General features: G+C 41.3%; 1 protein-coding gene across 4 annotated transcripts; it reads left to right on the top strand.

Moving 5' to 3' along the window:
* The first annotated feature begins 13,647 nt into the window (after positions 1-13,647).
* On the top strand, positions 13,648-60,335 carry ndrg2 (NDRG family member 2). Of its 4 annotated transcripts, none has more exons than XM_030076021.1 (16): positions 13,648-14,239; positions 46,910-47,002; positions 50,592-50,633; positions 50,939-51,044; positions 51,194-51,314; positions 51,992-52,054; positions 53,021-53,081; positions 53,258-53,344; positions 53,646-53,702; positions 53,910-54,013; positions 54,124-54,162; positions 54,257-54,308; positions 55,074-55,121; positions 55,241-55,276; positions 55,515-55,566; positions 56,349-60,335. In XM_030076021.1, the coding sequence occupies exons 2-16, from the start codon at positions 46,928-46,930 to the stop codon at positions 56,510-56,512; spliced, it is 1,107 nt and encodes a 368-aa protein (XP_029931881.1). In that variant the 5' UTR covers positions 13,648-14,239; positions 46,910-46,927; the 3' UTR covers positions 56,513-60,335. The 4 variants fall into 4 exon arrangements, with proteins under 4 accessions (XP_029931881.1, XP_029931882.1, XP_029931879.1 ...); XM_030076022.1 differs by lacking the exon at positions 13,648-14,239 and adding an exon at positions 26,500-26,519; XM_030076019.1 differs by lacking the exon at positions 13,648-14,239 and adding an exon at positions 34,295-34,380.
* The last annotated feature ends 557 nt before the right edge of the window (positions 60,336-60,892 follow it).

The following is a 60,892-nucleotide window of genomic DNA, read 5'->3' as shown; positions in this document are numbered from 1 at the left end:
GAATGAGAGAGAGGGAAAGAGTGAGAGGAAGAGAAATAGCAGCTCTGACGTCACAGCTGCTTTAAGTAGGTCAGGCACGACGAAATTGTGATGTCACTTACACTGGAATCAGCCCACCGGGCCAATCGTGTGAAGGCCCCCACCCCACCTCCCTTGTCCAGTGCTACAGGGAAATAAGATGAGTCCCCCCACCCCACCCCCACCCACCCAGCTGCAGCTGACTCCTCACACACATAAATGCACACACCCAGTCACGAATACAGCACTAGCTACTACAAACACGGACATGCACAGCAACAGTCGGCGAAGCTGCAGCAGTCTGAGGGATATTCATTCACTAACTTTCTCTTGTAGGTTATTTTATCTTCCTGTTCCTCGCCTCCCCGTTTTTCCTTTGCTCGCCTCTTTCGTCAACTTTTTCCGAAGCCTGAAGCTCCACTGTCTCACTTACTCAGACGCCGTGCAGCGTGCAGTACAGTGGAGCTATTTCTGATCCCTCTTTTGATTCCCAGCATCAAACGACTCCGCTGTATGTGTGTGAGAGTCTGGGTGAGGCTTAGCAGTGGCCGTCCATACAGATTCCCATACAGAACATGAAATGGAGAAAAAAAAACATAGAAAGCAGGGAGAAAGGGGCACATTTCGGTTTGAGAGATGGAGTATCATAACATCACTTCATGTAAAAAGGGACTGACATGACTCATGAATGCACTCAGCAGTCAAGTGACCATTAAATGCTCCATCAGCAGGGGACAAAGAGGCAGGACAGTTGTCTCTAGTGATCTCAGACAAAAGTGGAAATGATGAGAGAGTGATATTTTAGGGGAATTTAATTTTACCCTCTCTAAATGCACAGCTGAGCCGGCAAGCTCTGTATTCTACAAAAAGATAGGGATGTTTACGTGACCGCTCATACTGTTAAATTCACCACAAATTAAAGGAGCAGTTCACCCAAAAAGGACAATTCTGTCACTCAACTCCCCTCGACATGCCAGTCACATCCACATTCTGCTCGATGAGAATTCATAAAGATTATTTCATAATTTCTCGTTTGTACACTGAAATCCTCTGACTTTTTGGTCTTTGTTTGCATGCCTTACAGATAATCCATTAGCATTCAGTTTGTGAGTCCTTGTTTGTTTGTCGTGAGGATGTGGGCGCTCAAGGCTTGACTTCGTGTTACACAGAGGATTTGCACTCAGTAATGATGTAAAAAAAAAAAAAATCATGCCCAGCTGTGCCACAGGTAGCATTTTAAAACATATCATTGTTAGGTTCCTGATTAATTTAATATAATGCTGAAGTTATTGTTAGTGATTGTTAGTGTGTTTGTCAAAATTAAAACCACATTTCCCATAAACCCTGTGGCTTGCTTTCACAGAGGGGATGTTGCTGTTTGTTCCCTCTCCTATTCCCCAGCATCGCTTTGTGTGTTTTCTTTCTCTGCCACTTCACCGAAGGGAATATACATGTTGGAGGTAAATTTTCTTTTCATCTGCCGTTTTGCTATTTACCTTGCCAGCTGAAAGCTTTAGTTCTCTCTGTGGTTCCCATTTTGTGCAGTTAAAGCACCATGCACCTTGAAAGTGCCAATCCCGATTTCTCGCATTATTATTATTATTATTATTATTATTTATTTATTTATTTATTTATTTATTTTATTTTTTTTGCAAAAAACTAGGCTCAAGGACCAGTATCACCACTCCCATCAGTGAAACTGGGATCACACTATATAATAAAGTCTCCTCAGGTTCATTAAGATTGTCAGTGATGCACAGACCAGTGACCGTAACCAATTCCCAAAGTTAAAAATTGTGACTATCATTAAAGCAAGACTGCAGAATTTAGATGAAATGAAATACAACTAGAGCAATTAGCTGAGCAAGAAAGGGATCATCTACAGGGACCAGATGAATGCAAGGACACAAATTGAAAAAACAAAACAAAACAAAACAAAAAAACTAGAAGAGCACGGCTCGCTGTATTAAGGTCATACGAGTGATTCACTGCAAACAAATATCCTTTTCCTGGTTCACCCTGTTACACAAGGAGGCAATTACAGAATTTGTGGCCCTGACATTCCCCACGACTCACAGCCATTTCCATTAGTACCTGCTGTCCATCTCTGCTTTTATCGTCACTGCTTTTCTCTGTTTTCTCGTTCTAATATAGTGCAATTGTCGTTTTCACATAGAGTTTTGTTCTTTTGTATCAGCTAAAGATGAGGTAGAAGATTTCGAGGTGAGAACAGATGGTGTTTTTAATGATTAAACATGGTAATTAATGAATACTGTGGATGGAAAGGACGTGTTCTGACTCTAACAGTGAGTAAGTTTTACGTGCACATTCGTTGTCTAGTTATGGACAGTGAAAATAGAAATAGCTTTTCACATACCATTGTTATAGTGATGATGTTTTTCTCAAGTAGAATTAAAAGTACTTCTGTAAAAATCTACCAAAGTAAAGGTAAAAAGTAACTCACTTGAAATGTACTCTGAGTAACGGTTACTGAGTTATTTTTTTTTTAAACAATAACTTTGATCTTCACCAGAGAAATTCTTAAAGACGAGAGCACAAATTCTTTAAATTCTTTTTCATTCTTTTAACTGGAAATCTGGAAGTTTAAAAAAAAAAAAAAGTAGTGAATTGTGAATAGTGTAGTACTAAACTTAAGCAAAAATGAAAAGGAAAGTACAGGTAAAGGTCATAAGTAGCCTATAGGTAAAATTATCACAAAGTGGCTACCTTTGGGTTCTTTTTGGTAAATTTGGGGCGACTGTTTGGACACTTTTGGGTGTAAGCTGACTCTAAATGAATGTGGATTGCAAATAAAATTAGAAAAGTGCGTGGGGAAGCATAGTCTGCTGTTACTATGGAAACCACACTTGACACTTCACTAAGCCAAAGTAGACAGAATAAGGCGTTTACGTGCCTCACTAACCCTAATATCTGAGATTATCCTGGTTACTTTAAGCGGAATATTGCATTTACATGTGCCAGGGAATAGTTGGTAAAATACAGTATTTTAATCATAATTAGAGCATTGATTTGCATGAAATGCTGCACTGACTCGCTGGTGTTATTGTCCTAAACATGTCCTTTTGCAGTAGACTGTGTTAGAGCATCCTGCAGCGTCTCAGTGATGTCCAACTGTGACCGAGACAAAAGAAACCCAACCCATTTCATAAACAGAGCCCAGTCACTGCAAACATGAAAGACGGCAAATCAACGAGGCACGTCTTGTGAAACAGGTGATGCAGCATTAATTAACATGCCCTTTTTGATAACCGTGGGTTTTGTGCAACTCAGTGCCAGGGTATGAAGGTGCTGGAAAACTATTTAAGGGAGATGGACAAAATAATAATCAATAATCTATGTTTGGTTCCTTGTCTTAATTTCAACATGTCAAGGTCCAGGCAATTGCTATAATGACTCACAGAAGTTGTTATGCAGTCAAGCCTTAATATACATGCAAAGGCAATACATGCATGAGTGTATTTACAGAACATAAAAATAGATGTTTCTATTAAATTTGCAATAACTGAACTGAGAGAAAGAAAATCATGTATTATCATATCATATTTAACTTCTTACTCTACACTTTACTGACCTGCATTCTCAGGGTCAAGATGCTTTATGGGTCAAAGGTTGTTTTAAGGACTGACTGTCAAAAAATGTCCTGATATCGTTTGTGTCTTTATATCTCACCTGAACTATCACAGTCCTCTTTGTGGAGCACGCTGCACGACGTTGTCATGTGTGAGCTGTTACACGCATTTAAGTCCAGTCGTGATTTGGAAAGCAGAGGGAAGGTCAGGTTGGGTTTGGGTCATTAGTGCTGAGATATTTTTCCACTCACTTCTCTTTCCATCAGCGTTAAGCCTGGTGGACTCATGCCACCAGGAGGCCTGGTGTGGAGAGTAAAGGGGAGGATGATTCTCTGTGTGTGTTTAATTGCATATGTGCGTGTGTGTGAGTGTGTGTATGCAGGGTGGGGGTGCCAGAGGCTAGAAGGGGTTACAGGGTCAACTGCTGTGATTAAAAAGGACCCTGCTTCAGCTGATCAGGGCCACTGGTGACCGACTGCAGCACATTATCCAGTTAGGAGAAGAAGAACAGGAAGAAGACGAGTAAAAGCTTTTTCACAAAGACGAGACGAGAGCAAGCGGAGGACCAAGCAACAGTTTGAGGATGAAACTGCTGAGGAGCAGCTGGAACGGAGATCAGCAGGAGGAAATGAATGAAGCGTGAAACTCCCGGCCCCCGTTGTTCTGGATCAACATCTTCAATAGCAATCGATGGCATAAATGGCCGAGGCATGCCACCCTGCTGAACTTGGGATGCAACCGGGGAATGCTGCTAATTGCTCTCCTGGCTCTGCTTTTGCTCTAAAGAAATATTTAAAAAAATGATGTTAATGGATCTGGTCAGCATTTTAGTGTGCTGTGAATTCCTTTCCTCTTTGTCATCGGTAATTACTCCTGCTGTATGCGGCGCCTGAGAAGAACACAGCTGTGCACCGGGTTTCTCCAAACCAGGACCAAACGTGGAGGAGAAACTGATGATGATGATGATGATGATGATGATGATGATGATGAAAGTGATTGTGACCCTCAGGCCCCGGTTTCTGCTGATCGTGGTGTGGAGGACAGACACAAAATTCACCGACTTTGAATTTGCAATGATCATGTGAGGAGCAGGCGTGGAGAGAATATAATGTGCCACAATTTCAAAAAAGGCGTCATCTCCGTCTTAACAAGTCATGAAATCTCATATTCAGTGTTAAAATCTTGTCTTTTTCTGCAAACAAGTGGAAAAATCTGCCGGTGGGATGAGACTACCCTCTTTGTTTTCGATGCAGTTTCACTTGTTTCAGGATTTTCCTCTGAGAACAAGTATAAATATAGCCGCAAGCAACAATTCACGGGGTCCAAGCACAACAGGAAGTCTTCAAATTACAATGACCTCCAGATGAATTTGAAAACATGCCACACACATAAATTGCCACAGTTTTGGCAAGCAGGACTTGGCCACCTGGGGATTCAACCCTGGACCTTTGTATCCCCCGAGAAGGTGACTTACTGACTGCCCCACAGGGGAGACATGGGTTTCCACACACTTTCTTGCAACTTGAGGCAAAGCCAATTTTTTTTTTATTTTTTTTTTTTTTTATTTAAAACATTTACAACTGTAAACATGTTGGTGATAACATCATTCTGCTGGTTTCTGGCGTCCTGTCGAATACTTTGGCATGCTTTGATCCAACACTGAGTGAAAAAGAAAATAATGTGCATAAATTACAGCAAGGTTTTAAACAATCTGAACTCTACTAGAATCACTTAATATCTACTATCAAAGGAATGTCTGTGTCAGTTTTGATATCATTTGAAAGAAGACTGTTGGAGATATAGATAGTAATTGATTTTGCATATTTTGAAAAATATATTGATGGACTTCCGAATTGAACAGAGATTTCAGTGAGACAAACTTTACTTAGACTTCAGTGGATGTGATTTTAATATTTTTTTTAAACATGTGGAGTATGAAACCTTTGAAAAACAAGAATTTTTGCAATAAGCAATGCCCACTTTAATCAATCATTATCAAATGTTGTGCACTGACTATGACTTGAATCTAGATTGTGTATATGGAATTTTGTACAAATCCGTTAAGTCATTTAGGTGATATTACTTTTTCACTTTTGTAGCGCCCCCTAGTGATGAAACACAATACACTTGGATACATGAGCTTAGGGAAACACTCCTAAACAGACGCCTTTCATCAAATTAATTGAACCATAATTTGTTTTGAAGCAAATTTTGGTATCATATATCAAAAATCTGTATACGGACTTTGGTTTGCTAGGTCCAGATAGGGTCTGTGCAAAATTCGGAATAGTGAAAAATACAGATTTGAATTTTGATTTTTTTTTTACAGCAATGGATGCATTTTGGTGTAAGGAATCCAAGAAAACATGAATTTTGTTGCTACCACTTATGGTTCATGAGTTATGGGGAAAACCTTAAATATGTCATTATCCATCTGGCCCAAGCGGTATCATTTTGTTGCTTGAGCAGAAGTTGAGATTTCCAACCCAGCTGCCAAGTCTGGTGACTTTTGCTCTCAAGGTTTGGGTTAGTGGAGACGAATGGAAAGAAAGAGCCTATCGTCAAAGCAAAAACAGAGGGGTTTCAAGCGCTAAATAAGTTGAAACAAGGCAGAATAAGACAGATCAGCCCACTAAATATCTGGTAAACGACACTGGATTCAAAAAAATCTGGAAGCAAATTGAATAGCATCGGAAACAAGTGGAAAAAAGTGGCAACGTTTTATCAGCGGATCCTCTGGCAACTGGAACCTCATGCAGCATATATTTCAAATGGATGTGCAGCACTTTGGAGGCGACTTTTTTCCATGTTATTTTTGGATAAATCATGTTAGATCAAGGGCAGCCACTGCAAAGGGAAGCCCATGCACAAGGCAGAGCGGAGAGACAACCATCTTTACGACAGCTGCATCCTGAACCAGGAAGACGGAGAGAGAAAGAGAGAGAGAGAGAGAGAGGGAGCAAAGAGGATCTTAAGAGATTGACTGACCAGTGAAATAGGTCATGGATGCGTGACAGGGCAACAGCAAAGCTTTGAATTCACCCTGCGCGGCCACTGTTGGATTTGTGACGATGCTGAATCAATGGCAGATAGTTTTCCTGGCCCTGAGGCTGATAACACGGCTGAACTGTCTGCATCTCTGCCCCCTGAGGCTGAATCGTGGTAACAAACGACAAACTCAAATCTCATCACTTTAATAGCACTGTAATGGATTACACCACATGGACTAACACATGACTGATGTGGTGTGTGAACTTGATTATAATGAAAGGGTGTGTGGGCAGAGACGGATTAAATGGATAGATTACAGGAGGCAGACTGTGTTTTTCAGGCCCCCCACACGCACATTTTAATTTTTCGAAAACAAACAAAATGACTTTTAAGTTAGCAATTTGTTGGACATTTTTTTGTCGTGGAAAATACAGCCCTATATTCAGAGGTCGTTTACTCATGTGAAACTGAGTATTTTTTGGTGCACTTGTACTTTTTTGATTATTTTTTAAAGTCAGTATTTAGGACTTCACTGCATTGTGAATCAGATCCATTACAGAGAACAAAAGATCAATGACAGATAGTGGAACCTTTCACAATAAAAGGCTCAGTCAGCAAAGATGAGGAGAGTAATCTGCTTCTGCTTTGGTGACTCTAGGACCGTTTAGACTCAACTGGCAAAAATACAGAATAAGTGTTGAGAAAAAGGGAAACAATATCAGTGAGTTGACATCATATTATGTGCTTATTGCACATTTGTTGATCTCTAATGTGAAGCAACCCACAGCAGTTTTGTGTAATGCACCTTTAGAAGGCTCACGTTCTCTCCTCCTTTCATAACTTCTTGGAAAAGATCACAGCTAACACAGTTACTGCTCTGAAAAAGGTACTCAGTCACTTTTACTCCCAGTTCATTTTAAATGAGCTACATTTTACTTTTACTTCAGTAGATTTTTACAGCAGCACTTCTACTGTGGTTAAATGTCAACAAAGTAACAGTACTACTGAGTAGCAATTTTTGCACTCTTTCCACCACTGCCTATATTATACATTTCATTCATATGCATTTTACATTTCATTTTGTCTTTACTTTTCCATATTTAAGTATTTAAATGGAAAACTTACCATTGCAGATGCTCTGTCCTGACTGTCGATAAGGTGAAGTCCTCGATGACGTCGCCAAAATCCAGTTGTTTCCGATCCAGTTTTACTTGATCCAGGAATTTTTCTGGAAGCAACTATAAATATATTGAAACAAGGCAGAATAAGGCAAATCAGCCACACCGGGATCAAGAAAATGACATTTGACTCAATAAAAGTCTGGAGACAAGTTGATTAGTACTGGAAACAAGTGCAAAACAAGTTATCTCATCCCACTGGCAGATTTTATTTCCCACTTATTTACAGAAAAACAAGATTTTAACACTTAACGTGAGACTAAAGGACTTGTCAAGATGGACTTTTTTCTACTATTCCTTAGATATTAATTGTTGAATCTCAGGTTTGATATTTAAACGGCAGCCAGGCAGCTTTTGTTTTCATGTAATAACCCATTGTGTGCACCGCCGGTTTAAAAGTGCTCTGTAATGTTTCACCCTGCCTGACGTGTAGCTGTTGGCTCGCCTTTGTGGCTCAGCTGCCATTATCCTTATCAGAAAATAAACAGAACATTTTCATGCTGGGAGAAGGTGATTGTTCTCCGCCTGTCAATACGCTGTGCTCCTGTGCGTGTCAGGACTTTGCTTCGCTTTCGTATGGTATTGTATTATCTTATATTTTACGTGGGCATAATTTATTCCATTTGTTAAACTTTTTATTGGCAGTGGCACAGAACAAAGTGCTCTCCCCTGCTGAATTCACATGTTTACACTTGCACGTACCATTATGGTGTATTTGTTCCATTGCTGACGTGGGGTGTGCCAAAAGTCCCCATGGAGTCACTCACACACACACACACACACACACACACACACACACACGTACACACACATACACACAATGGACCGTATGACATGCACAAAAACACACATCCAGGCCTCCCTTATTATTCACAGGGCTGGGCAGTGATTAAAAACAAACGCACGGAGAAAATATGTGGAATACTCATCGTCAGCCGTTCCACCTGCCAACTCAGACACACACACACACACATATTTACTGCCGTATTTACTGGTTGTGGTTGTGTGAGTGATCGCTATGCAGTAGCCTTGGCCCAGATTAAAAGCGGTTGAGGCGGGTTGAGGTTACGCACAGGTCAGGGCGAGCTGAGATGCATTCTTAAATATCTTCTAAAGCCTATCTCAGCTGCTAGGAGATGATAAGATGGCCCTTTGTGGCTTTGTGAAATGTGGGCGTAAATAACTGTTGATGGAGATGCAGACACAAACGAGGAGGCAGGGCTGAGCTGGGATACACACTCGGGAATACATTCGGCTCCCACTCATCTTCATTCAGTCATGGATTGTTAGACTGTTAGTGAACCCCACTGTAATATTTATATTTTGTTAGCTTGTTACCCACTTTTGACATGATTCATCTGATTTCACTGTCAGCTGTGCTGTAAGATTCCAGTTATTTTACAGTAACATGATTAGATGCCGGTGGCAGGTCAGCTGTACCCGCGGATGATGTAAACTATTTGAGTTTTGCAGTTATGTCACAAATTTCCTCGCTGCCACAGCTGGCGTTATGACTAAGATGTCTTGGAGACTTAGAGTCGCTGCGGTGTGGATGTTGATCAGCTCATTAAGTAAAACATTAAGGAAAAGTGATTCATCTGGAAAGGTTAGATTTGTTTACAAGTTCAAGTTTTACTGTGACAGGAATCCTTGCTTTAGTGCCACTGTTAGTGCCTACTACAAGAAGTTGGAGCTTGAAATGAGTCAGTAATTTATTTATTTTTGTCTGGCATTTTAGTGTCAATAGGAAAAAGTAAGCTTTTTGGAAATGCTGATGTAGGATAGTCATGTGATTTAGGCCATAGTCTGTAGTCCTGAGCATGTGCAGGCTGTTTGCATAGGCCTGTATATGCTTGATAGGGGGCTTTAAGTGATTTGTTGTACCTTGGTGTGGATGCCAGGCCATCTAGTAGCTTTCACTAAGGACCTCATTAAGTAACTTGTACTGAAGAAGTTAACCACTGTACAATTAAGATGTGTTCCCAACAAGATTATCATTACCTGACCTGATGCTTTGGTTAGTTAGCTCTGGGGTTTTCAAACATTTCTATTTAGGTTGACTTTCTTTAATGTGTTGCCCCCCATTTCAACTGATTTCTGTGACCCTAATATGGAAAGATATTTTGGTTTGTGTGAACTGTTAAATTGTGTCATACTTTAACACTGGCAAATAGATTCAAAGCAGCAAGATGAAAACATAATGTTAGACTACTTCCACTCAAAAATGTGTTTTTCTTATGTTTATGTCCCCCAAAACGTCTGACCATGACTGTACTATATGGTATCTGTGCAAAGTTTGTCACTAGAGAGGTGTTTTCACAATCCTCTACTAAAGGCGGGTGTGTGTGTGTGCACGCCCCTGAAGTCTGAGATTCAGACGTACCTGGGACATCGATTTGGTGCATCACAAATCTGACAGCCAGTCCCGTCATCTGACAGGGCACTGCTTTGCATATCATTAGCTCCAGCTCAACCAGTCCTGGTGTTGGTGCTGGCCATGTTGTCTTTTCAAAAAAACAACAAGACCAACTCAAAATGACTGCTCTACATGAGTGAATGATGAATATTATTTTAACTTTTATTTTAAGAGATTTGCTGATTTTTATTCTCTTTTTTTGTCATGGTTAGATTAGGAAATATGCCACAGTTTTCCTGATTGTTGCAGGGCGGGACTTCCTCGCTCTGTGAACAGAGCTCTGGTTACGAGACGGTGTGCCAGCAGGCAGAGTGGTGGGCAGAGACAATTTGTATATTCATAGATCTGCACATTTTTCATGAGGGCAAGACTTATGGTTACATTAACGTTTTAAGGCACTAAGTGATGATTTTTCATTGAAATAACCTTCTAATTATGTAATATTGATGAACAGAGATGATTTTAGGGGCTTAATAAGTGACTGGAGGGGGCCTTTACAATAATCACTCATAGTTTTTTGTATCATAACAATATCTTCTGAATTAAATGAGGGTGAAATTAAACCACTGCTCATTTTGGAAGCCCCTCAAGGACCACTGGAGGTCCCTGGACCCCACTTTGAAAGCCATCTAGCATGCTAACAAGGTGACATTATGTAAAAACCGTGGTGAAATGAATTGTTTGTAGTCAACAGTAACACAGAAATTAACCATGTTGATTCCACACTGTTGAAATGGCCAAGTCACAGGTTCAGAAAAACAGCCAGTCAGTCACAGTTTAGGTTGTCCAAGACTGAAGAGCTCCAGTTCGTAGGGCCTTGGAGGCTCCGGCAAAACAAAGTTCCTGTTATTGCAGCTGATGTTGCAATGTGTGCCACTCACCCTGCACGTTCTATTTTTTGCCTTGGTGGAGCCTGAACGATGTACAAACTCATATCACTTCAATTGGACTCTTGAGACCGCCGAGTGAAGTGAGCTGCTTTTCTAGCCACTGATCTCTCATGTCTCCTGAAATGCAGAGCAACAGAATGAGCATATTCTACAGTGTGGTAGCGTGAGCCAATTTTTTCATCCAGTCAAGCGCATTGGCACACCCGATGGTAGCGATTTGGAATGAATGCTACAATTCACGGTGCCACAATAACTGGTTGAAATGCGCTTGAGTGTGTTCGGCTGGAACAAATATCTGGTTCAACACAGCACGGGCTGGAGGATCATTATGTAAGTTGGTTGATTAAGGGCCTCTCAGAGATTTTCAGCCTCCTGCTATGATGCAGTTGACGCAACATGACAGAAGTTTCATTACAAAAACATTCACCACATGAAAAATTGGACGCTTCCTCGGAAAATTAATTTGAAACACTGGACACCTTCTTTCAGAGAATAAATTCTGGCGTGCACATGAAACTCACTATGAAACATCAGTATTTATATTGCTGCCCTTTGCCTACAAAGTACTATATTTCAAAGGATATGTAAGCATTTTTTTCAAAGTACCAAGCAGTGAAAGCTAGTTCATTCTGTTCCCCTTCCAATAAAGATAGCACTCTTACCATAGAATTTATAGGGATACTTTAGAAATGTCGGGGTAAAGGGAGATAAAAATACCATAAAGCAGGGCTTAAAACTCCTTGGACTCAGTAAAAATCCCAGTAAGAATATGTTAGAGAAGTCACTCATTTTTTTTCCATTTTAAAAGCAGCTGGGAGCCGAGCAGTACAGGAAACACTGGGAAATGTGGCATCTGATGGCAAGAGAAGTGAGAGTCTACAGTGTGTGTATGTGTGTGTGTGTGTCACTTGGAGAAAACAGTGACCTGAATTGCATAACTGCAAAGCTGATGAGTGATGTTCTGGCTCTCAGCAGCTCGAGGTTTTGAGTACAGTGGAGTTTTCAGTGGGGATTATGTGAGTGTGCGTCTATTTTCCCCTCCGCTTCTGCTGGAAAGAGCTCATTCTGTATTCCAGCCATGGAAAACAAATAGTCCAAGTACGCCGGTTTATGACTGACTTGCAGGAAAAAGTATCAACAGGTATAAAAAAAAAAAAAAAAAAAAAAAAAAGAGCTCTGAAAAGCACTGTCACTTCTTCTCAACCTTCAGTTCCCTGCTTTTCCTATTTGCGTAGATTAGGACATTGCACTTATTTCCAGAAAACATAAGATACATTTTACATTTTTTGATGTAGTCATGGTCTGGTCATATTTAAATGTTTGCATATACAAAACATAAGATTCATTTTACATTTTTTGATGTAGTCATGGTCTGGTCATATTTAAATGTTTGCATATACAATACACTTTTCCTGTTTAATATGTTTATACCAGTGATCTATAATATACTTTTTAATACTATAATACTCTATCATGCTAAATTTATTATAGATTAGTGGTTTATCAAAACCTATTTCATCTTATAGCAACCATGTTTATACCTGTTATCTGTTAGCATTTTATACATATTCTAATCTGTAATCTCTAATTATAGTACCTTAAATGTATGTATACTGCACATATTTCATCTAATCCATATTTAAGTAGAAAATAAGGCTGTAACAACAATAAATAACAGTGACAATGTAATTAAATCCATGCATATAAGTAGTGCTTCCACTGCTTTACCACTACTTTATGTTCTGTTTGTATATGCTGTAATTAACTAATTTACCCACATGGATCCATAAAATCTCCCAAAAATTAATTTATGAGCTACAGTTTGTGAATTTTGTGAGTGTACAAATAATTATGTTGGTGTAAATGATAAAGTGTATATAGAAAAATAGACCCTGAAAAAAAAACCCAAAGGAGTTCTGTGAATAGGAATGGCCATTTTGTGGTGCTGAACAGTATTTTCTACATATTTACTACAGTCAATGCCTGAGTGAGTTTATTCTTGGGAAAATACATCTTCATTTGAGTTTTGAAATCCAGGTGCTTTTCAAGAGGCGTGTCATCTCTATTTTCTTCTTAAAATGAGGAAGAATTAAGCATTAGCCTTGACGTGATGAACTCATTAAGGGAGTGTGGTTTGTTTTTGTTTTTGTTTTTTTTTCTAGGGAAATAGGCTGAGGTTAAACTAAGGACATGTGAAGGGGTTTGCACTGGGCCACTAAAAAAAAAAGGTGCATTACACTGATATCAAATCAAAACTATGAGTCAAATCTATGATCTGTTATTGGGATAAGGTTTGGATCAGTGAAGGGAGCTGGAGTGGAACTGAACTTCAGCCGGGACCCCCAGCCCCCATCCCACACCCCCGCCCCGGGAAGCCCCTCAGTTGCCCCTACAGTCCTTGGATCCCACTTTTCCCACTCCAAACTGTTCCAGGAAAGCCCACCCGGCTCCTTCCCAAAATGTGCACCCCTCCTCCTCCTCCTCCTCCTCCTCCCTTCCTCCGTGCGTCCTGCTCTTCCTGCCCGTGATGCAGGTCGGTGTGTTTATTTGTCTGCTGGCACGCTCCCACACGGCGACGCGTCCACCTCTCCGCTGTAACCAGAACCTCGGAATGCTCGCGCGCTCGGTTCCACGGGCGCAACAACGCGGGTCGTACCAACAAGAAAAAGGAGGGGTGGCTAAAACGAGAGCAGCGTGCTTTTCTCTCCTGTCTCGTCACCATTTAGTCTGATCCTAACCGGGGTTGCTGCTTTTGTGCGTAAAATAAACAGGCGTTCATTCATCCTGACAAAAATAACCCATTTTCGCTTTTACGCCGCGATCATTTCACAATAGAGAACTTTTACCACCCCTAAAAACTCATTTGGTCCATCTTCGCCGTTTGATTGACCGCTCCATATTTTTTTATTGTGCAGAATTTTTTCCTCCTGCTGGAGAAAGCAGAGAAAACATTGGAAACTGAGGGGAAGGACGCACAGCGGATAATAAAGAAGGTGGAAGAAGAGTGAAAACGCCAGGAGATTAGCGGGAAGAAACAGGAAAGGACAGGTTGGAGAGAGAACCTCAAACTGCGCAAGTGGAGCCAAGACTTGACATTTTTTTTTTAAGAAGTCCCTGTTTTGTCTGAAGATTTTCTTTCTTTTGTTGACTTAACGGGTGAGTAGACACTATCGCTGCTAGTCATTCATCACCGGGCTATGATGAATAGGAGAAAAGTATTTTAGGTGTCAGTGTGGGCTGGAGAAAGTCAGGGAGTAGCCTACAGATTTTTCATTGTTCAGTCAGCAGTCCAGCAACAAGGCAATAAAACGAGAAAAATGTTTTTATTCAGAGCGGACAGCTTGGAGACAAATGCAAGGTGAGCCCTCTGTTAGAATATTGCACTGTGCAAACAAACGATGCCAGCAATCAAGCGCTCACCATCCCCGTGTTTACCTCAGTGATGGAATCCAGAAACTGCTGTTGTGGTCCGCATCGGCTCCAGCAGCCCAAAACCCTCCAACTCTGCAAGACATTAATATTGCAAAAGCTTGTTTTTTGCGAGCGCCAATCGCAGACTTTTCACAGGGAGGCTTTCTTTTTTTTGTCTTTTACTGCGCGCGCGAACGAGTGCGTGCTCGTGGAGGCTGTGTGCGTATGTTGTGGTGCGCGAGGGCGCGTGTTTTTATTGACGCGCACGTGTGTGGCATCGCCAACGGTCTTTGTTCCTGGTGTTTTTTTTTTTTTTTTTTAAAGTCTTCCCTATAATAACCAACCCAGGCATTACAGCTCATAGGCACAGATCAAATCGCCTACATCTTCCTACGGACAGAATATAGGCCAATATTGGACCCCCACCCCCCCCGCATGAACTTGAATCATATATGACCGTGCCCCCCACCCCCACCCTACCCCCCACGTTACTGAGCCAGAGGTGCAGTATGTCTGTGGTGTTCAAAAACAATAATCCCATCAGGACAATTTTGGTTAAAAAAAAAAAAAAAAAAAAAAAAGGCCTACTACCATATCAAAAAGGTTGCTTTTGTTTGTGATCTGGTGTGTGTGTGTGTGTGTGTGTGTGTGTGTGTGTGTGTGTGTGTGTGTGTGTTGCAGGAGGGAGGGGGTTGTAGGATGTGTGTGGGGTCTTCTGGAGGGGGGTTGAGGCTGTTGGCGCGCCATGCGCCCTGTAATGTATGTCAATGTCAAACGGAGGTGTGTCCCCAGTGTGGATTATTCACCGGCCCTGCGACCAAAGCCCTGAGAAAGAAAACAATACAGCTCTGCCTCGCGGAGACACGCTGTGTTTCATAAGCGTCTCTCCTATGGAATATCCTACAGCGCTCGCGCGCGCGCGCGCGAGAGAGAGGATATGCTTTGCTTCGGTGTCGTGCCAAAGCAAGTACACACACACACAGACACACGCACGCACATTCACGCACGCGCACAGACATCCTCACGCACGCACGCCAGCCTCCCCCTCCTCTGTCTGCACAGCTCCACAGACAGGTTTTCATTATGCTGCAAGCTGCACGCACACGCGCGCGCGCAAGTGTGGCACGCAGATTCCGTGAGTCATACCGCATTTGGAGACTCATGGCTTCGCTGTCCTTTGAGTGAAGTGGAGCCCCTGCTGATAACACTCACTCACTCACTCACACACACACACACACACACACACACAGACTCACACTCACCCTTTCTCTCTCTGTCACACACATACACATGCACACACACACACAAACAGGCATACAGTGCACACAGCTCTTATGGCCATTGTCACAAAGATATTCTCCATCCCTTCATATATAGGCCATTTCCCCCTACGCACACACACACACACACACACACACACGCACACACACGCACACACACACATACGGATACAACCAGGCACACACAGTTTCTTGCTACTTAGATGGTGAGTGTGATTACCTGTATCCCTTATATGTCCATGTACAGCAGTTTGTTTTCTTGTGAAATGTCATGATGACGACTGGCTGAAGATATTTCCTCCAAAATGACATAATCTGCACCCTTTAAAAAATAAAGATAAAGATACATATATAAACAGCAAAATAAACAGCCTATATAAAACTCAATAGGTGTTTTCTTGGGTGCTGAATCAATCACACTTTATCCAGTCTGAGTCATCTTCAGGCATTAGTGTACTCTCTATTTACTTGCTATTTACCAAAGAGTCATGTTTCTTTGTGCAGTTATCTATTTTGAGATTACTGATGCATTTATAATAGGCACATTATCCCCCCCTGAAATAACAGTATTTTATATTAGAATCAAACCTTACAATTGAGCTGGATGTACATATAAATGTGAGTGAACTGAATTCTATCAGTAATTATGAATAAGGGAGAAAGATACATATAATCCAAAACAATTGAAAATGATGCAGAAGATAAACACTGTCCTTATGAGTGAGTGAACTCTGCTTTACACCCGCTGCATCCCTTCCATGACCCACATATGTAAATCTTCACACTGTCTGCTTCCATCTTGTCTTCATGTGAGTATGCATGTATATGTTCATCAGCTGATGATGGTGGCCACAAAACACAGACTGTTTGTGGACTTCAAAGTTGTTGTTTTTTTGTCCCTGTAATTTATAGAGGACACCAGAACAAATTACTGTGCCATGCATTTTTATGTTCACTTAACTGGGTTTCACAGATGTTGCAGGGCTGATCTCAAGTAAACCCATGGTCCCCAGTAAAGCTGTCCATATGGCCTTGGTAATGTTCAGCACATAAATAATAGAATCAATGAATAAATAGATAAATAAATACCACCCTAACATGCAATAGTGAAGTCGTGAGTGGAATCCTTTGTACTCAAAATATGGCAAACAGACAATAGTATCTTATGTTGCCACGTTATTGTTTCATAAAAATTAAAGCATATAATTGCATAAGAAACAAGTGAAATTATCTCACCTCGCTGGCAGATTTTTCCACTTGCATGGTAAAATTTATAAGCCTCAACACATCTTTTTTTTTGGCGCTGTCGGGTGAGAATGCGTTGAGGGCTGCTAATTATTTTTTTATGCACCAGCTGAAAGATGTCGTCGTGCAGACGGGGTTATTTTGACTGGAGTGTTGATGTGTGAAGGCGGTGGTTTGCAGAGTTTCTGGAGTCACTCATATGCATCTGTCAAGTCCGAAAATAAACCCCTCAGCCAGAACAGTTGCCCTTTGCGCCGACGGTCCAGCTCTCTGAGTGTTTGTGTACTTGGCCCGACTAATATCCTCAAGATCAGAGTGTTGACATCATTAAACTGTGGTAGTTGGGGACATTTTGGTGCACTCCGCCTCTCTGTTTGAGCCTCCACAGATTTCTGAATCCAGTGACAAAAGCTCAATGAACCCTGTGATGAGAAAGCTGTCTATATGATGTTACAAATAAACCCACTGAACTCTGATTTTCCATTAAATCTCCCCTTAAGTAGCTTCAACTTTAGAAAAATATATATTTTTTCCCATATTGTACGACAATGTCACGTACATATTCTGTATCTGCCAGTTGCAACGCTTCATTCAAGCTACATCACACTTGCATTGAGTGAAATATTCAAACCCAACATGTTTTATGGCTACAGAATTACATCAAATAGAAAATATCCAGATGTCTTGTGCATCATTCTAGACAAATTTCCCGGTAATTCAGCAGGACATATTGAGGACATCTGTGCAAACCTTGGAATCTCCATTAGAATTTAAAATGAAGTTCTGTGGGTTTGAACAAAGCTCAGCAACACAATGCACAATATGGCTTTGTAATGAGAAACTCATCAATGGGACGGGCGGGGTTGAAGAGGTTAAGCCTTAAAAGTCAAACAGTAGATGTGGCGAGTGTCGCTGTCTCTGCTGCGCCACTGACCTTGTTGCTCTGCTGGCTATTGACGAGTGTGACCTCATTACGGATTTGTTGTACATCACTGATGTTCATTTGCTGCGTCGCCTGATTGTCAGAGCGCGTGCGAGCACTGCTATCACAAATGTGTAACGTTGTGCTCGGACTGAACCTGGAGTCCAGGCAGAGCCAACCCAAACATCCTACACATTAGTTTAGTTTTTCCCCAGGACTATTCCATTACAGAGCACACATTCTGGTGCCAGTGCTTTGTGTCAACGTGCTGACCTCTTTCTCTGTGAATACGTGAATTGTATTTGCATTGTCCCTTCAAAGGAAACTAGATCTCCCGCTTGACCAGTCTACACTTCCCAGATATTTCCAGAACTTTTGGAATATGCATCATTTTCCCTTGCCTTCTCAGGCGTGGAAAATGTCTTTCCAAACTTTTCCAGCACTTATGAGGCGCACAGTTTAGGCTCTGAACCAAGGTAAAGAGTGGAAAAAATGGCTACAGCACTGCTTCCCTTTCAGGCTGTTACGTAAGAGGACGTCTTCCACAACCCACATATATAAACCTTTGCACTCTCTGTTTCCATCTCGTCTTCATGTATGGATGAGCATTTGTTCATGAACTGATGGCAGTGGTGATAAAACACAGACTGTTGGCAGACTTTAAAGACTAGAAAAACATATAGAACTGCTTTGATGCTGTAATATATTTTTCATTTGTTAATTTTGGCTTCAAGGCTTCAAACATCGCCACTTACTAGGAGAGGGACATTGCACACCGCGTCCACACCTCCTGCATGTCACACATAAATGTATTTGCACAGCTCCTTGGTGTCAGGTAAAGCTACTCGAGTGTGGCACACTGTCACCTTGCCTGTTGACTCTCACTGTACCAATATTAACATTTACTCCCCCAGTGTTTGCTAATCCATCAGTGTCGGCCACAGACTGAGATGATCTGCTTCACCTGCTACACTGGTGTGTGTGTGTGTGTGTGTGTGTGTGTGTGTGTGTGTGTGTGTGTGTGTGCAACAGTTGAACTTCAAATCACAGGTTATCTCTGACGTCAGATACAGGGGAGTGAATGAACGATGCTTTATTTTGAGCATGTAGACAAATAAAAAAATATATAGAAATTGATATGGCGACAGTGGGTTTGCATATGCTGAATTCATTCCATTTGACACATTTGACACCTTTTAGATAATGACTGCTATAACAGTATAAACACTTTGTGGGTTACTGTAAAGTTTGGAGTTTTCTTAAGACCCTTGATCCCACAATAGCTCTTTTTTTAAGGATAAAGGTGATTTTGAAATGTTGCATACTGCATTTCTTATAGTCACATTGTTGTAAAATAGTAGAATATTTTAAAATGAAACCCTTTCATATGTTTGTGATAGTGTGTTCCCTCAATAATGTCTTTGTAGCAGTGGTAGACTACTTTTAAATGGAGGCTGGTCAGCAGTTGCAAGTTCATTTTCTAATGGAGAATCAAAAGTATTTTCTCAAAGGTTTTGACGTGACGGCGGCTGAATTGGCTGTGTATCAGCTCCTGCAGCTCAATCAGCCAACTGATGTATTAGCTTGATTACTTAAAGGACCAAGGCTGAATGGTACGTATACAGAAATGCAATGGGAGTGTCTTTTCTTCCACAGTAGACTGTAATTTTCTTCCACAGTAGACTGTACAGCTAAAAAATATTATTTAGACATTTTGGAAAAAAAAAAAAAAAAATTTGGCAATATTATCCTGGAATTTTTGCTCATTTTTATATTTTCGTCAGCAGTACTTGCTGTGATGGAGGCTAAATAAGAACAGCATGGACTTGGCTGAGATGGCTGCAAGAGCTGATAGTAATGAAGCAGCAAAGGCTGGTAATAGTGTGGACCGGTTGATGGATGTGTGGATAGTCTGCAAACTAGGCCACTAGCCTACAGAGCTAAATTTGGTGTACTAGTATGATTTTGGAGGTGGATTCAGGCCCCACTGCGCCAGGCCAACAAACAACAAGCGTTGTCATTGTCTCAATGATTCGTCCTTCTGTTTAGGTGCAAACGGTCCTGTCTCTGCAGTAAGAGCGCGCCAGCTGTTGTGTATTTATGATACCGTCAGTGTTTTGACACGACTGCATCTTATTGTGGCTACCGCATCATGCCACTGATTAAACATGAAGCATTACATTGCAGTCAGCGGGCTGCAATATGCCGCTGGATTGCGTTAGTGCTGATAATGTTTTGTTGATGATGTTTTGGTCTTGTGTTTGTTTACTACTCAGTTTGAAGATCAGTTCAGGGCAGCTGTCTCTCTAAATGATTGATGTTCAGGGCCAACTAAACAATATATGGTGGCTGTACAAAAAACCCAGACATAGATCATTTTATAAGAAGTCAGGAAAACTATAGCTTAGGTCTTCAAGTATGATTTAGGCCAGTGGGTAAGACCTTTATAATTCCACTAATTAGGTTTGATTTCCATCCTGCATCTCACCTCATCTCATGGTACGACAAGGACCTTTACATGTCAACCGAGGTGGATTATGCAAAGTTAATTTTATGCCATTTGCTTGGTTGGTTCTGATTTGTCAGGTCACACCTGAAGTGACTAAGTTGCATCAGGGAATCCGGATGTACATTTTCACCTGGTTGGCTTATCTAATGTTGTGTGCAGTAGGAATGCTATGATTTTATTGTCAGTAATTAATGGGATTATTGGAGAATAGCCTATCTGATACATTGTCTGACTACATGCACACTTTGTTGGCATGGAGATAGAGCTAGGCAATAAATCAGGTAATTAGATCAAAATAGATTCATGTTTTAAATTGAGGCAAAAAATCCTGAAATCAAGATTATGTTTTAATGCTATAAAAGTGGCTGAGGATTCAAACAAGCCTACCAATTCACTCATCTACACTTACTCACCCAGAAATATGTGCATGAATCACTGGTCACATGATCATGCTGGCTAAGATTCCCATCAGTTTAGTACTAGTTAGTGAAAAACAAGAGAAAAGAAATCTAGATTTTCAAGATTTTATTTTTTGGCCTTATCATCCCTAGCTCTACATGGACACCTTATAAAAATGAAGAAAACAAGGCATTCAATGGTAGCTTTCTGGCTTTTTTTTTTTTTTTTTTTTTTTTTTAAATAAATGTAAACTGAACGGCCTGTAGATATATACCAGTGGGTTATATGTGAACAAGAAACAATAAAAAAAAACATGTATTCCTGTCTTGATCCGGTGTACGGCCTATCTCAGTGCAGCTACCGTACTGCAGGCTTTCTGCTTGTTGGCATCAGCAAATGTATTGATTGTTGCCATTTCCTTGCCCGTTGACAGTGAAGGCAGCTCAGCCTGGCCAACATGACACGACGCACCCACAAAAGTACAAAATAAACATTTATATTTGGGCTCGCTGACAATCTACAAATGCCTTGTCTTGGATGGGAATTTACAAGCAGGGAGCCAGCGATCTGCTCACTGCACTCACTGGCATGTTTTCACCACTTGGCGCCCTGCTTCCCCCCCGTCTGTATCTGTCATCTTGTTGCTGTCTTACGGTCGAACATGAAGAACATCGCACTTAGTTTTATAAACAGCCTGTAAAGACGTGGCATTGGAAGCCAAAGCAAGAGCGCAGTCACTAAAACGCGGGACCACCTGCTGCTGCATGATATAGCACCATGGACAGCGGCCTGCAGCCACAGAAAGGAACAGATTTGCTTTGTTGATAGTTTCCACTCCGCCAAGCAGTTGTTTGTTACACGTCTGCTCCACCACTAGGAAAAAAAAAACATTTCATTCCTTTCTCTTCACTGCATCAAACATCCAGATATCACATTTACCGAGAGCTTTGCAGAAAATATGGACGACAAATGTAAAAATCACCGCTGTAGACATTACTGATTGCCTGGCATTAGCTAAATCACGGCCAAACAAGGATTTAAAAGTACTTGAAGTTTAAATATTACTCAAGATTAATTTGATCTGTGCATGGCTGCGGTGTAGAATAACGACTCTGTATTGTAAACTAGATGTATTTCCACTCTCTGTATTTGACAATGAAAAGCATATTACCCGGTGTCTGCGACAGTGTGGAATATTTTATGCCGTGTGCGTGTATGAGATCAGTCTAGTGTCAGTAAATTAGTATTATGACCACGAGTGTGTTTTTATCTGAGTTGTTAATGCTTCTCGGTCAGAGGTAGTGTTTAGTTTATATTAATCCGGGCTCGTATATGTGGATTTGACGCTGTGTGGGTGTAGGCTATGTGCAGCACAACAGCTGAATGCCTCAGCATCTGGGCCAGTGTGTATGGATTTTATACTGTGTAGGTGTATGAGAGCACAACAGATGAGTCGACATAGGTTAGCGTCTGGGCCAGTGTTTGTGTGTATGTGTGTGTGTGTGTGTGTGTGTGTGTGTGTGCATGTGGGGGCTGCTCACTCCTCTGCCTGATGGCTAGAGGCCAGATACAGATAGGCCAGGCAGCACAATGCCCTGTCTGTTCCCACGCGTCCACACAGCCCTTCACAACACCCTATTTATAGACGATGCTCGGCCTAAACTCCATTCATATTTCTAAGAGTGTGTGCGCGGAGCAGAGTGCACCGATAAAAAAATAATCCTGTGATTTTTTTTTTCCTTTTTTTTTTTTTTTTAACATTCCCAATACTGTGACTTCTAAGGCGGTGGTGCAGTGGAGGTTAGTGTGACCAGGTGCGCATCCACTTGGGTGCTTTCAAACCTTTTCCACCCGTTTGTGATTACAAATGCACACTGCGTAACCGAGCTTTGTTCAAACCCACAGATCTTTATTTCAAATTCTGGCGGAGATCCTGAGATTTCCAAAAATACCAAACACATCCTGCTGGCTTACAGGGAAAATGTGTATAAAATGATGCAGAAGACATCTAGATATTTTCTGTTTGATGTAATGCTGCAGCCACAAAGCAAAAGGCATCTTGGGTTTTAATATTTCACTCAATGTAAGTGTGATGTAGGGAAATATAAAGGGAAATCAGCGTTTAAGGGGTGTAAAAATGAGAATGCATGCAACTAATGGACGTGTTGACAGCTTGTGTATTAAATGTCAAAGGGTTTGCCTGAATTTATGTGCAAGTGTGTGTGTGTGTGTGTGTTTATTTGGGGATGGGACAGGTTCAAGGATATGTAGTTGATTCCAAGCATGCATTTCGGGGTGTAGTGTTATATAATCTGGGATGTGTGTCAATAGATACACAAGCAGAGGGAGGAGCTGAGTGTGGGGGGTGAAAAATAGACAAAAAAAGGAGGAAAAAAGAACATGTTGGCAGTGAATACTCTTGTCCCCTGCTGGCAGATAGCCATGCACAGTGTATATTTACATGGAGGCTTTGCAGTTGTGTCACAAGTCTCCTAGCAACACTGGCTAGTGCCATCACATCGCAGAGGCCCAGTTGGCTGTACACAAAACGATGGTCAAATACATAAAGATGGGACAATAGGCAGAGCCAGACGCTATGATTTGCTAGATAATGTGACCTTATCTAAACTCAGAATTGATCAGAAATAAAACCGTGCAGAGTCCATTTCTACTGGGTTTTCTATTGAGATGGTTCAAATGTTTAAAAGCTGTTTTTAGCCGAGTTTAAGACCTCCAACATGGCCACCAGAGACCGCGTTACATCACCTGAAAGCCTCTACCTCTGGTGAGTCAAACGTAGCCTAAACATGATGTATTTTTGGTAGCGTGTCATGACCTTTGCATATTTGAACTACTCTGCAGTTGTAAGAAGAAAAAAAAAAGTGGCAAGCTGAAGTATTTTTGTAACGTGAACAGATGCAAAGATAGACCGGCGGCTTCAGATGGCTGGTGTATATCCTACATGGAAGGAGAAGTATGACTGGCGTGTGTTGTGATGTGTCCAGCATTTCTGAAGTGTGCAACTGTTGGCACCGGTTTTGCGGATGAGTTAAAAGCCAAAGCAAAGGGTGATCCCAAAACAGAACAGCTGGGTCCAAGCCAGAGCAAATGGAGCCCAATAGCTTCACTAGGGCTGGGTGAAAATCAAAACTCCCAATATCCTCGACCAAATACCGTCATATGGATGTTGTAGGAACGACTGTTGGTGCTTTCATAAGATATTTGCACACATGGTTACAATTTGTGTGTGTGTGTGTGTGTGTGTGTGTGTGTGTATAATTACCACAGTCTAATAAGTTTCGAAAGCCACATCCCTTTACTGTAATGCAGCCTTTAAAACCAGGAAAAGATCACAATTTTATAAAATCTGGAATAAGATTGAATAATATTGACATGATTAATGTAGCTGATTAAAGTTTTCCTCTGTACTTCATGTTGCAAACTAATATGAAGCCATTGTTCATCGAGATTTTACTGAGTGTGTATCTCCCTTTTCAGCACGTCCCTGCCTCACACTGACAGTCAGACACCCAGAGGAGCAGCAGTGAAGCACCTTCAGGATGCACTTTTAGGAAAAAGAGAGATATTATGACTCACCATCCGCCTCGATTTTCTCACCCAGCCCTGGGATTCGGATAGGCAACAATAATCATTTAGAGTAGACAGTAATCTGATGGTGTAATTTGGTGCCCACAGTAATGGCTCCTATAATCATTCCTTCATTTTTATCTGCCCAAAGCTCCGTGTCAATAACGTGACACAGCAATTGCTTTCTCTGAGTCTGTTCTGCCTTTCGGTTTGACCATTCAATCCATTTTGCATTTATGCATATTTAATTTTCCATGTATCTGCATAATCAACTGCCAACATCTAAATCCCCTTATTAACTGTTCATTATGGGGATTCACTGATAATTGAGTTTGTGACAGCAAAACTGTTTCAACAAAACAGTGTTTGTACTAACGCCAAGAACATTTTTATAAAGTGTTTTACAGTTGCCGTGGACCAAGTGCTTTTTGCATTTGTACTGCAGATAACAGATCATCCAATCATTACAACTGGCTATTGCCAATTTGGATGGAGAGGAAGAGAAGGAGTAAACACAGAGAATGCATCACATTGCAAGACAGCCATTGTAGCAGGCATTCATCTTTATGTGATTAATTGGTAGATATTAATGCACAAATCATAGAATTAGTGCCTCATAGATAATGCACAGATGCTTATACTAGTTTGGTGCAACAATAGTCCCTGAATTCACCAGTTAAAGGTGCAGTATGTAGTTTTCTCTGACCACTAGATGATATGAAGAGCAGCAACACATTTGTAGGTAAACTCTTCAAACTGCTACTCCGTCCCACCCTCCCCATCTCTCCCTTTTCCAAAAAGTATACATTACAGCGGTTTTGATTTATAAAGTGGTCATTTTGGATCCGTTCCACCACTTGCCTTGTTTCGCATTCACTTATGGATTATGAAGATTAGGAGAGCATTCATGGGTAGGAGCTGGAGAAGCAACAAACCTTGGAGAGGAGAGGAAAAGGGTCAAAAACTGCAACATAGCTGATCCACATGAGCTTGTATTGGTTTATATAATTACATACACAAAGCACTTGTTAGTATTGGTATGGACCACGACCAGCAGACCTGCTCAGTGGCCATAAGTAGGGGAGTGTGTTTGCTCTCGAGCATGAATGCACGTGTAGCTATATAAACCTGCGACAGGACGCTGCTGATAAAGAGTGTATGTGCTCAGCAAACAACACCTGCCCTGTATAAATGAAGTGGAAAAGTACAACCATGGCATTTCTCAATATCCTCAGTAGCTTTATCATCTGAACATTTGAAAATAATGTAAAGATGACCAAATGCATGGAAGGAGGCCGTGCAAATATTATACAGGTAATGATTTATTATTAAAATGTGTGTTGTGGGAGTCGCAGCAGGAGGAAAAGCTAATGTTCTAGGTTTGGCTGCAGCGCTACCAGCACGCCATCAGTCAGCCATTTATCTCTGTCAACCCTAACACATCAATTTACCCTAGCTTGAAGGTCAGTTAGCATGCGCGTGTGTGTGTGCGTGCGAGAACGTGTGATTATGTGCTTGTCTCTCCACCCATGACCTGAATCGAAACAATCGACTGATCCACTCCAGCCGTCTGAGTCACTTTCAGGGTTTTTGGTGCGGCCAAACAGAGGCTCCCGCGATCGACCTAAACAAGCTAGACCACCGTCCTTTGTGCAGCCGAATAATGAGTCGAGGAAATTATTGACTCGCATTATGCTGAGATGCATTCCTACATTTATTGAGTGAGTGAACTGAAAGCCTATCTGTCGGCAGCATGTGATGTTGAGGGGTAAAAACCACTGAAGGGGAGAGAATTTGAATTTCGTGTAAACAAAGACTAGGAACCGGGCGGGGAGAGTAAATGTGAGGCACACACTTTTACGTTATCAACCGAGCCATGTGTTTTCGTTATTATCAGTGACTATTATGACATTGTTGCGTCGACCTGAGAAGCCATACTTTGGAGGATGCAATCATCTGTTCTTTTGAGACAGAGAACAACGAGCCTCAGTTGAAGCAACAGTTTTCTTTCAAAATGGCCAGCGACGCCTTTCAATGAGGCGCAGACCGACAGACAGATAGAGCCCGGGCGTCTGAGTGGAGGTGAGGTCATGATGGAGGGAAATAATAGGCAGGCTGAAAATGAAAAGAAAACAGGGCGAGGGGGTGAGTGATGGACAACAGAGGAATGGACGAGACAAGGGAGAGAAAAACAGGCTTTTCTGAGCAGTTCTTTTTTCGGAGAGCCAAGGTGATCTATGCCGGCCCGGCGCCGTGGGAAGCACAGGAGCCTCGGGGTGGGGGCCGGAGAGGGGGGGCGAAGGGTTGGCGCAGAGGGGAAACAAGGGGCGCTTTGGCACCTCTCTAGATCTCCATGGCGGCTGGTGTTGTGCTTGCTCTCTGTCCAGGCATTTGTCTCTCATTTTTCTCTCTCATTTTCTGTTCTCTCTCTGTGTGTTTGTCCAGGAGGCCTAGGCAACAGACCTCCAAAAAGATAAAGAGATGGAACATAGAAAGAGCAAGCCTTTTGTCTCGGTGAAATAGCAAATTGCAAAATGTAATACCACCATACGGCTGAATGAAAACCCCTACCTAAAATGCTGGTGAAACAGCTTTCAGGGATATGCCTTTTGTTTCTTGGTCCATTTTGTTGTTTGTAGGTGCATTTTTGTTTTTCCAGTAAAGTTCATTAGGGCATCTCTTTGCACACTGGCTCCAAAACAGTGTTTTTTTTTTTTGTTTTTTTGTTTTTTTTTAATTCCCATTGACTAGCCAGTTGTAGATATTTACAGAAATGCTGCACGGGGGTTTACTAGGATGAAGATTTCCCACAGTCTATAAATATCATTTTTCCATATCTGTCCCACAGAATCAAAGAGCAAGGGACTTTTTCAAGATTCACCATTTTACACCATGTCTATTGGGCCACCTACACATTACACCTGCAGGAGCTTTTCCCATCCCTAACCTATCCCATTCTAAATCCATAGGCATTAATAAGGAGATGGTCCTGCCCTTTGTAGCTAGAACAGCTTCCACTCTTCTGGGAAGGCTTTCTACCAGATGTTGGAGTGTGTCTGTGTGGATTTTTGCCTGTTCATCCAGAGGAGCATTTGTGAGCTCAGACACTGATGTTAGACAAGAGAACCTGGCTCGCAATTTCCGTTTTAGTTGACCCCAAAGGTGTTGGATGGGGTTGAGGTCAGATCTCTGTGTGGACCAGTCAGGTTCTTCCACACCAAACTCAGCCAGCCATGCCTTTATGGAGCTGCTTTGTGCACTGGGGCTCAGTCATGCTGGAACAGAAAAGGGCCTTCCTCAAACTGTTCCCACAAAGCTCCGCTCCGTCCAACACTAACCCTAACTCATACCCATACATAGCTCCCGGCACATGGTTTCTGTGCTGATGTTGATGCCAGAGGAGGTTTGGAGCTCAGCAGTTACTGAGTCAGCAGAGCATCGGCCACTTTTACGCACTATGTGCCTCAGTGCTCAGCAACCCCACTCTGTAACTTTACATGGTGCCACTTGGTGGCTGAGCTTCTGTGGTTCCTAAATGTTACCAGTTTACAATAATACCACTTACAGCTGATTCATCCTATTACATTATTATTACAGCACCATGATGGAATGTTTGTAAAGGCACACTGCATGGCTAAGTGCTGGATATTATACACCTGTGGCAATGGGACTGAATGAAACCAACCTGATCTCACAGAAATCCGTGAAATGAGCACGACCTCTTAACAACGCATTGCGTGCTCCTGGCACATAACCTGTTATAATTATGTGTGGCCACCACAGAAACAGCGTCCACTGAAAGTCAATTAGGATCCGTGTCGTATGGCCACCACGCAAACGCTGTCCACTGAAAGTCAATTTCACGTGGGTGGTAGTTCATAGATCCCGGAAGTGCAAATTTAATCAAAATAAAATAATAAAATAAAAAATAAAAAATCACCAGTTTTCTAGACTAGGCCTACCATATTGACCCGCATAAAAGACGACCCTGATTTTAGGATGACCCCTCTTTTTCAAGACCATTTTTTGGAAAATAGGCTACTTTTTATATGGACAAAATCTTGTTTGAATAAAAAAGCCACCGGCCTGCATCAGGCGGGTCGGCCGCGGCACCGGCTGGTACCGTGCCCACCCGGTCAGGTCTGCGGGATCTGACAGGTGAGCGCGTCAGTGCCGTGGTCGGCCCGCCTGGTGCCATGGCCGGTAGGAGTAGTATCTAACATGGAAGGGCGCAAGCCAGTAATTTCGCCTAGGGCGGCACATAGGCAGAACCGCCACTGTATAGTTTATACTGTCATCATTTTCATATTTTTCTAGTCCACAAAAATCACATTTTAAGCCATTTTGAAATCAATGAACGAAATTTTATTTTAATCTGAAAAACACCGGCATTACCAAGGCAACGCGCTTCATGCTACCTGGTGACTCCCGGCTTCTCGGCTTCAAAGACGTCACGCCGTGGGTGGTGGTTCATAGATCCCGGAAGTGCAAATTTAATCGGTATTCTGAAAAAAGGTCTGATTATTAGCCATAACGTTGTAACCACCCAAGGCAGACTTACCACGAGCTATGAGGATGTGTAACGATGGCATGTGTCCACAAGTCCCGTATAATATCAACTTTATTTTAAGAAAACGCGTTTTATTTGCGATATCATATCACGGAGAAGCACTACATTACCCATAATCCTAGTGTTTATCAGCGACGTGTCTGAATTGACAGCTTTCATCAATAAAGTCAATAAAATCTAATAAAGTGCATGAAAGTTGATAATGTGCTGATATGTTACGCCATTGAACACAACCCTTTCAGTCAGCGAAACAGAGCGGGTGGAAAAAACGTCGAAACACGTCAAAAATAGCACTAAAGATTTATATAGTCTATATATATATATTTTTTTCATAACACATCTTTACTCGTGGTATAAACATAGGCTACATGTTAAGGTTATGCTTTTGCTGTTGAAAAACTACCGTATGTATGGTTTTTAAACCTAAATTCACAATGTTTATCCTAACCCGGAAGAGGGGTACCAGAACTACAATTCGTGCAGAGTTGCAACACACAGAGCTGTCCTGCGCCATAGCTTTTGTAGTTCTAACATGTTATGTCTATTATATGAAGTGGTGATCACTAATTTTGCAATCTTAATCAAAGTTTTTGGGTGTGGAAGAACGCCTGAATGGTCAGATTTTATTTTTTTTTTCTTAAGATAGTGAAATCATGTTTTTTCCATGTTTTGACACTAGTCGGTGGCGCCCCCTATTGGTTTGCCATCGGACATGATAGTAGAGGTCAAGAGCTTTCCAAAAATGTTGACCCCATGTCTCTACCATATTTTGTTGCTGCACTGTAAGCCTTTAAAAGTGTCTCAGGTGCAAGGTTCTAAGGGCACTTGTGGGGAGCAGGAACTGCGCACTGGTCTCACACTGAGATATGTTACTCCATAGGTCAAGACCTTTCAAACGATGTCTTCATTGTTGTTCTGTGACAAAGTTTGATTTTCATCGTGCTCCAAGCCAAGGCTGTCTCAGGTGTACATCTGCAGACCTCTTTTAGGGCCAAGCTTGATAAAATCAGTCAAACTTCTTTAAGGGGGTATGTAATGGCCAAATTTATTTAGAATATTGATGTTAGTCATATACACAGTCATACTTTTCAATTTGGACCATTTCAAAACTTTTTTTCCCCATAAAATACTCAATGTTTCATATTTCAGATTTTCCCATTAACTTAATATGGCCACCTGAGACACTTTTAAAGGCTTACAGTGCAGCAACAAAAAATTTCACAGACATGCGGTCAACATTTTTGGAAAGCTCTTGACCTCTACTATCATGTCCGATGGCAAACCAATAGGGGGCGCCACCGACTAGTGTCAAAACATGGAAAAAACATGATTTCACTATCTTAAGAAAAAAAATAATAAAATCTGACCATTCAGGCGTTCTTCCACACCCAAAAACTTTGATTAAGATTGCAAAATTAGTGATCACCACTTCATATAATAGACATAACATGTTAGAACTACAAAAGCTATGGCGCAGGACAGCTCTGTGTGTTGCAACTCTGCACGAATTGTAGTTCTGGTACCCCTCTTCCGGGTTAGGATAAACATTGTGAATTTAGGTTTAAAAACCATACATACGGTAGTTTTTCAACAGCAAAAGCATAACCTTAACATGTAGCCTATGTTTATACCACGAGTAAAGATGTGTTACGAAAAAAAAAAAAAAATATATAGACTATATAAATCTTTAGTGCTATTTTTGACGTGTTTCGACGTTTTTTCCACCCGCTCTGTTTCGCTGACTGAAAGGGTTGTGTTCAATGGCGTAACATATCAGCACATTATCAACTTTCATGCACTTTATTAGATTTTATTGACTTTATTGATGAAAGCTGTCAATTCAGACACGTCGCTGATAAACACTAGGATTATGGGTAATGTAGTGCTTCTCCGTGATATGATATCGCAAATAAAACGTGTTTTCTTAAAATAAAGTTGATATTATACGGGACTTGTGGACACATGCCATCGTTACACATCCTCATAGCTCGTGGTAAGTCTGCCTTGGGTGGTTACAACGTTATGGCTAATAATCAGACCTTTTTTTCAGAATACCGATTAAATTTGCACTTCCGGGATCTATGAACCACCACCCACGGCGTGACGTCTTTGAAGCCGAGAAGCCGGGAGTCACCAGGTAGCATGAAGCGCGTTGCCTTGGTAACGCCGGTGTTTTTCAGATTAAAATAAAATTTCGTTCATTGATTTCAAAATGGCTTAAAATGTGATTTTTGTGGACTAGAAAAATATGAAAATGATGACATTATAAACTATACAGTGGCGGTTCTGCCTATGAGCCGCCCTAGGCGAAATTACTGGCTTGCGCCCTTCCATGTTAGATACTACTCCTACCGGCCATGGCACCAGGCGGGCCGACCGCGGCACTGACCGCTCACCTGTCAGATCCCGCAGACCTGACCGGGTGGGCACGGTACCAGCCGGTGCCGCGGCCGACCCGCCTGATGCAGGCCGGTGGCTTTTTTATTCAAACAAGATTTTGTCCATATAAAAAGTAGCCTATTTTCCAAAAAATGGTCTTGAAAAAGAGGGGTCATCTTAAAATCAGGGTCGTCTTTTATGCGGGTCAATATGGTAGGCCTAGTCTAGAAAACTGGCGATTTTTTATTTTTTATTTTATTATTTTATTTTGATTAAATTTGCACTTCCGGGATCTATGAACTACCACCCACGTGAAATTGACTTTCAGTGGACAGCGTTTGCGTGGTGGCCATACGACACGGATCCTAATTGACTTTCAGTGGACGCTGTTTCTGTGGTGGCCACACATAATTATAACAGGTTATGTGCCAGGAGCACGCAATGCGTTGTTAAGAGGTCGTGCTCATTTCACGGATTTCTGTGAGATCAGGTTGATGAAACACCTGAATTCAATGATTAAGAGGTGTGGCCCAATACTTCTGTCCTTATAGTGGACCAGTTTCTCCACCACAGTAAACTCACTAGACCAGAACGCAATGCATCGATAAGACATGTTTTTTGTGTAAGTGGCACAACCCTCAGTTTTTTTAAAAACCCATTTATCTTGCTGTAAATCAAATATCTTGGTATCTTTGACCAATGATGTTAATATTATGATGATCATGGACTGATTATTGGTGCTTTAAATGAGATATTTACACACGATAGTTTTCACAAACAATCATTAGTAATGTGGAAATGATGACTATGCAGCCTGTATTCAGTTTTGAAAGCAGGAAAATAAACACTTACAATATTGTGATAAAGTGTATTAACGAGTTCCATTCCACAATATTGCTAAAAAAAAAAAAAAAAATCAATATCACCTGAGGTATTTTAGGGACATTTAGGGAAAGTGGATATAATAATAATAAAATAATAATAATTACAGTTCCTTTTATATAATTCCTGGAATACACTGAGTATCACAGATTGGTGACTGTGTCCAAGGAGGATTTATCCTTCAACAAGCGAATGATTACTCATAGAAACAATAACATCTTTTATCACCTTTATTCAGGGCTCAGGTGGTCACATCTTCCTGTGCTCAGTTACTGCTGAAAGGTTTATTGATTAATACTTCCTCATTATATAAGGTGATCAGATGAAACCTTATTGATCCCCTCGTGGAAATTGGGTTATTGCAGCCATATCCTGTTCTGGAACAGGAACGTAATAGGAAGAGAAGTATGAGAAAGAATATGAATTACTTAAATGTATGGATTTATATTTATATTGTACTTACAGTTGTTTGATTGCTTACTTCAGTATGACTGGCCAAATATGAAATTCACTACAGTGAGAGGCTATACTAATATCAAATCACTGCCAATTGTGATGAGTGTGAATCTTATTTTAAAAATAACCAGCTTTTGTGAGGCTTCAGTGTTTTTGCACACAGTGGCAGCCATTGTGGAAGTCCAGCTTCATGCTTCTCCATCCTGCATTAATGTAACACTGTCACAGTGACTGAAGTTTAAATACTACTTTGACGGCTGAGAAGGACTGAAAACTATATTAAATTTCAAAAACATTCATTACTTTAACCAAATCACTTCTGGAGGATGTAAATTTACAGATTGGAGCAGAGGACAGAGCTGCAGTCTGGCTCTTGACAGTCAACTGAAACAAATTTTAGGCTTGTCAAATGGATTTTTATTTGACGCTGCGCCTATCATATGACTTTTCTGGAAGGGGGATCCTGGTCTGCGAGGTCTTTTCCTTTCTTTTTTTTCCCAATGAGGTTCTGTGGCATCGAGTTTTACCTTTTTCTTGTTGAGTATCCAACGTAGGGCGGTGTCGTTTTGAAAAAATGTTTTGAATGTGGGCGTGGTGAAGCCCCGTGAGACCGCAACTGTTATCGAGGGGTATATAAACTTGAGATGACTGGAACAGCTGAACATTTGGCAACAGCATCAAACCGTCCGTCATGTCTTAATCTGAACTGCAGTACTCCTGAACTGGCTGACAAACTGGTGCGAGGAGCAGAAAGGAGAATGGTTTTGGTTTTAGAGACGACAAAGACAGTCAGAAAGTGCAAAAGATGATTAAAAAACAAACAAACAAACAACAACAACTAGGAATGAGCCAGAGTAGTCAACAAGTCAGCCAGCAGCTTCTCACTATTTTTATTGATTTATTTGTCTATTTTTCCTAATGACAAGTTAAAGGTTCATCATTTCTATGTAAACTAGACTTAAGCTGGGACATTAGCACAATGGATTTTTTTTGTCCTTGCCCTTTTCTTAATTTATGAAGAAATGAAAAGGCTCTCTACCCCAGACAGCCAAGAAACTCATTCTTAAACCTCTCCACACTACAGCCTAATTTAAAATCAGGCCTTTGTTGAGGCTAATCTTTTGGAAAAACCCACTGAATCATCGACTGTAGAAAAATTGACTTTTTAGCACATCCCCACTCCCAAAGTCAAGTGTGGTGACACATTGCTTTGTGGCTTTTTTCATTGACCGTGACATTTTAGATCAAATACTCTTTGGTACACAAATTAGTACGCTTCATTGAAAGCTTTACAGTGGAAATAGTTTTATTTTGGCACCGTTTGTTCCAGGCCATTCCTTGTGATTAAAACAAGAGCAAAACTTGATTTGTCCGATATTTTCCCCTTGGGGATTGAGCAAAAGTACAGCAAAACTTCAGCAAATATGCAGCGTAAAGCACAGACTTGCACAGCCTCTTGCCACATCCCTCCATTTCTGTGTGTATTTACACATTTCAGCTGCAGTAGACAGTTTCTTTTTTTCTCTGCAGACCTCAGTCAGAGCCGTCTATCACTGTGTTAAACACGTCAATGACGCAGCGTTGCCCAGGTGTGACAGCTGCAAAATACTGGGGCCTGGGATGGTTTGCTTGAGGATAGAGAGCAGACACGGCCCTGTGAGCGTTCATGCCCTCAACACCTGGGTCCCTCTGTTCTTTGTGAAATTGTGTGTGTGTGTGTATGTGTGTCTGCCTATGCGTGTGTGTCTACTTAAGAGGAGATTGAGTCTATGTGTTGACTGCGATCGAATTCTCGCACGTTTCGCTGCCATCAGGTGAAGCCTCCAGTGAGTCACTGTTTTCCATATTTGAGAAAAGTTTCCCATTGAACACCATGTATTTTATTTATTTATTATAAACATCAGACGTCACATGTAACACTGAGCACAAGCCTTTTGTCCAAACAGGGAGTTCTGATCAAACACATTTTGTCCATGTCGGTTTTCATTCTGTAGTTTAATTTCAAGGGGCACTATGCGAAAGTGAGAGTCAGAAGTGAGGACTGATAGATTTTTTTTTTGGAGTAGAAACGGTCCTCATTTCAATCGACCCTCTGCAAGTGTGTGAAGTGCACCATTAAACTGGCATTTAAAACATGGGTGTTTTTATCTGCACATTTCTCTCCTCAATGGGACTTGGACCCACTGAATTCTGCTGCCGCTTTCCATCGGAAATAATTATTTTGCTCGGAAAAAGCTCACATTGCCACCCACATGGAAAACATCACATCGGAACGGAGAATCAATTGCGGTCATGTGTGACGGGTCATCATGGGCGGCAAACCACTTAGCTGGTAGCGGTTTTTATCAGATTTTTTTTTCCATATACAACCATCCACCAGAATTTGCCTGGTTGGGATCAATCCAGAATTTCCCTGGTTGGGATCTATCTATCTATCTATCTATCTATCTATCTATCTATCTATCTATCTGTCTATCCAAAGGTCAAAAATTACTTTGAGGGAATTAAAAAAAACAGCCATTTTTCCCATAGCTGATCAATTTGTTTGATTCAGAAGTCTAAAAAATACTTTAAAGCCAACCTTTTCAAGTTTACCTTCTTCTTCTTCTTCTTCTTCTTCTTCTTCTTCTTCTTCTTCTTCTTCTTCTTCTTCTTCTTCTTTAATTTTAATTTTTACAAAAGCCTTTCTAAGTATGGGTATTGCAAATCAGCATTAGGTTTTCATTAGATAGCTGTTTTCAATCTGTCTATGTATGTTGTATCAATCCCTATCAAATAAACCATAAATAGATAAATGATAGATAATAACAATTTATAGGCTTTGAGAAGTAATTTCCAGTAGGAGTTCTTTATGTGACTGCAAAGTGGATGTGGTTATCAGGGAAAGCTGGATTTTGCGGAAACGACCTGATATCCGCTTTCACCTAGGTGTGCAAAAGTACAAGCATGTAGATGGAAGCATTTGGAAACTGGGAGCCATGCGTTTGTCTTGAGAAACTGAGGCCGATGAAATATCAAGTCTCCTCTCCCCTCTTCTCAGCATGTGACCTCAAAGGTTGCTTATCGCCCTCTCGTCTTGCGCGGCCTCGAGACCCTCAGTGTCAGCTCCCTCCCGCCTTTAAGTGGCTCCGTGCTTGTCCAGCGGGCCACGGGTTTTAACTTTTCAGCGCTTCAACCTTCAGCCTACACTCTGGATATAGGTGACCTTAATGCTCAGTGCCCTACTTCTGCATACTGTTTGTTTATCTGTATGTGTGTGTGTGTGTGTGTGGGTCTGGGTGCGTCTCTTTGTTCAGTGCAGCACACATTGGCAGCAGGGAAAAAGAGAGTCCAAATGAAAGGACGCAGCCGCTGCCAGCACAGTTGCTCGCCCATTTTTCCTTTACACTTGTTGTGTGGAGGAAAAGAGTGAGAAATAGAGAGCGAGAGAGAGAGAGACACACACACACTGAGAGAGAGAGAGAGGTGTGAGCTGCAAGAGACAGAGACAAATCAAGAGAGAGAAAGACTGAAGTGAAAATAAAAAGAGGAAGAGGGCAGCAACGGATGGAAACAGAGCTGCAAATGGAGGCAGGAGGAGGGAGATAAAGTTTGAATGTGTGACAGCAGCTTTTTGCAACGCCACCGTGGTACAACAGTGAAGCAGTGACACACGCAAACACACCCAGAGAAGCACACACACACACACACACACACACAGAGCAATGCAGTGGTACATTAAAGGAGAATACTAATCCATTTAGAGTTAAAACCCCACTCACTTCTGTCAGTAGCTAGTGCGTTGTGATTTTCCAGTCTGGGGAAAATGATTTTCAGGGCAGGAACAAGAACAAGAATGAATGTCAGTAAACAGATTTCTCCAAAAGGAGGACAAACAGGCTTTGGTATTTTTGTGTGCAGGGCTGGGTATTTAAAAATTCAGATTCCTATGTTGTTGCCCGGCACAAGCATACTCTGATTTTGTTTGTTTTTGCACAGTCTGTCACACAAAAATACGCAGCAGGTGATTGGCTCAACCACCTGTCTATCATTCCCCACCTTTTCCAATCAGACAAACGACCGATATGACTCAGTATTCATATTGGTAAATCTTGATGCACGATTCTTGCCTTTTCTGTAAAAATCTATGGTGACATTGTTTTCTCGCTGTTGTCATCATTGCGGCATGCCTGTAGCTCCTCGAAGGGCTCTGATTGGTCCATTTTGTGGCTAACATTTGGGTCAGAGAGCGGCCAAATGGTTTCTCAAGTCAAACCTAATTGATTATGCAAGATCAGATGGCTGTGTGTGCAGCTACTTACTGGGGGACAAAAATCATCATGTTTCAAGTACAAAAATGATTTTATTGATTTACAGATTTAAAGGCTAATTTAACACTGAATCAATGCCAGAAAACAGCATTTTCTGCTGGTGCTGAGTCACTCTTCAAGCTGCTACAACCAATGTCAATGAAGGTTATGAATAAAGGTTATCTCGTCCTTTTTTCCCACCTTCACTGAAACGGTGAATGGCATCTTGCTGCCAGGGGCTCTCTGGGGGTGAGGAGGTTGAGCTCTGTGAACTCCCATCCTAAGAAAAATATATCGCCTTTGTATCTTAAATACAAGGTTTAAAGTCTAATGACATCAGGCTGGATTTCTGGCATATGATCATTTTACAGTATATATATAACCTATAGGACTTTCATTAATATGATGTTTTGCTGCTGGGTAGGTTGTTGTTTCACATTGTGATGCAGGATAGGGTATTCAGGGAGTCCCAGGTGTGATCCAGCCTTTATGTCCATCAACACCCTTTTCACCAGCCATAGACACTGAGTTTCTGTTTGTCTGCTCATAAGCTGCTTCATACAAGTGTCAGCAAAATCTAAATGTAAAATGATAGCAGGAAAGACCTGATTGCCTTTTTTTTTTTGACAAACAATAGCCTCAATGTGTCATGCTTTCATTCGGTCCACTTGGGAGGCTCTTGGCCTTGATTCCCTGTGAATCATCCCTTCCTGCATCGAGCAGGCGGGTCAGCTGCACGTCAGAAAGCAGCAGGGAGGACAGACGATGAAAGGCAGGCAGGAAGAAGCGCACAGGAGCTATAGAATATATAGGGCTCATGGAAGTCCTGGGAAAGAGATGGGAAAATTGGGCTTTCAGTGGCTACTCAAGCCTCAGGCAACATTTCATCCAGCTTCTCAAGTGTGGAATAATTTGTTTGGTCTCTGGCACTTTGGTAGCATAATCACCCCGATCCAAATTATAAATTCCAGGTGATAGCTGCTAGCCAAATTAGGAGCCAAGAGATTCAAATCAGCAAAATATCCAACAGGGGACAGTAAATCTCACATATAAATGTCCCTTTTTGTCAAGAAATACTTTGACAATAACATCAGGGATCAAGGTTTGCTTTATCATTAGCCTCAGGAAAATACATAAAACACATAATTCGATAATCTGCACTTACTCTGATTTACACAACTCACCTGTGTGCATGCACACACACACACACACACACACACACACACACACCCACCCACACACACAATGTACAACACATAATAACTGCCCTCTGTTAGTTAAGGCAATTGTTGGAACCCTGCATTTATCACCAGTGATCTATATCCCAAATGGATTTGGTAGGGTTGCAACTAATTATTATTTTCAATTACTTTTCCCATTAAGTGATAACGTCTGTAAAGAGTCAAAAATAATGACAAGGGCTCATGGGAAGTTAGCAGAGCCTAAAGCCAAAAAAACAACAAAGTATTAATATTATGATGACATGAACAGAGAAAAGTAAGAGTAAATGACTTAAAAAAAAAAAAAAGTAATTGATAGTCAAAATAAATATGAATACATTTTCTGAAAATGGATAAATTCTTTCAGCTCTAGTATTTGGCAATGTTATTTTCATGCAAGTTTATCTACAGCACTGATTTATCATGTGCAACAAAGATGAAATTATGCAATAGAATTTGTCTTGGCAGCAACAAAATGAAGATATAAATAAGTGTATTGAGTAAAATACCTGCTTGGGCAATATTAATCCACATCGTTGCCCAACAAGTTGCCCGATGTGACGTTGACCAACGTTTCAAAATAAAATAAGAAAAGAAAAAATACACAGTTTGTTATAAATTTACCGTGTGAAGAAATCACCCAAGAAACTAACTGCTGCAGTTTTCTAATTTTTTTTTTTAACTAGAGAAATATCAGCTGAGGAGATATCGCTCAACTTTGTGTTCCACACTTGTTGACTTTGCCTTTCTTGGGTGCATCTCTAGGCAAACTACGGTAAAGCAGGAATATTAGTGGAATATTAATTTTCATCAGCCATCTGAACAGCTTAGTAGGAATATTGTCTTTTTTTTTTTGGAATAAAGGCAAAAAGTGGAATATTTAGTGAATATAAAGATATTCACTGCCCATGTTTACATGCAGAAAATATTCAGTTTTTTTTTGGTTTTGTTTTGTTTTGTTTACCATACAATGCCAAGAAGCAGTGTGTGTGAATACATGACCAAAAAATGCTCCTAAAACCTCAATAATATTGGCATATCGCGCATGTGTTAATCGGAAAATTCGACATTTGGAGAAAGGCCTTATAAGGAATATCCAAATGGAATATGTTACCTGTATCAAATTGGGAATCTTATGATATTTTTGGAATAATAGTGTGCATGTAAACGCCCTGCATGATGTGGCTGATGGCAGCCTGAATGCAGAGTTGCTGTCTGGTGAAACTGTGTTGCTTCAAAGGAAGAGATGGAGTCAAGAGTGAGAGAGGGGCAGAGGGGGGAAAAGGGGGAATGGCAGGAAGGACTGATGAAAACAGAACATGACATGCGGAATGAGATGGCCTGCAAACAGCTGACAACTGAAATGCCACTGCTCTGCAATGACTATGAATGCGCATAATACAAGCTTGGATGAATTGAAGTCATACAGTTACCCAACGTGATCTGAGTCATGGAACAATTCTGAGCCACGGAGCCCGTTTGGTGCCACAAATGAACTGAGCAACTGTCGTCTGGCATCTGAAATGTGGAAGTTAAGAAAATGAGAGAAGCAAGGCGAGTGTTGTTGTGTTTTTTTCTCTCCCTTGTCTTTCTTTTTTTTCTCCCCAGCTTGTGAAAGAGTCATTCCCTCGGTTTGCATCTCTCGCCATCTTCATGGAATGAATGTCACTTGTCCCTTCTCCTCCTTATCCCTCTCTCTCTCTCTCTCTCTCTCTCTCTCTCTCTCTCTCTCTCTCTCTCTCTCTCTCTCTCTCTCTCTCTCTTTCCATGGTGACAGACGGTGCCTCCTGTGCAGTTTAACAGTTATTACACGCTCTGAAACACACTGACTCAGAGAGGGAGAGAGAGATAAAGAAAGATGGATGATGGAGGGACTTAGGCTGATTAGAATGTTATAGTGGAGTGATGTTCATGGAGGAGAGAAGGAGAGACAGAGAGAGAGAGAGAGAGAGAGAGGAGGGGGCTGTGGGGATTAAGTATAATGAGTTGAGGTACGTGAGACCCATATCAATGCTGTCTAATGCTTGATTTGGTCATGTGACTGCCTCTCCCACCACATTGTCTGTCTGCAAGCGTTGGCAGAAGATATCATCACCGCTCGTTGACTTCACCCCTTTGACATGTATTGCGCTGACGTGGTGTTTAAAATTTGTACGCCTGCTATACTGAATAAATTATGATATTGTAAAATGATTCCCCTTTGCTTTGTTACAGTGATCTAAAGCGCTGGCAGAGGATGTGAGTTCCGGGGCTGGCCCCTGAAAGTCGATGATTCGAATCGTGTCGTAAACCGACTACACTCGTCCGAGAAGTTTGCTTTCTTTTTCAGAATAAAATAGATCAAGAAGCCTTTATGCTCACAGTGATAAAAGTGATCATAGCAACATGTGGTTGCAGACAAAGCAAGAGACGCACATGCACACACTCTGCCGCCGATAGTATTCCTATAATAATTTAGTAGAATGTGCATGCTGTATGTTGGTGTAAAAGATAAGGAAAAAAATCCAGGGGAAACACTTAAAGGATTGTAAATTTAAGTCTCAGACCTAAACTGTTAAATAATTTGCTCCCATGTGCATGTCGTAAAACTAAAGAAGTTAGTTATAAAAGTCTTCATTCACCCAGACCGACCTTTGTGCTGTCTCATTTTTTCTACAAAGCTGCACAGTGACTCAAATTGGCCAGCAGTTAAAAATCTTTATGCAGCTTGCTTGGATTTCAAAGGCTCAGATATGTTTGCATGACTCTGTTGCATTTGATTATGAGATTATAACTGCTTTGATTGTTATGAACATGGTCTATCAGCAATGAAAACAGTGCCAAAGCGGTTTCTGATTAACAGAAAGAATATAGATTAAAGACAGCGTGATCATATTGAAAGGCTGAATCCAGTCCAACTGAGGAGTGGACTACAGCCCTAATGATTTCCCGTGTTTGTGCAATAATAATTGAGGCAATTCCCTTCAGCAGGAAATATTTCACTTGCTTAAATTGCAGTCGGGACGTCACTGGCTAGTTTCCTCAGCTTTATTTGCTTTTCATTGCTGTAGAGCTCTTTGAATGTTCTTACTCTTGCATTCACAAGGAATACATTGACTGTTTAACGATTCATGTCCGAGCGAGTAGCATAACCACAGTGTGAGAAACAGGCCTATAACCAGGAATGTAGTGGAGTTTGAGGTGCAGCATGGTGGCCGAATTGTTAACCAGAGGACCCCGTGTCCAGCCCATTCTCATTCCTAGGGCATCAAATACCACCGCTTGGTCATGCCCTTCTGCATCTGATACCAACGCCAAAGGCACCCATTAGAAGCCAAAGGCACACTTTAGTGCCAGTATTAGGCACGGTGGGTGGTGATGTAGTATAAAGAGCGACAAAGTCTGTGAAGTTAAGCGGTTTGGGTGGATGGCAGGTGTGTACGCCACCGGACGTTCACTTACAAGACTTGAGTTTGATTCGAGACCTTTTGTGTGTGACCGAGACCATGTCCAGTTTCCGTTTTGTTGCTAACCTTAACCGAGTGGTTTTCCTACCTAAACCAAACCATGTGACACTGATGTGATAAAATTGAGAAAGCTTGATGCATGTCATCATAATGCTGAAGGGTGCCTTTGGCAAGGAGAGTGACCAAATGCGGTGTTTGATGTCCTGGGAATGAGAATGTGTTGCCATGTCAGCACGCATCCGCCCTGCTGAACTGTCCTCTGCAGCTGACCCAGATCTCCCTGCATGGAGGCAAGCCAAAGGGAAATTTCTCGACTCTCCACCCGATTGAAAGTCTTGTTTTCCATCTGTGCCAGTCGGTTCAAGCACTATCCACAAAAGAAGTTCTGTCCGCAAAACGCCAGAACATGACTTCACAGCACTGTCTTACACAGAGCAGATCGAGCTTCAGGAATGTCAAAACCACTAGGAGACAGCCGCACCAGTTTTAGGTTATTCACATGTGACCCGCAGCGCCCTTTTCATCCTCTGCCATCCTGTTTGTTGCTATAGCGCTGCTGCTTTTTCAGTCATGAGGGATCAGGTTTGAGCAAATGAAATGAATTCATGTATGTATATATATATCTCCATGCATACGTCAGTTCATAAGCATCTGGTGGGTGCATGCGTGGGTGCACTGTACGAGTGCACGCATGCATGTGTGTCTATGTGCTTGAGCAGTGCACTGGTGTACATTCGTGCATGTGTGACAGAGCTAAGTGCTGAGGGCATGTTAACCGCAGTGTGGGCACCAAAGTCCTTGGCAAGGCCGCAGAAACAGGCTTGATAAGCCCCGGGGGGTGGGGGAGTGAGGAAAAAAGAGCCAAGGGATTAAGCCGCTGTTTCTTATTGCTATTATTGTCACCATTCGTTGTCCATTTGTAGTCATGATTCACTATTGCCTCACTAGTCGCTGTTAACTTTGACGAAGATCCCGAAGAAGCATCTCGATAGATGAAACTATATGCCCCTATACTAGAGAAATGTTGTCATCTATGTTACAGTCATTTTTTAACCAAATTCATACAGTCCTCCTCTGGCTATGGAGATATTATGTGTCATGTATATGCTGAACATGTTTTCTAGACATTTCCCTTGTGTCTAGTTGAAAACAACTCAATCAAGACAAGGCAAGTGACATTTACTTGGTCAAAAGATCCTCCTTAGAAAGCATAATCAGTTTATTCTAAAAACAACCAGAACTAGAATTTGTATTCTAAATATAAGATTATTGCACTTGGTTAGATCTGTAGTTTTTGCAGTGTGTATGTGTAAGTTGTGTAGTTGAAAATAACACATTGTCTTAACGGTCATATATGCACCCATACATGTGCAGTTGTTTGATTTCTCTGGCACTCTCTAACCATTGTGTCACTTGTTAAACACTTGCACACGTGCGCACACACACACACACACACACACACACACACACACACACACACACACACACACACACAATTCTGCAGGGGCTCATGTGGCATATTGAAAACTACTCCTTCCTACTGGAATAAGCAGTGTATTTTAATTTTATTTGCTTATGTTAAAATAAAACTAAGGAAAATAATAAAGCAAATAAAGACAATACAGCACTGACCAATAAAAATAAATGAAAGTAATTGCAATGGCTAATGCAATCATTATACTCTGGAGATAAAAAGAGGACATATGTATGATGTCAAAATGTGAGAAATAAAAATGTGTTTCTAAATGGGTATTTAATATGGACATATGTGCCAGAATATATGGACATGCTCTGTATGTCCATGTATTACATTTCCTCATGAAATTTCACATCAACAGAGATAATTACTCACCAGGAGGTTGGAAGGAGATGTTGTTTACACCCCTGCATGTTTGTCTGTCTGTTAGCAGCGTATTTCAAAGAATAATTAACAGATTTGGATGAAATCTGATGGACAGCTCACTCTTGGCCAAAGGATGAGTTGATTAGATTTTGGTGATAATCCAGATCTGGGATTTCCGCCATTAGACAATTGTTATTTTAGCCATAACTAATATGCTGCATTCAGTGCTGGTGGGAAAATCCGACACTTGGAACGTCCAAGGCGGCTGCTGAACAAGAGTTGCTTTCAGATTGTTATTCTTTTCTCGCAGAATTGAACCCAGAAGACAAACGGTAAACAAACATCAACAGTTTTGGGGCTCGCCGCGTTGCAAGTTGGAGAATTAATCAGCGTTGGCGGAGGTTTGTGCTCTACTGGATGCCCCCGAGTTTGAATTTGACTTTGAGTGAGATGGAGGTCGGGCCAGAAAGAGAAACTAGCAGGGATGAATAGTAGAAAAGAGGATGCAGAAGGTTGAGGGAGAAAGACACTGAGGACTAATAAATGCAAATAAATATAGATGGACGAGGTCGAGAAAGAGAAAGATGGGTGACTTCCTACTGTGTGTGTGTGTGTGTGTGTGTATTAGGGTTGTGGGGGGTTGCTGTGGTGACTAATCATTTCCGTTTGAGACCCATAGAGACATGGGCACCCTGGGGCTGCACTTCATCTCCTGATGGGTGCACACACACATGCACCCACACCCAGGCAGCCACACCCTCACACACACACACACACACACACAAACACACAAACACACACACCCTGTTCCCTCTCTGATGTAATGCCAAAGCTGCAGAGAGGAAAGGAAATAGTCATCAGTTTATGGGGGCATGAATTGGGCACATGTTCTCTCTCTCTTGCGCTCTCTCTCTCACTCTCTCACAGACACACACACATGCACACACACACACACACACACACACACACAGAGGACTTGTGGGTATGCATGTGTCACTGGGTCACACAGTCATTTAAGGTTTAAATGTCACATTATGAATAATGCGGTGTGTTTAAATGGACACAATAACAAGCTGCACTCTCATTTTTAATAATTCCACATCAACTTTTGCTCCTCGGCCATCTGGGGGGAAATATTGCAAGACGCTCGCCCAGCATTGCATTATCATTTTATGGGAGGAAGTTCAGTGTAAGGACACGGCTGACACGGGATCAAATGTATTTTCTCAAATGAGCCCGAAGAACAGGATATGTGTGTTTTCCTATAGACTCTCAAACCATGATCGGCCTTATTTCCATTGTGGCAGTTATGAACTAACGTCAGCATCCACTGTGAAAAGTCTCAAGTCATTAGTGTCTTGTTCAGCCTGAATTTTTTTTTTAAGGATTCCTCTTGTTAACAAACCTTATCAACCAGTTTCCATATTTTTCTTGGTCCTAGTGTGCTGATCTGCCTTATTCTGCTTTGTTTCAGCATATTTATACTCGTTCCCAGAGAAAACGAGTGAAACTGCACTGGAAACAAGTGGGATTATCTCATCCTATTGGCAGATGTCATTGCAATTTAGGGAAAAACAAGATTTGACTACTGAATATGAGACTTAAGGACTAGTTAAGATGAATTTTTTGTTTGTTTGTTTGTTTGTTTGTTTGTTTTTGTATGATGTGTCATTTTGATGTCCAACAGTAGAATATAGCTGAGCTGTACTTGCCATTCTGGGCAGGCTTTTTGACCCTCAGTGGGATGAACAATGCTGTCTAATGAGGCACAAAAGCACCAAGTCATGTCCGACTTTGCATACTGTGCTGCCGTCTGAGGTGCCTCTGTTTGGATTTTTTGAAGCCAGCATATTAATGAATCCTCCCTGCAGCCTTGGATGCTCATTGAAGTAATTTGTTCCAAATGTTCAATGTTTTTGCGTATTCGTTTAAATTGTTTATATGGTGTTTGTGATCCACTAAGAAATGACCAACCAGGGAATGGCATAGCCTATCCAAAACCAGCCTCCTTTTTAAGTCTCCATGTGAATAAGCTGTATTAATCTTGAGGCATAGTCCAATTTTTTATTTTTTTATTTTTTTTGAGGTAGGAAGGGAAGGTGGAGCAGCACCGCAGTAGCCTAAACATGTAAAAATGATGTGTAATGGTAACATGCTTATCTTAACTCATATTTTATGTGTCAGGATGGTGGAAGTCTAAAGGCCAGACAAGAGTTTCCAGACAGGGATTTAAAACCCTTAAACTCTGATTTTTCCATAAATACACCCCTAAGTGGCTTCGAAGGCCAAAAAAAAAAAAAAAAAAAAACTTCCACATGCACTTTCTGTATCTGCTGGTATCTGCTGCAACACTTCATTGAAGACACATAACACTTACTTTGAGTGAAATATTCAAACCCAGGATGACACTACACCGTGACATCAACTGGAAAATACTCAAATGTCTTTGTCTACACGTTTCCCTGTAATTCAGCAGGACATGCGTGGTGTCTTTGGAAAGATTGGGATCTCCACTTGAATTTGAAATAAAATTCTGAGGGTTTGAGTAAAGCATGGCACGATAAGACCGGTGGGATTGAAGAGGTTGAGGTGGAAAAAGCAGATTCCCTGTCCCATCCTGTGTGGTTGCGCTGAGCTGTACTGCTAACCTTCCTCGAAATCCTTTTTCCAGCACTTCACCTTTATCCTCCTCTCATTTGTCACAATCATTTCTTCCCTCGGGCCTCTGTCATTTCCCATATAAACCATGTCTCTTTCCATTCCTATGTTTGATCTGCCCTTCATCTTTCTCTGCTTTTCGCGTTACAGCTCTCTCATGTATTCCCACCAGCCTCCTCGTTCTCCCCATTTTCTTAACTGTTTTTTCCACCTCATTTTTGACTCAGAGATTTCTCCTTTCAAGTGTATTTTGCAAAACCTGCCTCGCCATTTGTGCAGACATTTTTCTGGCTATATGGAAAAATCCTGGGTGTTTTTTTACTTTTTGCGTTTTTAACGTCGGATCAAAATGTGTCCATTGATCAAGCTTTTCCTGCCTTTTCTTTAAAACATCGCTGAGTTTCTGAGTTCTGCACATTTCTGCCAGCGCTAATTACTGATTAACTTTCATCAGGTCCCACAGCACAAGAGCTTCCCAAAGGAGAGCAGTTATACAGTATTTAATCAGATGGTGTGTGCGTGCACGCATGTGAGTGTATGTGCATGTGTTTATGCGTGTATTGTGTGTTTGTGTGTGTTTGGCATGTCTGAGTCCACAAAAAGTGCTTCTCTAAGTGAGGAAAGCTTGATGTATTTTTACTTGCAGTACAAAGAGAGTGCAGTACAAAGAGGAACTGAAGCAGGCTTGATAAACACACTTTGATGTTTGGGTCTCTTTTGCCTGTGCAGGACGTGACAGGCGGCGCCATGACAACCGAAATGCAGGAGATCGCCATCACAGAGGACAAGCCTTTACTCACGGGTCAGGCTGATACCGCCAAGGTCAGACACTACACTAACACACACACACACTTACACACACATGCACATGAATAAACAGCCATCCACCCCTTGCAGACAACTTCTCATATTGTGAGTACAGATGTTATAAGAATCAGTGCTTCAGTACAAAGTCAACACCAGCATTAAGGGGTCCCTTGACCTCTGACCTCCACATATCTGAATGAAAATAGTTTCTATGGACAAACACAGGTCTCCCCTTTGCCCACCTTAAGCTAATCCCATGCAATTTGGGTCAAAAGCCATGCAGTTGTTTGCATGCAGTACAGATGTGTAATTTTCGCCTATTATAAAACAGTGTATTTGTGCAGACTGGGGCCTGCACAAATGAAGCTGCATAAAATGGTGTTTGAATGGAAAGCTGAGACTCTTGTGGATTTGCCCCCATAGGAGCCATTGTAGTTGTAGTGACACATTTTTTTTTTTTTAAATTTGATCTCACTGTATGATATCACCTATTTTTTGACCTCTAGGATAATCACAGCCTCATGAAACTTTACATCCATAAACTAGAGACCTGGGGCATTTAGAGGATGTCTGGTTTTCCAAGTATATTGAACATAAGGGGGAGTTTCTGAGTAGTAAGAAGTGCTCGCCATCCAATTGCCGAAAAAAATGCAGTTCTTACAGAAGTCTCTGAATGTCAAGAGTTTTTGATACCAAATCACAGCATGAATTTTTTGTGGTGTTCCTCAAGGTCTTGGTGTCCTCCTGTTGTATTCTGATGGGATTTTGACCATTCTTGTTAATTCTTGAGTGTCAAAACTGGATACATTTTGCACCAAATCTGTCTAACAAATGGCACCAACCCAGCTGCTACAACAACTTATGACACATGGAAATGGCCATCATAGGCCCCTATCATGATGTTCTACCCTTCATACACTCTAAAAAAAAATTAAAATAAATAAACACAATGTTTCTTGCAGATTTGTGACTGTGATAACTTGACACACAGCGCTGAGCTTAATCTCAAATCAATCTTCAGATTCCCAGCTTTCAGATGATGTTCACCACTTCTATGTGGCAGTTTGCTAATAAACTACTCAATCAAATAACTAATTACATAATCATTAGCTTACCAATTATCCAAATTTGCAACGTGCTTGTTCTTTTCAAACATGCAGCTTCACCCACAAATCTTCTGGAAATTTTCAATCAGCTAGCATTCTAGAGATGTTGAAATTTATCCCCTCGAGATCAAGTGAAATTCCCAGGAATTTTCCTTTGTGACTCCAGTGTGAACAAAAGCTGCTGGATTTCTGGGTCAAGCATGCAACCGTTTTCTGTAACACGCTTTCACAGACACTGATCACAAGATATTCTGAGGTGGCGTGTTTTATTCTGTGATTCGCTTGTCAAAAATGATGTTGTTATTCTAATGAAGCCTGCATGTATAAATTCTTGAAACACATAGATGGTTCTGTTTACCTGTTAATGTTTATATGGTTTTAGATAAAAGAGTGGGTTTTTTTGTGTCGACAGTTGTGGATCTTTACTGGTATATTGGTATTAATTATCAAACTTCTGGCATTGCGACATCTCTACCTGTAATCTGAAATAGTCCAATCACAGAGGAACATCTACATCCATGAGTGTATTCAATCATGTGTCACATGCATCATCTGTAATCACAACCACTCATGCATCCATACAAGGCAGGGATGACACATACATGCAAACAGTGTGTGTGTGTGTGTGTGTGTGTGTGTGTGTGTGTGTGTGTGTGTGTGCTGAGAGAAAGGCACAGGAATGCAAGTGTTGGCTTGAGTGTGTGAGATGTGAGATGTGTTGAGATGTGAGAGAAGGAGCGTTAGTGTCTGACCTTGTATACCATGCAAATATGTGCCGGTGTATGCATTTGAGTTTGAGAACAATGCCTACATGTGACATGTTGTGAGCATGTATGTACATTCCTGTGTGTGTGTGTGTGTGTGTGTGTGTGTGTGTGTGTGTGTGTGTGTGGCTGCAGCACTGGCTCAGATCTGCCAGGTTGACGTCAAAGCCCTGAGGGACAGAGAGAGAGAAGCTCCTCTGCTCTGCTGATGTTGCTGTGCAGAAGCAGCTGCAGCTGCGTGTGTCTCTCATTGCTGCCCCCTGCTGGCCGCGACAGGGAAATACAATGCTAAGGCAAAACAGCTGGAAAGCCCAGGCAAATTTTGTGACATTTTTGCAACCTTCACTTTTTTTCTCACTTCTGCTACCTATGGAATCGGCACAATCATAGCCACAAGTTGGAAGACATTCAAGCGTGTTTTTTATGCAGTGCAACCCGGCTACACTGTCAAAAATCAGAAAAAAACTCATTTGCCATACACAATATTGTTTCACATGCCCACAGATGCATTCAGGTTCCGCACAGGTCTTATATACTGATTTACTTTTTTAAGTAAAACATGCAGAGATGGCAAAAGCACACACTTTCTTTACACAAGCAGAAGTAGACATACTTGTGTAAAATAAATAAATAAATAAAAATACCTAGAACTTGTTTACCGCTGATTTCTATTGATTGCGTGTCTGTTGAGAGCTGTTCTGAAAAAGACATAAAGGTTATCTTTGTGTCTTTGCACAAAAGCAAGTGTTCAGCTCAGGAGGGTGCTGACAGACGAGTGACGCTCCGCTGCACACTGCCACCTCCACAGCCGTCCTCAACAGGAGCTAATTACCCGAGCAGCGTTAATCATTTCTTGACGAGAGCAAATATGTGAATACACAGAGATAAACAAAGAATTTCCATTTCTTTATTCTCTGCTCTCTGGACATCTGTCCTCATTATTATTTCCGCTATCCCTTAACTACCTGCCTCTCTGAAGGGACTGACAGGTCTAAAGACGTCCATCCTGCCGGTGCGGGTGCTAATTAGAAACTGAGGTGTTGCTTAGAAAAGTCGCCTGCATGGGAACAAAAACTGAGAATTTTCTTTCATACATGTCATGGCAAATGGCATCTAGAGTTTAGGTGTACCATGTGGAGGAAAAGTGGCTTGTTTCATATGAAAAATCAGTCAGTGCTGTCCAGTACAGCCGCTGCCCAGACCTTTTTACTTTTTAAATTTAGATTTTTTTTTCTTATCCAGATAACATGTCTAGATACACAGAGCATTTTAATACCAGGTCTAAATGGCTCTGACCTAGTCTTGTCTATTTACACCTACCAGATGAGCGGAAAAGATAAAATCCGCCTGTACCTGCAGTGTGTGAACAAATGTTGGCTGCATGTGCTGCTATGCTGACAGTGAAACAAACACACAGTTTTGAGTGGGGAGTCCTGTCCATTCATGCTCATGCTCCACTTCATATTCTTTTGAACATGAAAATATTTGTGTCAGTGAGATATCCATCCATATGAGTCATTGCACAAATGAAAACAAATTGTGGATTTATTTGAGGACATTAAGCACACCATCTAAGATTCTGTAAAAATGAAAGCCGCTTTACATCATCAATATAATTCTAGAGTTATTATTATTGTTATTATCATGTAATGCTATTTTGTATTATTTATTTATTTATGTATTTATTTTTGGGAGATTGTGCTTTTTGTTGATGAGATTTAATTCCCTTCACAGGAAGCTGAACTGGCTGCCAGGATACTTCTGGACCAAGGACAGGTAAGACAATTCAAACCTGTATTTTTTTGGTGTTAAAGGAACAGTTTGCCCAAAAATGGGGCAAAACGAGACAAGATGTTCGATACCATTTCCACCTCTGTATGTCCCGTGGTTCAGTTCCTACGGGTAGAATTTAGGGATGGGAGTCCTTAGCCTCCACACCTAGAAAAAGGGTATTTTGTTCAAAACACTGGAGTATTCTTTCAAGCCAAGGATTCACACAACTAGCCAATACTGTTGCTAAATACCCTTTTTGTTTTTTAAAGATTTTTATGGTTTAAAATGGTTTGTCTTGCTCTCTGCAGGAGCACAGTATTGAGACCCCGCATGGCGTTTTGCATGTGACCCTCCACGGCACAGGAAACACCCGCCGGCCTGCCATCCTCACCTTCCATGACGTGGGCCTGGACAGTCAGTAGCTCTTTCAGTCTTTTCTCAATTCTCCTTTATCCGCTGTTGCTCCTCTGCCAAATTTCCTAACTTGACGGTTCTAAATCTATTCTGAATCACACACTGTTTCAGTATCCTTCTCTCTCTCTCTCTCTCTCCCTCTCTGTCAGATAAGAGCTGCTTCTCCCCTCTGTTTAAATTCGAGGAAATGCAGGAGATTGTCAAGAACTTCACCCTGGTTCATATTGATGCCCCGGGACAAGAGGACGCGGCTGCTGCCTACCCCACTGGGTATGGCGCTGTGTGTGTGTGTGTGTGTATGTGTGTGTGTGTGTTGTTGCACCGGTGTGCTTCCTCAGTGTCCTCTAGTAACCTTGAATTTGAAAGTAAACTTCTTAAGAAAATGAAACAATTCTCTGTGGTGAGCTTAAAACTAATCTTTTCAAGAAATCCTTAACATTGCCCTCGCCAGTATCTCTCTGCTCTCTTGTCTACGGTTTAAAGAAAATCCCTCCTTTCCTTTCCCTCCCCATTTTTTTTATTTCTTTCCTCTATGTTGGAGGATTATAAGGGTCATGCAGGAAGATTTTTCTGCATGTATCATCACCTCATCTCAAATATGACCATTATTTTTATACACCTTATTTTTGTTTGCTTGTAATTTTGATGATAACAGCAGATGGAACGTTTTTCTCTTGTGGCACCCCTGAGTAAAAACAGTTAAAATATGGAAATATGTACAATATCAAAGCTGGCCCATCCTTGTATCGACAATCAATTTTTGGCAATTTATAGTGTAATACCAATACCAATGGATTTCATCCCAGAGCAACAGTATAAAACACTGCCTGCACAAGAAATTTAACATTGAGACATGATGATGATGATGACGATATGTGTGTGTATGTGTAGTGGTGCATTAGCCATGATAGTTTATTAGATTGAAGACCCGGTGTTTCCTGTTGCAGATACCAGTATCCGTCCATGGAGACCATTGCAGAGATGATCCCTGCCGTCCTGCAGTTTTTCAAGTGAGTTAATGGTACTCATATTGGCATAAACACAAGCTGAATTTAATTTGGCACACACACACACACACACACACACACACAGAGAGAGAGAGAGAAAGTCACTAAAAATACATTTTTCACTGATGGTATGAGTCATAGCTGATGTTGACATAAAAAAAAAAAAATCTTGCTTTTATGTTGTGCTGCTGCTGGTATTGTTTGAAGGAGCCTGCAGTGTTGCTGATTGACAGATGCAGGGTGGAGAAACTCCTACAGTGGCTACCGCTGTGCACAGCAGTTATTAATTTCATTATGGTTTTAATCTGAATGAAGTTGTAATTATGAAAGGCTTTCTTTCAAGCATTGAGTTTTACCGCAGTGGACTGAACCAAAGAGCTGCAGATTTTCAAGGGCGAGCACAAGTTAGGTAGCTGGCAAACAGAAACAGCACAAGGATGCGCGATCAGTCAAATTTTTCCTGTCAACCACCATCACTGTATCAACTGGCAGTTGCTGGAGAGAGGGGCTTCTCAGATTAGCTCTTTAAGACAGCCTGTCCATGCAGATCAGATTTGTGTGTCCAGGCATAACCAACCTGTCTGCACGGGCTGCTGTGGTAACGACATAAGTGTCAGTAACTACGTACGCTGATGACACAGTTTTTTTTATGCAGAAGCAGGAGAAATGTACAGAAGCCTCCCTTCAAAGTGCCAGCAGACAATTTATTTCAGCATATGTTGTTCTCTGTGTCGTCCTCCATACCGCTGGATTCTGCACAGCTGTATGAGAAACTCTTGTTCTTTGGCTCCAGACACTGAGGTTTAACTCAACCAGTGATATTATTTCAGCCTCCAGAGCGGCTCTGCATCTGAGAGTTGTTTGTATGACTTAAACAGCAGCCTGATAGCCTTACTGACATAGAAAAGTATGTTAGGTTTTTGGTCTTGCATTCGTGTGTGGTATTAACTTTTTCTGTCCCTCCCTCAGTTTCCGTACTGTAATTGGAGTAGGTGTAGGAGCAGGGGCGTACATCCTCTCCAAGTTCACAGTGAGTACCACTTTGAGCTGCCCGTCCTGCCACTTCACTCTGCTCTGGCATTTCACAGCGATCTTTGGCTTCATGACACCAGCTTGATTGCCTTTTTATCCATTTTCTCTGAACCTTTTCCCTCTCTCTCTCTCTCTCTCTCTCTCTCTCTCTCTTGTTTTCTTTCTCTATCATAGCTGGCAAATCAGGATTCGGTGGAGGGTCTGGTTCTGATCAACATCGACACCAACGCCCGAGGATGGATGGATTGGGCCGCTCAGAAGGTACATTTGCTCTCTTTCTTTCTCTCTGTTGTCTCATTACAATTGATTAACCTTCCCCTTATGTCACCAATACATTTCATCTAGCTCATAGCCAAACAACACTACATCATCTTGTACACGTTACCTTGTTATTTCAGTCTGCTTTGTCACAATAGGAATCCATCATGTAGCGCTTTAAAGTGGAAATTAAATTACGCGATTGTATTTGTGGTCAGTTTTGCAGAGCGGTGATTAAGTCGTTGTTTGTCTTATTGATTTCTTGCTCTGCCTTTGCCTGCCTCCTCTTCCTCTCTCTCTCTAGCTTAGCTCGGTGACGTCCTCCCTCACAGAGCAGATCTTGTCCCATCTTTTCAGTCAGGTATCTCACATACCGTCCATTTTGTGCCTTTTAAAATAACCTGTATCATTCTGTAATGGTATCACAATGCTAAATATTTTCCAAAACTGTTCTGAATCAGCATTTAAAAGCTTTTTCACTCAATTGTTTGCCTCATATGTGGTTTGGGTTGTAAAATAAAGATCAGATAATAATAAAGAAATTGTAACATTTCTCTATATCTCGTAGGAGGAGATGTCATCAAACACAGATCTAGTTCAGTCTCACAGAGAGCGCATCTCCAAAGCCTCTAATCTGACCAACATAGAGCTCTTCTGGAAGAGTTATAACAGGTAAATACACACATACACACAGACACACATAAAACCATGGACTTAGAGTATATAAACACCAATGCAAACCAGATCTAATCAACATAATCTGCTTTTTCATTTCCTTGCAGCCGCAGAGACTTGAACATTGACCGCAACTGCACCTTCAAGTAAATATTGTCTAAACTTAAATCGCCAGTAATAACATTATGATGTCTATATTGACTTTAAGACTTAAAATGCCTCATCTTCTGTCCCTCCCAGATGTCCAGTAATGTTAGTGGTGGGAGATCAAGCTCCATATGAGGAGGCTGCGGTAAGTTTGCTAATTAAAATTAAAAATTAAAATTAAAATTAAAACTTTCTCTAGGTTGGAAATGTGGAATCCCCTGCCTGAAAGTCACTTTCATCTTTGCAGTTACTTCTTAAAACCCTCCTTTTTGAGAAGACTTTGTATTTGAAAAGTGCTATATAAATAAAGGTTATCATTGCTCTTCAGTGGGATTTAAATATGTTCAGACCTTACTTGACATATTTTCAAATGCTTCTTATGCTTTGCTTTATCCATCTACCTGTGTTAGACAATTTGCTATTGTCTATCACAATTGCAACTGAAACGTCTACAGTTCAAGTTTAAGTTTACTTAGAGCCCTTAATCTCTGTTATACAGTCTCAAATTGCTTTACAGGCCCATGGTTTAGACAAAACAAAAAGTGAGCAATATAAATAAAATGTAGCCAAAAAAAAAGGGACACTGGAAGACAACTCAGGATGGATTACATAAAGAGGAAAGCCCCTTCCAGGACGGACAGGAATGCAATTAGTGATGAATGGGCAATTATTAGCTAAAATCAAATAAGGTCACTTAGGTAAAGTGGGTCCTATTAATCACCCAAAAAATTCAGTTACCTAAAATTACCCTGAGTTAAAAAAAAAAAAAAAAGAAAAGAAAAGAAAAGAAAGAAAAAAGAAAAGAAATACTTGTGACCATTGTTGGATAGCCGGTGATATACTATATAGTATGATATGTGTTGTCATATTAGATGTGGAGGCTTACTGTTTTTCTCTCTGTGACCACTAGGTGGAGTGCAACAGCAAACTGGACCCAACAACAACCTCATTCCTGAAGGTAGCGCCTTCGTTCTCTATTTCTTTATATGCAACCTACCTGTATGTCTCTGTCTCTCTGTTGCTCTCTCTCTCTCTTTTGCAGTTTCATTCATAATTTGTTGTCTTCCTCTTCCACAGATGGCCGACGCTGGTGGTCTCCCTCAGCTGACTCAGGTAACAGCAAGTGACAGCCTCCTCAAATATTATAGCATGCTTTCACTGTGAGCACTGCTGTTAAAGCTGCACTAGGCTACCCTACTTGCTCATCTACAGGAAGGGATTTGTTATTTCCGAAATTTGCTCCCAACCAGCAGCTCCAGAGAAAGCTGGACTTAGATAAACACTGAACCTCTTCATCACTTCCATTCTCCCGTATAATTTATAACATCATCTAATTTCTCTGTATTTGCAGCCTGCTAAACTGACCGAGGCTTTCAAGTATTTCATCCAGGGCATGGGTTACAGTAAGTTCATTTCTCATTGTTGCAGATTATGTATTAATGCGGTGATGCACTAGGCAGCTTTTCTGGGCAACCCAGGTGGGTAACAGATTTAGGGAAGCTGCTTCCATAAATATTTTATTGACCAGTGTAGGGAACTTGTCTTTTGGCTAGATGGCCAAGTGACACATTCTCTGCCAGCAAATCTGTGTTGAGCATGAGATCCTCGGCTTCTGAGGGTCAGAAAGTGAAAGTAGAGGTTAGATTGCACCAATTAGATTCAGCCAGTGTAACATAATGTTATGTAATATGTGTATGCACGGTTTTAATCACGTGAATAGCAAAAAACCTGTAGTTAATGTTAGTGAATGTTGAAAATCTGGACATTTTAGTGTTTTACAGATATTTGCCCTGCGTTCCCAGGACTGTATGTTCACTCAGTGTGATTTTTTTTTTTCAAACTGAAAACAGCCCGATGTTCCCTCCATGCTTTGTTCTCTCAACATAAAAAAATAATGATGGTGTCCATACCACTGGTATGTTAATAAAAATGCAGAAACTGATGATACATATTGATTAAATAATAATTGAGAGGAAATATTGTTCTGCTGTTGAAGGAGCAGAGAATTGAGGGGACATATGGGTTGTTTGTGATGAAGGAGGAACAAGTGTCCTTTACCTTATGTTTATTTTGTTGCTTACTGCCCGTAAAAATTACATAGTGTATTTCTAACTTCCGACATCACACACTGGAAACCTAATTTGCAAAATCTGATCTTCTTGCTCATGTCTTTCTCTCTCCACAGTGGCTTCGTCTTGCATGACCCGCCTGTCCCGCTCCCGCACCACCTCCCTGTCCTCCTCCTACTCCATGGATGGATCCCGCTCTCGTTCCCGCACCCTGTCCCAGGGCTCGCAGGGTGGCCAGATGCCTCCCAGCCCCTCCCAAACCATGGAGGTGTCATGCTGAAGAGAGAGCGAGATAGAGAGAGAGTGAGAGTGAGAGAGCGAGAGAGAGAGAGAGGGGGGGAGGGCAGAAGGAAGGAAGGGAAAAAAAATGGAGTGTGAATGCAGGAAACAAGACAAGTGGATTACTTATTTGTCACTCAGCAATTCCCATCATTCCCCACAAAACGCAGAGCAGAACACACGACGTGAGCGAGCGAGGAGGAAGACGTAGACCACACGCAGACAGAGCAACCTGTCTCTCACACTTTGCACCACATCAAGTCCTATCCATGTCCACACTTCCCTGTTCAGGCGAAAGAAACAGCGGATGTGGCTAACGCGATATTAAACACGAGAAACACGGCTGTAGATGGGGAGACAATACAGGAGAGGTGGGGGAGGGGATGGACAAAGGGTGGCAGCCATTCCTCTCTCCCTCCCTCCCTCTATTGGAGCCTCTGTCAGCCAATAGAGCCCTTTAATTTAGAAAAAGGGGTGTGGCCTGTAGAGAGACTACACCCCTTGAATTAACCAATAGTAATAATATTGACAAGGGTGTTGTTGTTGTTGATGACGTTGATGAAACTGAAGCTCATGATGATGATGACAGTAATATAATAGAAAACAATAACATTTTTTTTCTCTTTATTACGCAATGAGTTTGAAATGACATAGATTAAAAAAAAAAAAAAAAACAACTATAGCAGAGATACTTATAACGATGTGTGTCTACTACTTTTAAGCTAGTTTTTTTTGTTTTGTTTTGTTTTGTTTGTTACTTTATTGAATTTTATTTTCGTATTTGTAACCTGCGTCCGCAAGGGGCTGAGGCTACTGATTGGTTAATCCCCTGACACGGTCACAGCCAATAAGAGCCCGTCTTAGTGACTACTTCCTCCTTGATGTTGCCAGGTTGTTTATGTCTTCCATTAGCCCCGTCTAGGTGACTGTTTCGTTTTCCCATTGAAATTGATTTGGGTGTGTAGCATGTTGTTGTTTTTTTTCCTTCTTTTTTTTTTTTTAATTTTTATTTTTTGACAGTGTGGAAATTGCATGCCTGGTATCAGCCCATGTGAATATGATGATTTTTTTTTTCTTTTATATTCTGCTAATGAGTTGAGTTTATGACTGTGTGTTTGCATTCGTGTGAGAGTGAACGTGATGATCTCGATTCAAGGGTAAACATGGGCGAGACTGAGTCCTAGACTGATAGCTGAGTGCATCTGAGCTAGTCAACACCTTAGCCAAAAACAAAAAACAAAAAAACACTTAGTCGAACACTAAACAGTGCTTCCGGTGTTGCTGGCAGTCTGACACTGTGCGAGTCCTAACATCCACGCTTCATACTACTCACAAGGGAGCATTACATCAGATTTCACTAAGTAGCATGCTAGGACGCATATCGCAACACAGTTCTTGGCCTGGCCAAAAGGGATCACTGTGTTTCATCATCTGGGTTGTAATCTGTAAGCCTTTGCCCCGGCGTGAATACCTCCTAACAAACCCAGCTGGAATACTTGAGTTTATCTATGACGTGAGGTCAAAGGAACACTCGCGCCTTTCCGGTCAACAGGTGGTTTTTATTCGTGGGATGGGGTCAAGAGGATTGTGTTGCGCGTGCTTGTTGTTGTTGTGTGAGTGGATATCAGTTCGTATGTGGACTTGGAGACTATTATAACCCTTAAGCAGTGTTGTGCAAGTTCACACTTTGCAAGAGCGAGCTCAAAGATCGGCTCACACACCGAATCGTTCACAATTTTTAATTTTGTACTACATTAATTGTCCCAAAAATGCACTACTTAAAAGTTAATTTTTTTTTTTGTATGAACTTGGATTAGCCATGCTGCCATGTTTTACGACCTCTGGTGCCATAAAACTGCACGTGCACCTTCACGTTCATTAGTTGCAAATGGTTACGTTCAGCTCACCATTCACCAAAAACACGAGCACCTTCAGTGGATGCGCTCTTGTGTTGTGTTCATGCACGACACTGCCCGTAAGCACAAGTTAATGCGGCGGCGAGGGAGAGAGGCCAGCCCAGGGTCCATCGTTAAAGCTGCAATAGTCAAAATTGACGATTTAAATGAGGACTGTTTAGATTCAGCTCGCAAAAAAATGCAGAACAAGCATGAAATATGGCGGTTGAGTCTGAGGGATTCTCATCGCTAGACCGACTCACTGGTAAATGAAGTGCTTGTTCCATGATTTTAGTCTAAAATGCATTCATTTTTGCAAGTTCAGTTATTCCAGCTTTAGATACACCTTCTGGAACAATGAAAAGGACTCGACTAATGTTCACCTCTCTGACCAATAAACCCCCCCGTGACCTTGTTATTGACTGACAATGAACCAGCCCATTCACTGCCACCGCGCTCAGAAAGAAAAAGGGATAAAATTGTTGCCACTGGTAAGATATTATACCTTTTTTTGTGAGAGTTAAAAGGGATCACTCAATATTTGGATCTGCAGCCTATAAGCATTCTTACTGCCAAAACCAAGAGCCCCAAATATTCATACTGCACACACGAAAAAAATAGGGGCTTTAATCAAATTCTTGCTTTTTTGCCACTGGAAATGCCGCGAGCTAACAGTCTTGGCTTTGCAACACCGTGGCAAGCATGAATAGCATTTAAGCAAGGCCGAATGCCTGCTAAAACGTTAACGTGACTAAAACTGCAGCAGCCAGTCAGCACAAAGCTTAACACTGCCCTGTATGACGCATAGCCAATGGACTAACCACACTTTTAAGGACCCAATTAAAGTATCCTCGGAGCGCATGTGTATGTCTAGGAGTGTGTCACGTGTGTGTGTGTGTGTGTGTGTGTGTGTGTGTGCGTGTGTTTGTGTACACGCATTTTTGTCTTGATGCATCAGGTTGCATCTAATCATTGCGATGGATTTTTTTTTTTTTTAAGTATTACATTATAATTTTTATGAGTACTTTCGAGGTTGCCTGTTTCTTTCCCATGCTGTCTAGTGCTCTTTTCCCTAATAACCCGTTTCTTGTAGGAGAGATGGTGCGATGATTTTGATGATAGTGCAAGGAAAGTCAGCAGAGAGCCTCAGACGGGAGCTTTGAATAGAATGGTCCTTGACGGTGATGATGATGATGATGATGATGGTGATGATGATGAACTGAATTCCCCTGGCCCATCAAATAGCGCAACAAATCTTGATGGTTGGATGCTTTTCTTTGCGGGACAAAAAAACAAACAAAAAAAAAAAGTCCAAAAATAAATAAATAAATAAAAAAATCCACCAAATTTTATGAAACTGGGTCACTGTTGGTTCAACAGAGGGCTGAAGAGTGGAATGTAAAAGTGTGAAGGTGTATGTCTCAGTCTTGTTTTGAGACTCAAACAATCAGGTGAGGGAATCTCTACCACATAAGGGATGAAGGGTGGAGCCTAGAAAAAGTTGCCAAAAAAGGAAAAGGAGTGGTACTTCTTTGTTAAGAATGGAACAGGGCTGTGTGAATGTAAATGCTTGTTCATTTTGTCTTTTGTTTGTCTCCACTTTATTTTTTCCTTCAGTCATACTCTATTTTTTTCCTGTCCAATTTTTGCTTTTTTTTTTTTTTTTTGGTTTGTTTTATCTCTGTGAAGTGTTAGTTTACCGTCCCAATGTGCTGCCGAGTTAGTCAACCGTGTGATAGTTCTTGTGTAACTTTTTTAGCATTAGCTCTGATAAGGGAGAATAATATAATTAACAATAATAATAATAATAATAATAAAAAAGTTAAAGAGAATACAATCAAATTTACTTGTGTGGCTAATTTCTCTGTGTAACACAATGAACATCCTAAAAAAATGCAAACTTAAGTATTAATAAAAGCTTAAGATAAATTTACTTGACTCCTGCCTGTCATTTGCAAGAATCATTAATGTCTTTACAGAGAGAGAGAGTTTGTGTGTGTGTGTGTGTGTGTGTGTGTGTGTGTGTGTGTGTGTGTGAGTGTGTGTGAGTGTGTGCGTGTGGCACCCGTGCCTGAGGTTGCCAACCCCTGGTGATCACATGTCCATTCAGTTCGTGTGACCGACATTCAGCTCGTGCAAAGAAATGAACTCATGTTCCTGAAGTTTTCATTTTCACAAAAAGCTCTTATTTTGGAATCTAGTTGTTCTAGTGTTACTGTTACACCTAAAACTAACCCTAACCCCAACCAAAGTTTTTTTACTCCTCTAAACTTCAGTGTTAATCTATATGTTAATCTATATGTAAACCTCTATATGTGACAAACAGGTGAAAAAGGTGTATCTAGTTGGTGCTATTGTCACATAATCCTCTCATGGTGGAGAAACAGTGATCATTACATTACTTGTGCACTGAAGACTTAATCTGCATTTCAGAGTTTGTGCTGATTTCCTGAAATTTTGCAAGATTCTGTTGGCAAACGCTGTAC

This window comes from Myripristis murdjan, chromosome 18 (assembly GCF_902150065.1).
Source record: "Myripristis murdjan chromosome 18, fMyrMur1.1, whole genome shotgun sequence".
Classification (NCBI taxonomy): domain Eukaryota; kingdom Metazoa; phylum Chordata; class Actinopteri; order Holocentriformes; family Holocentridae; genus Myripristis; species Myripristis murdjan.
The sequence above is the reverse complement of the archived record's forward strand: the minus strand, read 5'-3'. Positions and strand labels throughout refer to the sequence as shown.

Coding starts and splice junctions, on each gene's coding strand:
- ndrg2 (XM_030076019.1), top strand. CDS start 34,345: ATGGTTTGCTTGAGGATAGAGAGCAGACACGGCCCT. Junction 52,055..53,020: donor GCCGTCCTGCAGTTTTTCAA/GTGAGTTAATGG, acceptor TCCCTCCCTCAG/TTTCCGTACTGTAATTGGAG. Junction 54,309..55,073: donor CTCCATATGAGGAGGCTGCG/GTAAGTTTGCTA, acceptor TGTGACCACTAG/GTGGAGTGCAACAGCAAACT.